At 35.2% G+C, this 72,089-nt stretch overlaps 3 protein-coding genes and 1 long non-coding RNA gene across 4 annotated transcripts; 1 reads left to right on the top strand and 3 right to left on the bottom strand.

The window, feature by feature from the left end:
• The first annotated feature begins 3,464 nt into the window (after positions 1-3,464).
• On the top strand, positions 3,465-3,980 carry LOC110866559. Its single transcript, XM_022115702.1, has one exon. It carries the CDS (start codon positions 3,465-3,467, stop codon positions 3,978-3,980), a length of 516 nt encoding a protein of 171 aa, XP_021971394.1.
• Positions 3,981-35,017: 31,037 nt separating this feature from the next.
• Positions 35,018-36,963, bottom strand: LOC110866242. The gene is made up of 4 exons (XR_002551259.2): positions 36,592-36,963; positions 36,237-36,324; positions 35,627-35,700; positions 35,018-35,517 (listed from the first exon to the last, which is right to left on the bottom strand). It is a non-coding gene; the product is annotated as an uncharacterized LOC110866242 (long non-coding RNA).
• A 13,651-nt stretch (positions 36,964-50,614) lies between these two features.
• Positions 50,615-55,961, bottom strand: LOC110867895 (repressor of RNA polymerase III transcription MAF1 homolog). The gene is made up of 11 exons (XM_022116951.2): positions 55,885-55,961; positions 54,288-54,394; positions 54,111-54,181; positions 53,976-54,025; positions 53,553-53,626; positions 53,405-53,467; positions 51,947-52,034; positions 51,737-51,799; positions 51,580-51,659; positions 51,424-51,495; positions 50,615-51,051 (listed from the first exon to the last, which is right to left on the bottom strand). Exons 2-11 carry the CDS (start codon positions 54,317-54,319, stop codon positions 50,970-50,972), a joined length of 675 nt encoding a protein of 224 aa, XP_021972643.1. The 5' UTR covers positions 54,320-54,394; positions 55,885-55,961; the 3' UTR covers positions 50,615-50,969.
• Positions 55,962-61,151: 5,190 nt separating this feature from the next.
• LOC110867894 (berberine bridge enzyme-like 21) lies at positions 61,152-63,843 on the bottom strand. The gene is made up of 2 exons (XM_022116950.2): positions 61,991-63,843; positions 61,152-61,634 (listed from the first exon to the last, which is right to left on the bottom strand). The coding sequence occupies exons 1-2, from the start codon at positions 63,588-63,590 to the stop codon at positions 61,543-61,545; spliced, it is 1,692 nt and encodes a 563-aa protein (XP_021972642.1). The 5' UTR covers positions 63,591-63,843; the 3' UTR covers positions 61,152-61,542.
• Positions 63,844-72,089: the final 8,246 nt, after the last annotated feature.

Here is a 72,089-nt window from a genome sequence, read left to right as displayed (position 1 = left end):
AGCTTTTTCAAAATATGCCAAAATCCAACATCACATAAAGAGTATTATAAAAATTGTAAATGGGTTTCTGACGTACGTCTTTGAATTGCGATGTTCCATGTCTCACTTTTAATTTATTATTTTTCTTGCGAATATCTTGTATTTGAGAATGGGTGAATGGCAAAAGACGACAAATTTGCAATATCAATTTTAGGAGGGTAGAACTTACCTCATTGATCTGGTAAAGGGTTTAAAAAAAAATCACCTTTATCTGCATATTTGAAATTTTAAGAGGGCCGTAAGAATATTGACGTGGAGAAAACGAGATGTGATTTTTGTTGGTCCCACGGATGGCGCCAATGAAGAAGCATAAACCTGAGCGGGTCAGAACTTCTACGGTGATGGATACGAATATGGCCACACCTCGTCTTCTTCACTTCATCCTAGACCTGTAAACGAGAGCGGGTCAGAACTTCTACGGTGATGGATACGAATATGGCCACACCTCGTCTTCTTCACTTCATCCTAGACCTGTAAACGATAAGAGAGAAACGTGGGCAATTGTAGAGACGGCCGGTAGAGGAAGAATCCCCTATTTCCAGCTACAAAAGTGTTGCCCTATATCTCATGCCCTAATAAGGAGGTGGAGACCTTCTTATATAGGAGATATGAGAAAACCCTAACCTCAATGGGCCAGGCCCAGTTAGGGGTTGTCTCTACGAGCCCACAACCTAGTGTAGTATAAACTACAATGCGCTGGGCTTCGCGGGTTAGTACATAATAATAATATATAATTAATATAAAAGTGATAAATAGCAGAGAAGTCCGACCGTTCGGGTCGGGTCAAGTACCATACCTCGTCAATTACGTACACCAAGAAAAGTAGTCACCAGATATATTTTTTTATTAAATTCATTTAACCTGTGTAATAAACTTGGTCTTTTAAAGATATAACATTTTTATTTTTTACCATACAAAATTACATTTATGCAACTCGTGTAATACACGAGGTTTTTAAAAATATAACTTTTTTATTATGTATAATATAAAATTAGATTTATAAAATTACATGTGCTCAACCCGTATAACACATGAGATTCTTAAAAATGTAACTTTTTTTATTTAATATATAAAATTAAATTTACTCAACCCGTACAAAAAAGGGGGTTTTCTAAAAATACAACATTTTTTTATTTAATATATAAAATTACATTTATTCAACCCATATAATAAACGGGATTTTTTAATTATATATTGTTTTATTATTTGATAAATAAAATTATATTTATTCAACTCGCATAATAAACAAGATTTTTAAAGATATATATATTTTTATATTATTTGTTATATAAAAATACATTTATTCAACCCGTGTAATACACGAGGTTCTAACCTAGTAATATCATAAATGAGATGAAGATTAAAGTAAATAATAATTATCCATAAGAAATTAAACTAAAAAATATTTAGTATGAGGATTATCTATAATTAATTAGAAAAGATTAAACTAAAATAATACTTATCTATAAAATATGGCATAATATACAAAATGGTTTCTTATATAGTATAGATATAGATGTGTTTAGATAGCCAAACTAAAAGATTATAGTTTATTTAATTGGGTTATTTTCTGAAAAAAGGTTCTTGGGTTTTAATATGTTATATGTTACTGGATTTGAACATTATAGAGGTTTGTTTTGAATTATATAATTAAACTTTATAGATATTTATTTTAAATTATTTCATATATAGTTTATTTTTTTTTTAAAATGGGTCCGCACTGGCCCGTAATTGACCCTGCTAAAAACATTTCACTGTTGAATTAAATACGAAAACTGCCAAGACACATTTTGTTGGATTAGAAAATTTTGATATTATGAGCAATTTTTATCCTTTTGTTTGATTCCTTGTTATTAGGATTAAATCATTTTCATAGTTTGTTAGCGTACGCAACATACATTGATAGCTTTTTATTATAAAAAACTTCTATGTATGTTAAAAAACCTATACTTATTGATAAAGCCAAAAAAAATAGAAACACAAGTTTACATTAATTTAGAACATAATTATACCAAATATAACTTAAGAGCACACGGTGTGGTAAGCGTGGACACGGCGTGTATGCCTCCATCATGCCGGCACACCCCCCGTGCTGTGGCGTGGTGATGGGGACGACGAGAGTCTCACGGTGTGGATGGCTTGGGTTAGGCGACATGACGGCTTCTCTGTGGTCCTTGAAAGTAGCCGTTGAACAATATGTTTTATAAAAAAAAAATATACTTAAAATTTAACATATATATTAAACCATTTAACCATAATTTTCCAAAAACAAACACCATATCCAATCTATTTCTCTCTACTCACGTATTTTTTCACTCCCAATTTTAATATTCTCTAAAGAAATGAAAGACTCGAGTTCATCATCGTCATCCTCTTCGCTTGAAAAACTTCTTTTATTCTCATTATCGGATGATGAGGGACCGGAGATAATAATTTCAGCGGTTCAGAAAGTGGTTCAAACTATATTTGAAGACGAAGGGTCCTCGTCACAACCCAAAAGAAGAAAATATATAATTACTGTACATAACTTATTTATGTAATGTTTTTCTTTATTAATGTTATTTCTCTATTTAATATTAATATTTTTTTAATTTAATATACTTGTTTTATTTTTTAAATATAATTTAAATAAAAAAGTGTATGCCACGTGTCCCTTCACGCCACCCATCCACGACCCATCCCACCCTGCGCTTTTTGGACTTTGAAAAAGAAATTTGATAGCGCTGATGTGACTGCCATATGTCGCATCATGCCTCTCCCACACCGTGTAGTCTAAAAGTAAATCAATCATCAATATATCCATATGCCGACTAAAATAAATCTTATAAAAACTGTCCATAAAATCAAATCCTATATCCAATTTAAACATTTCATCTCTATAAACATGTATACACTAACTCTCATAAATTCGATAAAACCTCGTCCGTAAAACCAAATCCAACAACCAATTTAAACATTTCGTCTCTATAAACATGCATACATTTAGTGTCATAAATTCTATATAAAAAACCTCCGATAACCAATTTAAACATTTCGTCTCTATAAATATCCATACGCTGACTGACATAGATTTTATAAAACCGATGTTTAAAACCAAATCCGATAACCAATTTAAGCATTCGGTCTCCATCAACTTCCATATGTCAACCATTATAAATCTTATAATAACCGTTTGTAAAACCAAACCGATAACCAGTTTAAACATTCGGTCTCCGTAAACTTCTATACATCAATCATCATAAAATCTTATAAAACTGTCCGTAAAACCAAACCAATAACCAAAGACTAACACCCGTGACAAGTCAAGTAACATAACAAACTCCTCGCTCCTTCCTTTCACGCGCATTCATTTATTTTCTTATAAATTCACAATCCTTCCTTTCACACCCCCTAACAAACTCTCTCTCTCTCTCTAGAATAACCAAATGGGAAACTACATTTCATCTTGCAGCAGTTTCAATCTCAGCTTCATTTCTTCACCCAAAATAAAAACCACCAAAGCCGCTAGAGTAATCTTCCCCACAGGAGAAATCCGACAATTCCAAGACTCCATCAAAGCGGCCGAGATCATGCTCGAATGCCCAAATTATTTTCTAGTGAACTCGCAATCATTGAACATTAACAGGAGGTTCTCTCCTTTATCTGCCGATCAAGATCTTCAATCCGGAAACGTCTACATCATGTTTCCGATAAGACGAGTGAATTCGATGGTTACACCGGGTGATATGGCGGTTTTTTGGTTGTCTGCTAATAGTGCACCGAAACGGATATCCGGGAAGATATCGCCTGAGTTGGCATTGGGTGGCGATGCGGCGGAGACGGTCAGGAGTGAGGTGAGGTTGGTGGTCGATGTGCCGGAGTTTGGTCACCGGATAATGGTTTCCCGGTCGAAGAAACCGGTTTTAGATACCATTACGGAGGAGCCGGTTCGGTCTAAGTAGTTTGTTATGTTATATTTTGGTTTCAAAGGGTAGAATAGTAAATTTGTGGATATATCATATATGGATGATATGTGGAATTCTTTGTTTGAATTTTGAATTCTATTTTCAGATAGTGGATTTTTAATGTTGTCACAGTATTTTTCACATTTTTTTTAATATTCAACAAAGCCCGGTCATTCAGTACAGTTACAGATAAAAAGTCATTCACGCCCGTAATTGCAGATGACATTGATAACTCGGTCTATTATCAATTTTAGAGGAAATCTATTGTTCGAAAGCCTATTGTAATAAAACCAATGACTTGAGCAAATCGAAAGTCCATTGTAATAAAACCAATGACTTGCGTATGATGTTTTGTTACGAGCAAATATATATATTAATAGATATAGGTAGTAAATTATAAAAATTGAGATGATATAAAGATTTTAATATCCTAACTTTTCAAAACAAAGATTTTAATGTGAATGCTAAAAAGGATCCTAACTTTTCAAAACGTGTTACCATGATTATAATAGCGACTTACATTACACTATCATACCATATATTATATTAAGGGACACATTAAAAACAATGTTATCTGTTATTCATACTTTTTTTTCTTTCACATCATAAACAAAAGTTCCATAACAAAATTATATGGTAAACAAATTATGTTCAACCATTACATATTAGTGATAAACAAAATATAATACCAAGGGTTTGACCTAAAAATTGTCAAAACCGGACAATGAATACCCCTACATGTAGGGGCCATCGTTGGATTTTTTGGTGTTTCTGTAAAGACTGATAATCTATTAATTCATATTGAAGAACTATATGGCTCATGACATAGATAGACAACATCAATCCTATGAATAAGCTGAGAACTAGAAGACGTACTAGACAATATACAACCGTACTAGACAATATACAACCGTACTATACAATATATCATGAGATAATAGATAAATTAATAAAAAACGAGTATGAACAAACATTGTTTAATTTATGTTTGTTAAGTTTTGTCAATTACGTTAAAATTTATCTCAACTAGAACTATCAATTCAAAACAGTTATAAAACAAAATAACGTTTGAAAACATATCTTTTTATTTTATTTAACGACATAATTCGATTTATATAAAGTAAATTTTCCTATCCGAGAAGTTCCCGGGTTATAACCTAGTTAGTGATAAACAAAGTATAATACTATATATTTAAGCATTACATCTTCGCTTCGTCATCCTCAAATTTTCCACCTGAATTCCATAACTCCACATTGTAGATACTCTTAAATAGGGCCGTAACAGAAGTTACACTTCTATATAAATTGAACCGAACCTTTTGTTTTCTTCTTGAAAATTGTATGAAATTATAAATAATTTTTTTGAACTATAGGTGACTTATATAGAAGTTGACCTTTTATATAACATGCATATAGATATAAATCTTTAAAACATTGATTTGTTTTATCGTATAAAGTATCTTCTTGTTTAAAAATGTAATATCCAAATAATAAGTTAGTTAAAGTACAACTTCATTATGAAACCACCTTTTTGTTAAAGAGAAAAATGATGTTTGCTGTTCCATTATCCATGATGGATCAAAAGGCATGACGTTGGACCACAACGTTGTTTTCATAGACAAAACATGTTAATTGCATAGTTAGACTAATAATAATTACAATAAATTAATACTTTTATAATATTGTCCGTCCTTAAGTTATGCGTTTTTTCAGTTAGGCTAAAAGCATCTTTAATTTATGCCTCTTCTTGTACATGTGTTCATCAAGTTGAGATTTCGCTTCTCATTTTATTTTATTTTATTTGTGTTTTATATGCATTTAAGACAGATGCCGTATAATATACTTATTTTGGTCAAAAATCTAATTAAGGATAATGTAACTAAATCTCAAATGTGAGTTAGAGTGCTTAGGTAATTTATGATGATAGAAATGAATATAAGGCTGTAAATGCAATCGAACGCATAGATTTATACAAGGAAAAGCCCTTGATCATTAGTAGATCGCCGACACAACAACCTCGGGTAGTGAAAACTATCACTACCAACTATATTGGACAATGAAAAGTGATTACAACTTCGGATATTGATCAAGTGTGTTACAACTGATTGCTAAGAGTGTTTTTTGAGCATCTGGTTTGTAATGTGTGTATGCGAAAATGTGAATATGTCCTATAACACTTGATCAACCCTTTTTGAATAACAACAACAACTAAGTCTGAAAATCTTGCATGACCACGTTCACTCCCCATGACCGTTGTGGAATAAGCACGTGCAGCTCCATAACGAATTAATTCCGAGATTCCAGCTTAGACTTAGTCCACTTCGTTGATATCTTGCACATGAACATAAGAAAATATCGAGAACAATTATTAGAAACTTATAAGTAATGCAGGGCCGTTCTAACGTTTTTGGAGGCCCTAAGCGAACTACAAAGGAATCTCGGAATTAATTCGTTATGCAGGGCCGTAAAGGAATTGAGATTGAGATTTGAGACATTGAATAACCATAGCGATGATTTTTCCTAATCTTGGCCCTAATTTCGCGCAATCCGCAATCAGTTTCACCTGGTTACTCAAAAAACGCTGCAAGTAACGAGGGTTGATGTGTTGTGTGCGTGGACAATGCAGACTCCTAGTGTAAATTCTAAATCTTGGGCCTAGAAACGTTGTTTAAATGGCAAAAAAAACAAGTCTAATATATGAAAGGAAATAAAATTGGACGCCCTTATTTTTTGGTGGTCCTAGGCCTTAGCCTAGGTTGATAAGCCTTATGGATTGGCCCTGAAGTAATGCTAAGGATCCTTGATCCTCTGAGTCTCTGCACTACCCGCTAAGAATAAATGATCCAGGCAACACCTCAAAATATTAGATCCATTATAACTAAAATCTAGCCTCTTAACAATACTGTATACTAGAATATAGTACTATATATGCTTTAATAAAACTAAAGCGTGGCTTCCAAAAACTTGTCCAATAGAAGTTACAGCCAGTTGCTAGCCAAAACTGGTTATAAAATGAAATTACAAAAAATGGTCTCCTTTAGGCCGGAGGGTGTGGGGCCGTCACCTCCGCCAGATCATCATGAATGGCGCCTAAGGGCGCCACCACCCCATACCACCGAAATCAAGAGGAGGCGTCATAGGTGGTTTCGCCAACATAGTAACGGAGACAAGTGGGCTTTATTGAGGAAGGATTGGTTAGGGGGGGGGGGGGGGGCGCTATAGCATGAAGGGGCTTTATCCCACACCCTTCAAGTTAAGGGGAGAGGCCTTAAAGCCCCTGTGTGACGTGGCGTTGTTAAAGCCTCCCCCACACCCTCCAGCCTTACTCTTCATTTACTTTGTTTTTTAATATGTACTGTATATAATTAAAGGTTAGAGTAACTAGTATAATATTTAGTAGTAAGTTATCAAGTCAAGTTCAAGCAATATTTATGATCTCAATTCTCAAGTGTATGCCAGCATGTATATTAGAAGAAACAGAATAAAACACTTTAAATGGGTTACGATGTATTCTATGTATTTATGCTACAATTGGTTCTTTTTTTTTCTAACAGAAGAAGAAACAGAATAAAACACTTTAAATGGGTTACAATGTATTCTATGTATTTATGCCACAATTGGTTCTTTTTTTTCTATTTCTGTTAGAAGTGTCTTGTTAGGTCGAACCAGGCTAGAGAACAAATATGGGTTACAATGTATTCTAACTGTTTATATTATTTTCAGTTGGGTACCCATTACCCAAGGCCTCTTTGGTTATAAACGAGTTTTTTTAGTTGAATGAAAAAAATATGTTTTTTAATCGTTAAGTCAAACACCATTTAAACCTAGATCTTTATGGGATTGAACTCTTACCGCTTAAAAAAAAAGGACACATTTTCCAACATCTTGCTGTTATTAAGTTAAAATCCTTTTGGCTGTTACGATTTTCTCTGTTTTTTGTTTTTGGAACCGACAAAGACAAAATATCATGGCCTTTTTATTTGATTAACAGGAACTTCTTAGATGTAATCATGGAGCATGCGGGTTTTGGGAGAACTTAGGGGTTGTTTGGCAACTTCTGAATGGTTAAGTGCTGAACCAGTAAGAGGTCTGAACCATTAAGTGCTGAACTAGGAATATGTCTGAACCATTAAGAGTAAGTATAATGTTTAACCGTTAAGAGACAAATATCTAACCAATTCAGATTAGAGGTCTTAACCATTAAGACTCTGTATAATGCTTAACCATTCAGTGGTAAATGTCTGAACCATTCAGACATCTGCTCGCGAAACGAACAGTCTGAATCATTAAGTACTAAACCAGTAAGAACTCCATTAAGAGGTAAACAAACAACCAACCTCTTAGAGACCATTGTTCTATTTAAAATTACATTTTGTAGCTTCATAAAGGTTTAAATTAAGTAAAGGCACTATTGATGTTTGTTTATTAAGGGATCACACAAACGTGGATACGGTATGAGTGAACAAAACCTTTTGGTACCGAGAATTTATCCCACGTGACAAGTTGGTATAGAGTTAGAAACCATTCTTTGTGTAGTGGTATAGAATAGTTTCGGGAAGGGGGTGTTGAAATCACCGAAATCCCGATTTTAACCCATTATTCACATCCGAATTGCCTCATGTCACTCAAGCGCATTATTGCAACTTAGGGGATTCAGTCTGTTTGGTATGTGTGATGGAATGGATAGGGGAATGGAATGAACGAGGTAATGGAATCGACAACCGAATGAAATGAATCATTCCATTCAATTGTGATGTTTGGTTACTTATATGTGAATAACATGAATCATTACTTTGTACAATTTGATAAGCAAAAAAACGAAGTAACGAAACACAATTGTATTAAAAACGATAAAAAATATAATTGCCTCAATAATAATAATAATAATAATAATAATAATAATAATAATAATAATAATAATAATAATAATAACAATAATAAAATATTAATGTTAAAAAAATTAATAATAAAATTTCGGTATATATTAATATTAGCAGTGGCGGAGCTTGACCAAAAGCTTCGAGGGGGCGTAAATGACGAGACCCAAATTTTTTTTCCTATCGTTATGTTTCGGGTCGGGTCGGCTATCGATTCGGGCCAGGTCAAATAATAATAGTTCTAAATAAAACTAAAAAAAAATCATTTATTCAAAGGACCCGTCCTTACACATAAAAACTTGTGACTAAGTATATTGTGTGGTGGGTAATCTAGGGTTAAACAAATAAGAGCTAAAATATATTTACAAAACTACCCATATACAAAGTGGTAACAAACTTTACTTTAATTAAATTGTATAAATATTTAGGATATACAAAGTGGTAAAAAACTTTACTTTAATTTATATATTTTATAAATATTTAGGAAAAATAATTGGGGGAGGCGATCCTATATAATTTTTAAAATTTCCGGACGAAAAATCGAAAAATGTACACTTCTAACTGAAATATTGGGATGGGCGGATGCACCCCCGGGTAACAACTAACCTTCGCCTCTGAATATTAGTATTAGTATTAATATTAATATCAATAATATAAATATATTTACAACAACAACAACAACAACAACAACAACAACAATAATAATAATTCTTACTATTACTTGAAGGAATGAAAAAAAACTTCTTATTATCAAGTAATGGAAATTGTTATATTTGTAAAGAGTTACATTCTTTTAGAATGTTTCATCCCATTACTTCATAATAACCAAATATATTTTTCTTTTCATTCCATCAAAATGATTCATTTCATTTCACCTTCTCTGTTTCTTCGTATCACACCTCCCTTATATGATTCAACCAATTGTACGATGATCAGTTGTTGTTAAACAATAATAACTCACATTTTTCAAGTGTTGCATTGCATTAATAGTGTGGGCCTGTGAGAAACTGTGTGACAACAAGCCCATGATCTTAGTGGACCAAATGAGTGAAGCTGGCTAAATGATGGGTCCGGTCTAATTGCTTCCGTATCAATCTGGGCCCATGCATCTACGTATGGTCTATAAATAATCAAAAGTACAATGTTTATTCTTGTAATTTTGTCGGTCTCGATGATTTTTTCCGTTTTAAAACATAAACATCGTTCAAACTTCAAACAATTTTTTTTAACTGTGTTTAATTCTAAACTAGTAATTATATCCGTCGTGCGCTGCAGTGATGGTGATGTCGAAACGTACGGTAACCTGAATTTTTACCTTCGAATGAAAACTTATTATATTTAATCAAACTCGTTTCCGAACAAAATTTACGTCAAAATGTTAACCAACTGAAAACGTATGTAAAAATGTAGACCAACTGAAAACGTAGTATTACATTTGACCCGACTTTTTTTTTTTTTTTAAAAAAAGGTCGAAACTCGAAACCATAGTTATCAAAGGTGTTAAGCGCACTTAAGGCGCATAAGCCTCGCCTCGGACCTAGGCGTAAGGCGCAAAAAAGCGAGGGTCCAAGAAAAAACGCACATAAATGAAAAAAATATATTATGTATTAAAAAATAATAAATATATCTTGTAGGCATATAAAATTAATATTACTCTCTAAATATATCTAAAGAACTACTAAATTAGATATTAGAATCATCTATAACTAGTTTCAAAAACAAATTAAAAAATTAATAATCTTTGTAAAAGAAATTCTAACATATATAGTTGAGTACTTGCTATTATAATTTTAAAATTTTAAAATATGTTGAAGTAAAAATAATCTTTGCAAAAGAAATTCTAACATACTTGCTATAATAATTTTAAAATATTTCGAAGAAAAATGTATTTGTTTATAACTTTAAAGAAAAATGAATACTTTGTAAAAGAAATTCTAATATACATAGTTGAGTACTTACTATAATAATTTTAAAATATTTTGAAGAAAAACGAATTTGTTTATAACTTTTAAGAAAAATGAACTTGTTTATAACTTTTAAGAAAAATGAATACTTTGTAAAAGAAATTGTAACATACATAGTTGAGTACTTACTATAATAATTTTATGCATAGTCAGACTCTTTTCTGCAAAATAGTGTCTAACTTTTCTATGCAAAACACTGTTAAGATAACTTTTAAGCCATGCAAAACACTGTTAAGATAACTTTTAAACCAAACGTATGCTCGTCTCTTCAATAATCTCTTTTCTGCGCGTCATGTTATCTTTCATCATCTTCTCCTCTTCAAATTTCTGCTCTCCTATGATTCATTCATTAACCTGCAGAAGTTCGCGAGAACTGTGCAGAAATTTGGCATGAAAAGTCACCGGAAAGTCGTTTTGTCCAGAAACTTACTGGAAGAGCGCCTTTGAGAGCACAAGGTGGTATGGTTGCGCCTCGCCTGAAAATTGCGCTTAGGCCCACCAGGCGAGCGTTTTTGATAACTATGGTCGCTACGTAAACCAACTTAAACTTGTACCAACACGTAAGAAAATAGTTCTTGTTAAGGACCAACTAAAAATGTACAAAAAGTAAGCATGAAGAATGTTACATTGAACCCGACTCGTTTCCAATAACAATTACGTCGAAACGTAAGTCAACTTAAATTTATATGGACACGTACATAAAAATAATCATATAAGAAAATATTATTTTTTTTAGGTTAAAGAATGAAAGTACGATGCATGAACTTGAGGCTTTAGAAACTTAAGGAAGTGACATTTTATAAAATTTTAGAAACTTGAGAGGCGTAAGTGGCACTACTGGAAGTTGAGGGGCCAAAGTCGGTGGAATAGTATTTCTAATATGTCATAAAAAAATTGATTATTGTTATCAATAATGTTGTAAATGTAATCAAGTGCCATATTGTGTTCTCCTTCGATTTATATTTATTTTATTAGTTACTAAATAGCGTGCGCATGCGCGCGCGCTCTCTCTCTCTCTATATATATATAGGGTTGAATTCATTTCAGAACTCTAAATAATTACAGAACTTCTAATAAACAATCATTTTATACATAAGTTGTTGTATTTAGGATCTTTTTATCATCTATTATATGTATTTCTTTGATTACATACATGTTAAAAGTAGTTTACATATGTTTAATTGCCAAAATTATATATATGTGTCATAACTAATTACATATATGTAAAAGAAACTAGTTTACATATGTATAACTATAAAATTACATATAAAAAAATGATAAAATTACTCTTAACATGTATGTAATCGTAAAAATACACATAATAAATGATAAAATTATCCTAAACATAAAAATATATAAATAAAAAGATTGTTTATTAGGAGTTCTGCGAGTTCTGTAAATATTTATGGTTCTGAAATGATCCTGGCCTATATATATATATATATATATATATATATATATATAGGAGAAGGATCCGTTAGAAACCACCCTTTATTGCGAGAACCACGAGAACTAATGTGAACGCAATCAAAAAATACCTAAAAAATCTAAAAAACACCCAAAAAAAAGTTTTTTTACTATTTTTTTTGGAAAAATCGTTATATTTCGTCGATAATAAAAAATGTTCAAAAAAATCGAGTAACAGTTATCCATGCACATGTGCATTTGTATCGTTTCTTTGACAAATTCTGTAATTCAGTACAAATATTAGTCAATTGCACTTTCATTTACACTACCATTCATAATACACTACTTTTTACATCAAAGATAGTGTAGAGACTTGTTGTACCGAATCAGTTTTGAATGTCTCTGTAGTGATGATAGTGGCCGTGTATGTTGGTGAACGAACCAACAAATTTAAAAATTGTTATTTAATAACAGGAGCTTTAGGAAAACTTGTATGCCATCACAACAATCTAGCATGAGATCATGTTCAATATTTTCAGCTATTTTTCATTCATCTTCTTTGTTATATTTGTAGAAGGTTATGTATATTCTTATCCCTACTTTTTTTATTTAAATATGATGATAAAAAAGGACAACGAATGAGTAGATGAGCATGAGTACACTACAAGAATGGGGATCAATGGAACTAAATCAAAGATAGTGTAGAGACTTGTTGTATCGAAGCAGTTTTGAATGTCTCTGTAGTGATGACAGTGGCCGTGTATGTTGGTAAACGGACTAAGAGATATGAGTCAATTCATTAAGTACGCATAATTCAGCGATGGCACGGCTTGGTCACCGGCTCAATTATCAATGACGGTGGCAACTAGGTTTCCCGATGCCAGTAAACTCATGGTGAAATGAAAAAATAACATAGCGAGCGATTAGTGAATTTATCATTTGCATTTGGTGATTTGAATGACTTAATCAAATATGATTATACATTTAATGATGACAAATAATATAACAATTATTATATGTATGTTTCTAAAGTTAGTTCATGATATAAGTAATGAAACAATTTAATATGGTATCAGTTATATTTTACGAAAGTGAAATGATTTGACGGCAAATTTCATGGAAGAAAAAGAAGAAGAAGAAGACAAATGCTGTTTTAGTTCCCCCCCCCCCCCCCCATAGCATTTGTCATGTAAACATTTAATCCTTCTACTTTGTTTTTAATTCAAGATATACATGTGGTAGTGTGGTTTATAAATCAAATAAATAATTTATTATTCTCATTAGGTTAATCCCAACATAATTAATAACTCAACTTTATTCATTTCAATCCTACTTCATTAGATAGTAAGTGAAATAAATTAATAACCCAAATATGAAATTACATTCTTGCTCATCCAATATACATTATACAATAGTATAGATATAGATATAGATTGATGTACATTGAGAGAAAAGGGGTTTAGATCAAACACAAATCAAATTAATGTGCTAAACGTGAGAAAAAGGGAAATTCACGTAACGACTTAAATAATTAGTCTTCCGATTTTGTTTTTCTTTATTGATTGAAAGCTCACGGCCTCCCTATTCCTAATTTAGGTTCTCATTTTGGTCGAAAACCTCATTATCAGGTTGCATAATTCTTAGGGTTTTTGAGAAATGATTTTAGTAGTTTTTTCGTGCGCATCAATGGGTGAAGAGAGAAACACAAATTTGCAAGATATGTTACTACTAGAGAAACACAGATTTGAGAAACACATATTCAAGAAAGACAGGTTAAGCTTCAATTTTTTTTTTTAATTTGCAAGCCATAGAGTAACAAATTAATGAGTAGCATATTTGTTGTTTATTAATGGTTTGCATATTTGTTGTTTTATTTTCAAGTGTGTTTTTTTTCATTAATCAAAACTTTGATTCTTTAAGGATTCTACAAGAAGCTAGAACTCAGCGTGATTTTGAAGGAGACGATTAGACAAAGAAGAAGAAGATAAGATAATTACTCTACATATAATACTCTAGAGTAAAACTATCATAACTACGCTACATATATTAGTAGCGTACTTATATAACTACTCTAGAGTTATTATGCTTACCTTTACCATTATACTTCTCACCTTTAACATGATAAGCTCATTTGTATAATAATCCATACCTATATGTGTGTGGGTGGGTGTCATGTTGTTTGTTGAAAGGGATATATGAAACGTGTTACCATTCTCTTTATTAATTATTACATATTTGCTAGATATTGTTATCAAGTTGCTTGTAATTCTTTTTTTATTGTTAAGTAACAATACTTATACTATTTATGTATCTATTTTTAAAAACTTGTAACCATAAATTAAATCTTTAAATGTACCAACTGTTGCACTATTTTTTCAGATAATGACGACGATTGTGGCAAAGGATCTACGTACGTTATAACATCAAAGTAACTAATGGTGTTAATCGTCGCAAACAATAAGTCTCGATGTGGACCATAAGACTATGTGAAGTGGGTGTTATCCCACTAACACATCACCGCATAAGAGCGCTACATACCATTCATTATGTGGGCACAAAACAGGGGCACTATTAAAGGGGCGCCCCTAGTAACGAGCGAGAGAGAAAGAGAAAAGGGGCGCCCCCAGTAACGAGAGAGAGAGAGAGAGAGAGAGAGAGAGAGAGAGAGAGAGAGTAAAACTTTTATATTTAGCCAATCACATATTAACGCATCAACAATCTTTATATAACTTTTTTAGTTAAACAACTACACATTTTTTTTTTGAGTTTAGTTAGTTAAAGGCTCACTGCCTATGTGATTCATTCACCAACGAAACCACTATGCATAGTCTGACTCCAACACGTAACAGTGTGTAAGGTGATGTGGTAGTGGGGTAATGCCCATTACACATAAACTAAATTCTAAATTTTTATCAACCACTTACTTTGAATTTGAAGCTAAAATATTAAAGATACCTCACATGATTCACACAAGTACGTAGAATAACTTATCAAACCTGTTCATGAGAAATTGATACGTCGATTAAGCCTCTATAATATTGAATTTGCAAGTGATAATTGATAATCTTATAGTGATGCATATATAATATTGAATTTGCAAGTGATAATTGATAATTCTTATAGTGATGCATATATTCTCACTTGGTGTTATGCATGGTTTAAGAGGTGAAAGATCTTTGTTGCTTAATAGGAATGTAAGTCTTGAAAAACTCTCAATATGAACTTAAATTTGAATCATTGTCGGCATTATCGATGTTTATGTATAAGGTTTAAGAAGAAACGATTTGTTGGTGTTTCTTTTCCACCTCCTGTTTACACACATAATTTGTTTAATAAAATCTTAAGTGAAACTCAAACTAACTTTGGTTTTGAAAATTAACCAGGCTGCAATTGTGAGCTATGTTAGAGTTCTTCCTATTGTAAGTGAATGTTATTTGGTTATTTAAACATATTAAAATATACAATTACGTCATGTTTGTGAATTTGTTTTATAATTTGTTAATCACTTAACTGGAAAAACCTGAGGCAAACATGTTAATTAGTGGTACTATCATGTTGTTGCTAGCTTCCACATCAAGTATACTAATTGTAATCCTGTCTATGTCTTTTTCTCTATCGAATTCACAAACACACATACAACCCACACATAAATCGTATACATGAATGCATAAACATATAAACTACACAAATTCAGTATACATGAATGCATAAGCACATTTAATTTTTAGTAGTTATAGAACTACTATTTACATTGCAACCAAATTTTAGTTGAATGATATCTGATATTGTTACAGGAGATCTTGAAACACCTTAACAACATAGTGAAGTTGTAAGGACTGCCTGGTCGATTTTTAGTTTTCATTCTTGATTTAGTTAATTCAGAATGCATTGCATTTTTTGTGTATGAGAACTTTTGTTAATAAAAGCAACAATTTTAATAACTAAGATGTGTTTATTCATGTCTATCAATGTTTATGTGAGTTCACGATCCTTTCACAACTACGTACACAAATGAACAAGAAGAGAAACGAAAAATATCAAAAGCGAACCAAAGAGAAAGACAAGGCCAAATGAACGACCGACTAAGCTAACAACCTCCATGGTTTCCATCGTAATGGCTGCATAACCGTTCATGTCTCGTGCGTAGTAGTCAGTAGCGTTTAACGAGTTATATTTCCACCCACTATTGTTTGTTTGCTTGTGTGTTGTATTTTTCAATTTCTCAGAGTTCATCACCTGTTCCATTCTTGCTCTTAACACACCAAGGTTTGCATCAACCATGTTGTATGAATTTCCTATAGCCAAAAACATATCCATTTCAAATAAGATCTTGTGTGTTTATATAGAAGGGGAGGTTAAATTTATAAGACAAATTAATGTGAGAACATGGAGAACAAGATAAGTAATTCATTTTTTAAATTTAAAAAATATTTATAATACAAAAAGTGTTGCAATGCAATGTTTATTCATATATGTTGAAATTATTAAAAAAGATTATGTTTATTTATATAACCTACACACGTACAAGTTCTGTGTATATATATTACGTACACATAACCTACACATGGTGTAGGCAAAAGGTTCAACATTAAAAACCATAAAAACAAATTAATCTAATAAGTATTTATGTATATGATACTCATGTACGTATATAAAAAAGTAAAAGTTTTATAAATATATGAAACACATGTACGTATATAAAAAAATAAAACTTATATATATATATATAGGGTAAGGATAGTGTAAAAAGGGCCTAAAGTGTGAGAAGTGTAAGAAGTGTATTATAACACTATATATAATACTATATAACACTATACAAACACCGTATAACAATATGTAACACCATATAATACCATATAACACTATGTAACACTATATATCATTATATAACAAATATAACACTATAGGTTGTCTGATAGCATGTCTATGATAGATGTATAGTGTTATATTTGTTATATGATGATATATAGTGTAACATAGTGTTATATGGTATTATATGTTGTTACATATTGTTATACGGTGTTTATATGGTGTTATATAATATTATATATAGTGTTATAATACACTTCTTACACTTCTTACACTTTGAGCACTTTTTACAGGATCCTCTACCTATATATATATATATGAACTATTAGTTAAATATTCAACGATTTAGGTTTCTTCTCTTCCTTCTAACACCAAAACCCTATTTTGCAATGAACCTCCTATAAATGTGCACCCAAGATCCAAAGCGTAGATAATGCATCATCATGCCATAATACGGGATATAATTTATGTTTGGTAGCACATTCTAAACCCCTTACCAATATGAGTTAAACTGTAGTTTTCTTCTAGAATGACTTGAAGCCTATGAGAAATTTTGTTCTCGCAAAGGGGTATTCAGAAAATTAACACTACATGGCCATGATGTTGGTGTTGAAGATTTTACCAAATTATAAATGAGTTGTAGACACCAACCTCGTTCTAGAAGTCTCCAAACATAAATGAGCCAGTAGAATTGTAGAAACTTTTTTATTTCAATATTTCAATAAGCTTTTTTTATTCTAGAGTATTAATTTGAACAAAAATACGTAGTTCCAAGTGTTTTCTTGATTTTCCAAGGAACTGCTACTCCAAAAATCTCAGAAAAACACCCAACAATTATAAGTCTTTCTTTCATGTTTCATGCACTACTAATGGACCAACATGGAGTGATAAGAGTGGGAAAGACCCACTAGGGATTTTGGCACCAACACACCCAGTAAGAGGTTAAAATGTCATACATACTAAAGTACCCATATACACATCCATTTGTATATATATTTTGTAAATAAACTCTAGAATATTTATTTGTATGATGTATTATGTTAATAAATATAAAATATATAACAAAAATAAATAATGCAAATGCACAAAATTACCAAATTAATCAGCAGGGCCAAATGTTGATCGTGGATGTCGACAATGAACACTAAAAACCCGGATCTTGTCAAAATGTAGTAATTTGGGGGGTTGAATATGTTTAGAACATTTTTAACATATATGAGTGATGTAAACCTAAACTTTTCCTTAATTTTTAGTGGTTTAATCATTAAGCTTTCTTAAGCTGATTCAAGCACATAAAAAAACTAATCATACTCCACGATTCTAACATTTATTAATAATTAAAAAATAATATATAAAACCCATGAAAACAAAAAATTTAAGACCAAACCTTCAACACGTTAAAAGTTAAATGGTTTTATCGTTATTAACTATCATGTTTTATTTCTAGTTACCTTCTTAATTAAGATCGTTTTATTTGGTAGATATTAAAAAAAAATTTGTAGATATTTTTTTCTTACGTAAAATAACAAAAAACTTAGAAAAGACAACACAAGAGCTAAATGCGTAGATAATTAATTTGCTTGCACTACTATATAGTTTTTTTGAAACGAAAAAAAAAAAAACTATATAGTTAAACCCAAGATCTAAAACTATATGCTGTGTATTATCGACGATTTCTACATAAGGCGGTAAGATGATATCTTGAACAGTTACATATCCAGGGACCCTGACACAAATAGACGCCTCACAAGTTCCATAATCCATAGAAATTACTTCTCAATACGATTTCTTTCAAATTCATTAAAATTTCATGTACTGATTCTTGAATACCCATTATGGTAGCATATTCGTGTGAGATTTTCTCGGATTTTGCGCGTGTGATACATGTTCCTTCGATTTCTCCAAGCAAAGCTCTTCGCATGGCAATGCCTATTGTGTCTGCTTGACCTTTCATAAGCGGACCCAAGATCTAAATGCTTAGATAGTTAATTTGCTTACACTACTATATAAAACTCGCATATTATGAAAAACTAATTATATATAAACACACTCAAATAACTAACACATAGGACCCTAATAAGTAAAGCAAATCGCTAAAAACTTGATGGAAACACAATTAGGGTTTCAAATCTCTTTATTATAAAGAATAATCATAAGAAAATTTATTAGATGATAGAAAATTTCAAAAAAGTCACTTTTAGACAAGGTTTTTTTAAAAATTTTTATTCTTTTTATATGCAACTAATCTTTGTGAAAATTTAAAAATATAATATATGTTGGAAATTTGATGAAAATAACATTTTTCATGTGGGGGATTGTTGGAAAAATAGGTGAAAATAGCATTTTTCACAAATATAGGAAAATGATTTTTTCCTATTTTGGACTAGAAATAAATATAATAAAATGAGCGGGTTTTATATATTTATTTGTGGGTTCGTGTTCTATGTTGGAAGAGCTTCGCAACGAACTAAACAACGTCCAAAACGGAGCTAAGATAAATGAGATATCGGTTTTGGTGTTTGAAACTTTGAATGTTGAAACAAAAGGGAAAGTGGCATCTTGTCCCACATAGGAGGAGACATGAAACTTAAATGTGTATTTAAGAGGGAACTCTCCATCCTTATTGTTTCATGGAAGCACACACTAAGTGTCCTCGCGAAGGGTGCGGAGCACCCTAACTTGCACTCGCACACGCGCGCGCGCGTGGCGTGGGCGATGAGGCGCAATGTGGCGCTTTGATGGCGCACTTTGCACTTCGCTTGAGAGCCGCCTTTGTATTTTTGACCACGTGCGCGTGGTGGATCACAGGGGCTGCAAGGACCAAGTGGTTGGATTGGCATGCGCGCGAGTACGTGTGGCATGAAGGCGCGCGGATGCGCATGGTGCATGGGGCCTGATGTGTCGTGCGCGGCGCACCTGAGTGAGCCAATACGGCGTGACTGTGTGGCGTGCCCGTATAGGCTCACAGGTGATGTGGCACACGCGCGCATGGACCTGAGTCAGTGTGGCGCATGCGCGCATGGCAGTGAGCCAAAAGGACGCGGCGCGCATGAGCGTGCAGACTTGCGCGCGCAAGGACGCACGCGCACCAGTGTGTCTTGCGCGCGCGCGCGCAGAAGCTTCCAGCATTGAATGACAGTACAGTTACAGTTCGGCATTGAAACTGACGAGTCAAACGGTTATAACTGTGAATTAAATGACGTATTAAATTGCATTGAAGACGTTTAATGCAATTTAAACCTCTCCTTTAATTCTTTTGACTGTTTCGATTTAGAGGCTGTATAAATACAGCCTCATTGTCACTGCAGAGAACACCAGCAACACAACAACAAATACTTCTTTCTCTCTACAACTTTCTGATCTTTCTCTTGCAGTTTCAAGGTAACCTTCGGGTTGTAGGTAAATTCCGGCAGTACGCTGCTTCGGCTGTTGTACCCTGGGAAACAAAACGAGTACTCCTGGGAGACTCGGAATTTATTTTAAGGGAAGCGTGTTGAACACGTGCCTCAGTCATCGGATTTTCTGCTTCTACTCCATTTCTAGTATTTTTTAGTTTAGTTGTAATTGTGATTTTATTTGCAGCTTTCTTTGTATTGTAATCAGTAATAAAAATTTGTTTATTTTATTTTAATTTACGCGAACGGTTCCTACAATATATACACCACGTATGAACTATATATGCATACCTTTTGTAGCTGGTCAATTTGTTTTTTTTTTATATATTTATAACTAGGTTAGAACCCCGTGTATTACACGGGTTGAATAAATGTAATTTTATATATTAAATAATAAAAAGTTATATCTTTATGAACCCCGTATATTGTACGGGTTAAATAAATGTAATTTTATATATCAAATAATAAAAAATAGTTATATCTTTAAAAACCATGTGTATTACACAGGTTAAATAAATGTAATTTTGTATACTAAATACTAAAAACGTCGTATCTTTAAAAAACATGTGTATAATCGGGTTGAATAAATCTACCAAATAATAAAAATATTACATCCTTTAAAACCTCGTATGTTACACATGTTGAATAGATTTAAAAAAGAGTTATATCTTTAAAACCATGTGTATTACACATATTAAATAAATGTAAATTTGTATATTAAATACTAAAAACGTCGTATCTTCAAAAAAACCGTTTATAGTCGTGTTGAAAAATCTACCAAATAATAAAAAAATTGTACCCTTAAAAACCCCGTGTATTACACGTGTTGAATAAATATAATTTTACATAGCAAATGATAAAAAGTTATATCTTTAAAAACTTCGTGTATTACACGTGTTATATAAACGTAACTTTGTATAGTAAATAATAAAAAAGTTATATTTTTAAAAACCTCGCGTTTTACACGAGTTGAATAAATATAAATTTGTATGCCAATTAATAAAAAAAAATTATATTTTTAATAAATTAGGATAACATATAATATTAATTTATTATTTATATATTTAATATAAGATAAGTAGGAAAGAGAGGTATTTATTTTAAAAATATATTAAATTAACAATTTAGATTTGAGGATAATATTTTATTAAAGTATGATAAGATTTAATATTAATTTATCATTTATTTATTTAATTTAATTAATATAAGATAAGTATAGATTTGAGGATATCTCCTATTAATGACACGTGTCCAAAACCTAGTTTCTTTTATTATAGTATATAGATATAGATACTAACCCTATAATGAAAATTAAAAAAATGATTGGTTCGTTGACAGTCGTTTCTCCGATTTTCAAGTTATAATTTGGTGGTTTTCTTAGGCTATACGGTGTGGTCATGACTCTCATGACCACTATGACCCTCCACATAGGCGTCATGTCATCCATCTTTAATCCACCATTCAAAACCACTATCCTAAGGATGTGGTGATGACCCAAACCACTATCCCCTTTATTTTTTTAATTTATTTTTGTCTTACATATTAATCACATAAAAAAACTATTGCTTTTTTTTAACGGCAAATTTGAATTGCTGACGGACCATTGGTGCCACCAACAGAACCACCTGATCATATTCATCTCCATTAGGCAATACAGCTCATACACCAATTCAGGAGAATACCCAATAAATATGGGAAAAACCACTTGTGGGAATCGAACCCAGGACCTAATGGTCCCTAAACCTTTTTCTTAACGGCAAATTGGATTACTGACGGATCATTGGAGTATCATCGTGCCACCAACGGAACCACCTGATCATATCCATCTCCATTAGGCATAATGCCTATACACCAATTCAGGAGAAAACGCAATAAATATGGAAAAAAAAACCCTTGTAGGAATCGAAGCAAGGACCTAATGATCCAAAGGCTTATCTCACCCCAAAGATGTCACTAGCCTATAAAGCCATCCCATCCTAAAATACCCCTAAGCTATAATAACATGGCGAAAAAAAAAACCCTACTACTTTCTGGTAAGTAATCTTGTTTAACACCTAAAGTTTCCTAGGTAAATTAATGAATGACAAATTCCAAGCTGGTCAAAACAAGATGGTTTCAAGCCGAATACAATACTTTACACAACAAATTGAGAAACTACAAGTTCTTTACATGCATATGTGAAGCATATCAATCACCGACACTAACAAAAACAAGATTAGGGTTTTGGATATCAAAACTAGAAATCTGAACACATAACTCTTTAATTTCCAGAACTATTTAAGTAAATTTAGTTGGTGTACCTTCATCTCTATAGCTTTGGGATCGTACTTGGAGAAACCTTTGTGTTTTTGACTTCGAAAGAGAGTAACAAATGAATGAGAGTGGTGCAAGAGAGGTAAGTGAGACTAGACCTTTCATGATAGCTTATGATGTTTATGTTTACCAAATCAGTGAGTTTATTTATAGAGGCAGCAATTCCTATTATTAATGAGTAGTTATCAAAATTCTGTTGATCTTATTCCACAATTATAGCTCCCCACCTATTTAATATTGACATAATATAGTATAATGCCACCTGGCTTTAATTTATTTATATTTTTAGTTAAATGTGATGTGTCACATACTTTCTACTTGTGCCAATGAGATTTGAACATTTTGCTGCCCTTCTACTTTTCTTGATCACGTTTGTTCTCTTTTTATCCATGTCTTTTTGGGATGAAACTTTGTTTGTGTGATGTGTAACCCTAGCTATGGAGGAAAAGGAGATCTTTAACGAGGTATTGATGCTCAATTGTATACCCATTGGCAAAGTAAACATAACAGTATGATTAACAAATATAAAATTTCATGCACACACATCAATATGAAATAATTATGAGTTACAGTTATAAATTTCATGCAAAGTTTTAAGCACAACCTAAACACGACTCATTTTCTAAACCAGATAGTCATTTATATCTCGTACACATACAACCTATATGTATTAATCACATTAGTCTAAGTAACATAAAATCTAAAACTTTTCTTTTATGTCATGTTATGGGTCGTGACCCATATCACATGCTATAACAATAATGCTCCCTCTGGCCAATGTCTCTCTCCTAGATAATTGTCACTAATACGAATTTTAGTTAGTACATTGATTAATTAATTCGTTTAAGACAGAATTTAGTTGAAGAAGGAAAAAAAAAACAGAAAACTTGTATTAGACGTGTAATATGAAAAAAAAAAAAATAGTAAATAAATATTTTTATCATCAATGTTTAAAAATGGATATTTTCTTAACACGTATTTAAATTATAACATCGAAAATAATTTTAACTAGAGTAAGGCAATCAGTTAATATTAAGGTAGAAGTAAAGGTTCATTGATTATGATGTATGTATTATTCTCATAGGTTGCTACACTATAATATACTCTTGGTATTGCCATATCATGTATCACTACAATTTAATAGTGTTGTAATGGTTAAGTTGATTAGGTAGAAAGCAAAGGGACAAATTATACAACCCGTTTTCTATGAGTTACTAGGTGATGAAACAAATGCAAATTAAATTGTTTCAAAGTATTAATACAAGTTATAAATTAGAATATTTACATGACATGGCTATACTTGAGAAAATCTTCCAAGTGTAGTAAATTAAATAGACTATTTAATTGATATATATGACGAATGAGTTTGTGCATGTATATGTATGTATAAAAGTATATTTTGATTAAAGATGTGTAAAGAGAAATAAGTTTGTTCTTGCATCAGCGTCAGCTAAAACTATAGTCTTGCATTGACGGTTCCCCACGACGTCTAAGCCTTATCAAGTATAGGATACATGGAGTCGCAAACTACCAAAGTATTAGGTGTGTAATTAAATCATTATAACGACAACAATTAGATCCACTTATAGGTGAATAATTAAAGTTAAACAATACTTTTGTTAAATGGCTTAAACATGTAAATTAATTAAGAGAATCAACAAAAATGATCAAACAGATATATCACATGTATTAAGATTATAAATCAGTTTGTTTGATAGAATAATGCTACGTGTTAATATATAGCTTCTAAAACCATAGTTAAAATATGTGTTTCTTTGCATTATATTAAAAATAGAAACTACATATGAATCAAGTATCAAAACCCTATCCGTGTGGGTTTCTAATTCTATAAAACTGTTAGCCATCCAAGTTCCAACATGTCCATGTTAATGAACAAAAGATGACAAACCAATGATTGATTTTAGTTGATGATGAGAGGGAAGATTCTGCATGGGGTTATACGTGGGCAATAACTAATAAAGTTGAGATACCCTTAATTATATGTTTTTGTTTAAGGTGTCTTTAAATGACTTTCTTATAAATAAGTGGAGTTTATAAAGCATGGCTTTAACTATTTTAACTAAGTTGAGTTTGCTTCGATAGTTTAATGGTCTTTATCATTAGTCTCAAGCTTGAATTGAAAATTATTCGCACAGATTTAGCTTGAGTTCAGCTCAAAAGCTTAGATATTTATATAAAAGTTGCTTTTAATAACCAAGTGTATTTTAAATGTTTTAAGTATATCTCATCAAAGGTCAAATGTTTTTAGAATAGTCTATCAATTATAAGAATCATTAACAAATTTGTAAATTCTAGTGTGTTTAAATATATAAAACTCATTTTTTATACTCGATATCGAGCTCACACTTGATAAAAGCTCAACTAGAAACGAACTAGATAAAAATTCAGATGCGATTATTGTTAGGTCCCTATATTTCCACTAAAACCATTTGAGTATGTGGAAATATAGAATGTTGATGGTTTGATTTGAGGGGATGAAAAATGTCACTCCCTTCTCATAAGTGAATAGAAGTATAGATTTAGAGTGTGTGTTGGTGTCGGTTAAAAGAACTTAAGAAACTTGATTGATAAGTTATATAACTTGATAAAAATTGATTATGATGGGGTCCATAAAAGATTATTTGATCAACACAAGTAATTTTAGTCGAGACTTTATATTAAAAAGAAAATATATTTTAAAAAGTTACAGATTTTTAAAACATGTTGTCCATAAAACATGTTAAAAGTTACAGATTTTTAAAACATGTTGTCCATAAAACATGTTAAAAGTTACAGATTGTTAAATATGTTGTCCATAAAACATGTTAGCAACAATATTCATGACTATAATTTCACGAAATGGCGTTGGGGTCGATTTGTTATTTAATTAGCTTACTTGTACTCAAATGGTTTATCATATTAATATATAAAAGTTAAGTTGTCACATCAATAACTTGGAATAATGTGATAGGTTAATCTGCTAATTGGCACACTCAACTAAGACAATTGTCATGAGGCACCTCCAAGTGTATCAATCTAAAAAGGCTGGATAAGATTTTATTCCTTCTTTATTACTTGTAATTGTTTCCAATGGAAAATATATAATTTTGAAAAAAAAGGTTGATACGATTTTATTCCATCTTTATTTTGAATATATAATTGTTTCCAATAGAAAAATATATAATTTTGAATAATAAATGAATACAAAATCTGTAAACATATGAGAGACAAATATCATTTATTGAAGTTTTCTCGAATTTCATTTTCCCGCAAAAATCTTTTTGGTTTCATAGTTAATCCTGTAATCAACCTTTAAATTAGGAACGTGATTTGTTATTGTTTATCTCACTTATATTTAATTAGTGGGTTTCACCCGCGCTTCGCAGCGGGGACAAACCAATATTTTAATAAGTTTTGAAATTAAAATGTAGACGGAATAGTTAAAATAACGTTAATGGTTAGAATCCGGTCAATATTGATTTAGTTTATTAACTTGGCATAGTAATTTTAACTTGGTTTCATTCAAATCCTAACAATTTTAACCATTTCAGCACATGCAAACACTCTATAGCGTTTTACACTGCCACCAACCCCACCCTATGGAACATAATATATCTTCATTTACCAACAATAGGAATGGCAATTTTGTAATTTAACTGATGCATCATAACTTGAAAATTGAAAAGGAAAAGATAAAAAGAAAAAGTGTCCATGGCTACGCAGTGGATGTTAGAAATAGAATGCCAATAGTGACACTATTCCTAAGCAATACTCTAAATGTTATATAGAACTAGAGAGAAGGCTCGCGCTTTGTGACAGGACAAACTGTAATCTTCAAAAACCCCATACCATCCACGTTTATATCATCCGGATACTCACTTTCATCATCAACTCCTTGACATACAGCCCCACCTCCCTTCAGCCCCACACTCAACACCACCAACCACAACACCACCTGAATTCTACACGACATAATCTCATTCAGGTCACACTTGGGCAAAATGGTTATTCTTTTGTGGTTCACGAATATTTATTTTTGAATATTATACTATACATGACTTTATAAAAAGTCATAGTTTGGGGTAAATATATTATTTTCTTATAATAAACAACTAAAAATTCATTTGAAAGTTATGTGTTCACTCAACTCAAATGCATACAGATTCAGCTTCATACCAAAATGATACATATAAAATTACAAACACATACCATCCCACTTCATTCAGACCTCTAGGCCCCAAGGGGGCACTGTTGGCATAAAGATTTGATAACAATCTGCATCAAAAGATTGGGCAAGGCACTACATATGAACATAAGAAAAAAAAAACTATTATAAAAAAATTGGGAAAATATGTTTTTAATAGTGAAAAATTGAATAATAAACCTGAGGAGACATGGTGGTTTGAAAACTTTGAACGTATTCTGCAGCTCTTGAAGAATGATCTTTATCAACACCATTTATATCATGCATGCTACATTGTAACATGGGTTCACTTCTCTAAAACCAACAAAACTAGTTTAATACCCGTCCAGACGGTGGACGGGTTACGTTGAACAACGTAACAAACAAAGCTAATCTATATTAAGTGTATACAAATTTAAACATTACAAATAAAAGCACCACTCTTTAATTTATTAAAGCAAAACAAATGTCAACAGTTTATACAACCACAAAATGATAGAAAATAAAGCTGATAGAATACTAAAACATGAAATGGTGTCATTTAAATGCAAAAGTAAACGTTATGCAAATTTAACATATATGAATCTAGAATGATTATGTTGCTGGCATAGTCACACCGTGGGACCCACGACCCACTCAAAGAACACAATACAGATCTCCAACATATTCTTCCTCCTACAAAGAACCTACGTGACAAAAGATGTAAATCTGCAAACCATCGAGACTAAGTTAATACGAGTAGTTAAACATCAAGATTAGTTATAGGAGTTCCAAAAATATATTATATTCAATACATAAAGTTAGGGGTGTTTATCAAGTATTTTTAATCGGTGTTTCGGGTTAGTCAGGTTTTGGTGGCTCGACACTTCAACCGAGTACCAACTCCAATAAGTTCGGTTATTCAATATTCAGGTTATGAAAGGGGTTGCTAAAGAAATTATGGCTGCTAAAACTAATACTAGTTATTGTGCTGCTAAATTACATGGATTCAAATTTGTATATATAAATGCATCATATTATATCTACTCTTTGACACATTCTATATGCATATAATTAGTACAATTATCAACCTTACTAAAAAAAGGATATATAGATCTCCATTTCAGGTTTCATCAAAACTGTAAGGTATTATGAGATAACTCAATATAGCATACGCTACTAACCTTTTCGTTTCAAGCAAAATGCATGTTTTTCTTTGGATGAACAACCTATTGCCTTTATGTATTTCGTCCATATATAAGGCTTTTATGGGACCAACAATCATCTCGCCTACAAACAACTATTCAAGTTAAATTATAGAGTAAACTTCCGTTTTGCTCCCTGTGGTTTGGTCAATTTAATGGTTTTGCTCCAAACCTTTAAAAATAGCCATTTTACTCCCTGATGTTTCGGTTTTTTTGCCAGTTTTCTCCCCGCCTCTAACTCCATTCAAATTGTTTGTTTTTCCATTTTGCTCCCCGCAGGGAGCAAATTGGCAACAAAACCAAAAAATCAGGGAGTAAAATGGCTATTTTTAAAGGTTTGGGGCAAAACCGTTAAAGTGACCAAACCACATGGAACAAAACGGAAGTTTACTCTAAATTATATATGCATGAAGATAGCACTTTCAATTGCACTAAGGGATGAGCATTTGGTACCGGTACCCACTTTTTGACATTTTCGGTACCGATACCGTATTGAACATTTTTGGTACAGGTACCCGGTTTTGACTAATTTCGGTACTGGTATTTTCGGTATCGGTACCGGTTCGGTATGGTACCAGTTAGGGGTGAGCAAAAGGAAAAACCCGACCATTACCCGACCCGACCCGACCCGAGAACCGATCAAACATAAAATAAAGAACGGATTCACTACCCTAAATATAGGGTCGGTTCTGGTCCATAGGTCCAAGTCGGGTTTCACCATGAAAAGAACCGAGAACCAAACTGACCCGACCCGATGATGGAGGTTGTGAAATCCGAGTGTTAATGTAAGTATTTTGTGTGATTTATTGCCGTTTATGTGATTATACATTTGGAATATGTTAACTACGTGTGTTTGTAATTTCACAGGTAAACCACGTAATATGGTGAAGTTAGAGTGGTTAGAGATGAAACGAGGAAGATAATCAAGATATTTTTATACTATTCGGGAGTTGGTTCGGGCCAAGATATATCTTGAAAATGCGAAAAGCAGAAGAGATTGAAGTCCAGGGGTTATTGGGTAATTAATTGAAACTTGAGATGAAGTTTTGGATTGAAGAGGAAGTAATTTATGGCTGAATCATGTTTAGATCAAAAATGAACAGAAGCTACAAAGTGTAGCTTATGCTTCGTAACCGTAGATTACGGTTGGAGTTATATGGCACCGCATAAGTGTGTATGAAGGAATCAAGAAGAAGAAAAATAATAAAAACTAATCTACACGCACAGGTGGGCCGGTTGGGCTGAGACATTGGGCAGCCTTATATCATGTGGATATTGAAAAGAATTATCATCAATATTTTGGGCAGCAAGATTGGACATCAACCACTTTTTCTTGGGCCATCTATTCACGTTAATATGGAGGAGAGGACAAAAGTCAAAGAGGACAACATCATCAGGATCACATGGACTAGGAATATTATAATCAGGCCAACAACATCAGTGACGGCAGACGGCAGTTAAAAGGGTTTTTCAACCCGGTATCAAGGAGTGAAGATCAATCAACCGAGATGAGCGGCTAAATCTCTCGTGGACACTTCGGGTGAATGATTATGTAAGACACTATTGATTTGGTTTATTGTTTTGTGTATTGAGTTCGGATTGTAACCGTGTGACAGACGGTCTTTACTTGCGTTTTTATAATTCGTTTGACAAACAAATCCTGTGTTAGACAGAGACATAAATACGTTTAAATCAGATTATACTTTGTTGGTTGAATAATTATTCATTGCATGAATAGTTGATAATTATATCGTTTAACCAATAGTATCCAATATGACAATCAGCTAGGTTATTAGTTAATCACACAATCTGAATCTCGGAGTGATCACCTTTTCTCATCATTGTTTATTACACTCAATCTTTTTCTTAATTTTTATTCGTTACTTTAGATAATTCTTATAATCAATCACATCGATTTTCCAATTCAGTAGTAATTAATTAATACTTTTCATTCGACACTTTCCACAATCCTCCTCTGGTTCGATATCCGACTTACTCTAGCAACCTAGTTTATTTCGGTTTTTGCATGTCATTAACGACAGACATCAAAATGGCGCCGTTGTCGGGGAGGCGTGCGCAAAGTGTTTAGTGTTAAGTTTTCGTAAAAAAAATAATAAAAAAAATTAAAAATTAAAAAAAATTAAATTTAAAAATCCCAAAAAGATTTTTTTTGATGTTCGTGATTTACACTTGGTAGTTGAGTTGTGTTGTGCAAGATGACAGAGCATTACACAGATTTCAGCTTTTCCACGTGTATATTGTGCGGGGGTCCACGTCATCCGTGTATCGGTTGCCACGAGGCCCACTACAGGAGGGCACATGGAAAACCGTTGTCTTATGTTTCACAGCTTCCACCTCCATCATACGCTGATGATTATGACCTAGAGATGGAGGATGATTATTACTCGGATGGATATGATCGGGACGAGGATGCTTATTATGAACCAAGGACGGATGGTCGATGTTGCTGTTGTTGTCGTTATCATACTTCTTATTATGATGATGTGTGCACAGTGTATTTGGAAAATCCAAAGTATTGGAATAAAAAAATGATGGATGCGTACATCTCAACACCGTATCAGGGATACCGACAGTATCATCCCAAGGAATATCCTGAGCCCGAGGGTGTCTATACTTATCAGACCGAGGAGGAGATAAAGCTTGCTACGTTGGAAGTGACTTTGTCCAAACTCGAGCAGTATTTATCAGCACCCAACCTTTCCGATGAAGATCGAATCAGCTGTTTAGTTTCTAAGTGTCAGAATTTAAAAATGAAGATAGAAATAGAACAACGTCTCTCACCATTACCTGTTGATATTAGAGATTATTCTCACGTGGAGGACGAGGTTGTGGAGGATAATACCACACCAATGAATCCTTTATCTGATGAAGAGTCACTGGTGGATCAGATGGTGTGTGAGGATGAGGAGGCAGAGCAGTCTGATGAGATGAATGTGTGTATTGAACCTCTCCCCATACCAGTCATTCAAATTAATAAGTGTGGGGAAGAGGGTTCGAGGAAGAAGATGAGAAGGGTGAAACAACAAGACATCAGGGCATATTGCATGAAGTGGATTAGCGAAACCCGCATGTGCAGTCTGAAAATGCCAATTATACTGACAAACCTATGGAGATGGCATGTAAATTTCCGGGCATTCGTTGGAAATGTTTTGGGTAAGTGTGCATTGAGACCACCTTAACGCATAGCAGGTACGGTCTGGCTGAAGACCTTTAAACTTAGCGCTCTCGGGAGGCAGCCCGAGGATGTAGAGTTTGTACTTTGTTTTGGTTTCGTTTGGTGTGTTGTGTTTTGACAGGTTTATACAATTCTATCTTCACGGATGCAATGATTCAAGTGTGGGGATGTTTTGCAACATCCCCAGTGAGATATCAGAGAATCCCTGGATGTGTATTCTCCAGTTTTGAGCGCAGCAGTTACACCACCACAGACACTCACTTGTTTTCTGATCAGGTGCATGTGTTTATCTATCTAGTGTTTTATTTGTTTTTTGTGTACTTAGTGGTGTGAAATTCTGTGTTGGGAGTGGTTTTATGTGTCGAGTCGTCTAGTTATTAGCCGTTCATGGGTTGTTAGGTGGTATCTCTCGGGTTATGACTATAAATTGCACCATACATTGGGGACAATGTATCCCAAGTGTGGGGATGCGGTAACTCGGGAGAGGGTTGGTATGATTGTTGATCTTAAATGCTTGAAGGATTGAATTTGGTAAAAATTGAAAAATTTTGAAAAATTTTTGTCTCAAGTATGCTTGAAATTCATGAAAACCAACATTTTCAATCGCTAAAGGGTTCCTACTGATATTAAACTAACTTAGATCCCTAGTCATGACTGTCCCTTTAAGTTTCATGAGAGTATTTCTGACAAGTTTTAGAAAATAGTTGAGAAGAGATGCCTAACTAGGGGTAACATGCTTTAGGAATTACACATGCTACGTGTCAGCAACCCATATTCCCTTTGTTCGGTGAGATATTTGAGCCTACTTATTGTTAGTTGAATTTACAATAAATGTTCAATTGTTGAGTGTAGGCCATATGTTGCTTTGTGTTAGAACTTGTGTAGCTTGATACGTGCCGAGACTGTGGTTTAGCGTATGCACATAAATGATAAAGGCATTAGGATCCCTTCATTGTGTTATTTGTTGATTGTTATTCACCTCACCTTAGTTACCCATGTTGAGCCTTTTACCCTTCATTTGCTACACCTTGTTTGACCTGTTTGATTACCAACTATGAATGACAAGTATGTTTAGAAGTATGTTATGAAAAAAAATGAAAAGAGAAAAAAAAGAAGAAAAAAGAAAAGCAAAAAAAAAAAATTGTTATGTTCGTGTTGAATAAGTGGGTCGAAAATAACCCAAGTGTTAGTATTATTGTGAATAAGTTGCCATGGTTTGGTATTCTTTTGTGTTCGCCATAAAAAAAAAAGACCAAAAATATTACCTCACCTTTAACCTTAACCCAAAACCCAAAAGTCCTTTTGATATGTGTTATGTTACTTGATTCAGTGGAGGTATGATTGCCATACAAGCTTATGACTGCAAAGTAGCACATTTGGTTTTGAGTGAAATATACTAGCACATTACACGCTAGTCTTGATTAAACCGAGAGGAGTGATCATTGTGAGGGGCGTGTGGCATGTGTGTAGTAATATAAGTATGTTAGTTTTAGTTAGGCAAGTCTTAAATTGTTTTAAACGCGTATCATTTGTTTGTCAGATTGTCAATCTCGATTGTGTCAGTCTATGGGACGGGTATGACTTGGGACCTTAAATTGTTAATTCGGTAAGGGATTTAATGGTGATTTGTTAATAAGGTAAGTAATGTTTGTAATGGTTGCTTGAGGACAATCAATGTTAAGTGTGGGGATGTGATGGAGGTTGTGAAATCCGAGTGTTAACGTAAGTATTTTGTGTGATTTATTGCCGTTTATGTGATTATACATTTGGAATATGTTAACTACGTGTGTTTGTAATTTCACAGGTAAACCACGTAATATGGTGAAGTTAGAGTGGTTAGAGATGAAACGAGGAAGATAATCAAGATATTTTTATACTATTCGGGAGTTGGTTCGGGCCAAGATATATCTTGAAAATGCAAAAAGCAGAAGAGATTGAAGTCCAGGGGTTATTGGGTAATTAATTGAAAGTTGAGATGAAGTTTTGGATTGAAGAGGAAGTAATTTATGGCTGAATCATGTTTAGATCAAAAAAGAACAGAAGCTACAAAGCGTAGCTTATGCTTCGTAACCGTAGATTACGGTTGGAGTTATATGGCACCGCATAAGTGTGTATGAAGGAATCAAGAAGAAAAAAAATAATAAAACCTAATCTACACGCACAGGTGGGCCGGTTGGGCTGAGACATTGGGCAGCCTTATGTCACGTGGATATTGAAAAGAATTATCATCAATATTTTGGGCAGCAAGATTGGACATCAACCACTTTTTCTTGGGCCATCTATTCACGTTAATATGGAGGAGAGGACAAAAGTCAAAGAGGACAACATCATCAGGATCACATGGACTAGGAATATTATAATCAGGCCAACAACATCAGTGACGGCAGACGGCAGTTAAAGGGGTTTTTCAACCCGGTATCAAGGAGTGAAGATCAATTAACCGAGATGAGCGGCTAAATCTCTCGTGGACACTTCGGGTGAATGATTATGTAAGACACTATTGATTTGGTTTATTGTTTTGTGTATTGAGTTCGGATTGTAACCGTGTGACAGACGGTCTTTACTTGCGTTTTTATAATTCGTTTGACAAACGAATCCTGTGTTAGACAGAGACATAAATACGTTTAAATCCGATTATACTTTGTTGGTTGAATAATTATTCATTGCATGAATAGTTGATAATTATATCGTTTAACCAATAGTATCCAATATGACAATCAGCTAGGTTATTAGTTAATCACACAATCTGAATCCAGGAGTGATCACCTTTTCTCATCATTGTTTATTACACTCAATCTTTTTCTTAATTTTTATTCGTTACTTTAGATAATTCTTATAATCAATCATATCGATTTTCCAATTCAGTAGTAATTAATTAATACTTTTCATTCGACACTTTCCACAATCCTCCTCTGGTTCGATATCCGACTTACTCTAGCTACCTAGTTTATTTCGGTTTTTGCATGTCATTAACGACAGACATCACCCGACCCTATTTTATATGAAAAATTGGAACCGATCTAAATACCTAGGTACTTGGGTTCGGGTCGGGTTGGGTATATTTTCGGTTCGGTTCTCGGTTATTTTCGGTCCAGACCTAAACTTGCTCACCCCTATTACCAGTACCACACTCATCTCTAATTGCACTCATTGACATTGTATGCTAAATTTAGGCAATGAAGGTCACTAAATAGGGCTTATGTATTGTCGTTTCTAACACTTAAGAAAATGCAAAAGTCAATTTTTTCTTTTAACAACCAGAGCCTCTGCTTATTTCACCTAGGGATAAATCCATAATTTTGCATTTACGAAAAATAAGCAGTTAGAAATCAGCAAATCTGAATTGCTAACTAAAAACAACTTATTAACTTATTCATATAAATAAAAGAGAATGTGTTCGTATTTGAACCATACCAGGACTAAAATTGTTTTTGACCCGTTATCCAACTTGTATCCAAACTAAAACGATAATGTAATGTTTTAATACCCATCAATATTCATGATTCAAATTATAAAGGGACTAAAACAGAGAATCTAGAAGTAAAAGATTGACCTTGAAAGTTAAAAGGCTCATTATCAGTTCAAAATTATATTGAAAATTTGTAAAGTCTATCAAAATATCGACATAAAATTATTAACCTTGTAAAATCTACCAACATTCAGTAATATAAACCAACATAAAACTGATAAAAATCATGCCAAATGATTAAATAAAAAAAATAATATAGCTAGAGAGAATGATAAACATGTGTGTGTCTCCCTCTCTATACAAACAAAATGTTGATATCACCGTTTTTACAAACTGATTAATTTTTTTTATCAATATTAAAAAGTTCAATTTAGAACTCCATCGGTGGCTCAAAATCATTTTTAGCATGTTAAATAGTTAAAGAGCCTAATATAATGTGATAAAATATAATGATAATTTAACCTCAAAGAGTTCGAAAGCTTTCGTATCCACCCTAGTTTCACCCTAAAATAGGAAGCAAAAGCAGCCTCTAGACCCTCTTTAACCACTATAAAATTCTTGATTTGATTTAAGCAGTAAATTACGCGTATCCGTACCGAAATACCACGTCCGGATCTGACTCACCACATGCCAAGCCATGGAGCACGGTGAGACAGCGGTTACTCTTCATGTTTTATGGTTATTCCTCAGATCTAAGAGTCGTGTTATGCCTCGGATAGCAGTATACATATCTGACGCTGAAGAGGAAAAAGTTAGAACGTCCATTATGTTTTTACCTGTGCACTATTACTCTTAAATAAATAGCAGACGAGCAACATAATAGATATAAAAATCTTACTGTGCTACCTCATCAATCCTTTAGATTAACTTCCACACATCCTTTCAGTAGAAACTCGGCAACACCACACAACCCTTGCACACTAGGTATATGTAAAAACAGATCATTAGGTGCACATACATATGGTGTTTACTATTGTTGCACCAATGCTTCCGTTATATTTCAATTTCATCTTTTTATATATAACAAACAAAAGGAATTTTTTGCATTTCTTAGTACAAGGAGAGTATAAGGCTAACAAAATGCAAAATTCATTGATATCATCTTATTTGTAGAACATATTTATAAAACCTCAAATAACCTGGAACTTAGTTCATTAAACTTCTGAGTGCCTAAATTGAACAAAGGATGCCTATTATATACTATCAATTTGCAACAACTTGTTGCAATAGTTGTTGTACTTTGTGTAAAGTTATTTGTACAAAGCTTTCCACATATTTCTTCTATAAAATATTGCTTTATGAAGTTGGACTTCATGCATTAGGAGTTTTTTTTAAAAAAAATAATAATTTTTCTTTTGTAATCCAACTAGTTGTATACAAATTAACAAATTGCTAAGGTAAACACTAATATAATTAAGAGAATCCCAACTGCATAAATTTGAGGAATTTTGCTTACCCATTTAGACAAATTATGAAGTTCAGCAGCCCGGTTGAGCTTGTAGCATTTTGAGAAGCACCTGTTCATGCAGTGCCCACTTATTCTTCTTCATCATCAGAACCAAAAAATTAATTATAGTTAGTGGATTGAACAATTAAATAACACCAAAATATATAAAATTCAAAATAAGAGTATAAATTTACACTTTCAACATACTTGATTTTGGCACAAAAGACAACTATGGAAATCTAAACATCCATTAATGTGTGTTAAGTAAATTAATAGAAAATATTAAGCAGATTAATAGAAAAGATTGGGCAGAATTAGGGCAAATTTGATTTAGCGCTGGAACGATTAGAACATAAAAAATTACCTTCAACACTTTCTTCAAGTGATTAAGAGGAGAGGGATTCAGAAAAGAGGGAAAGGGAGATGAAGACTAAGAGACCATCATCTATTTTTTAAATCACAGTCTTGAACTTTTAAAACGTCATTGATTGTACTGACGGGTGAGGAGGTGCATATGGCGTCTGAGGGGGAAGAGGACCTCTGATCTCTCCACTTTTGCGTTTTGATTTGGGGATGTACGTTGTGGGTTGGGGTGACAGCTTTATGGATGAGGAGGAGACCTAAGACAACCGACGGCAAATTGAAATTGTGAGCACTACGAAGGAGGTTGAGTTGTTGTGGAGATAATGGGCAGGAAAACATGGAGGTGACCACCAGGTGAGGGAAACAGTAAGAAACTGCCCTGAACTGTCATGATAGCAGTTATTTTTGTGAGTTTAAGTGGCTGAGATTTAATCTCAGCCAAATCCAATGGTCAAGGTTGATTTGAAAGTTGGTTAGACTTAATGGGAACCATATATATATATATAATTTTTTATGGATTAGCCATCTATCAATTTTGACCAATTTACTTGCTTAATACAAAGGGCAAAGTCGGGTAAGATATGATTTCTCCCTAACGGGTCAAGTAGATCACTTATAGTGGATTAGAAGTTGTTTATCCTGACCTAACCAAATTAGAAAGGGCGGTTGGGTTGGGTTATTTTATTTATTTCAAAGTTGATTGGGTTGAGTTTGGGTTTGAGTTAATTACACTGGATTCTTTATTGGGTCAAATTGTTAAGTGAAAGTGATTGTGTTAAATTGTTAGGTGAAAGTGGTCAAAGAATAATTATATAAATTAGGTTATATTTTAATATAAATCAGTGTTTGCAATTATTTTTTATATATTCATAAGATTTTTTTTCTAAGGGGGCGGTTGAAATTTTCCAAGGGGTACGGTCGGGGTTTTCACCGGAATTTAACACAAATTTTTTTTCCAAGGAAGGTGCCCCGCCCACCCACGCCGGAGGGTGGGTCCAGTGTAATTTTCTATAACTATATGGAAGTAATGCAAAAAAAAAAAAAAAAAAAAAAAACCATGAAAAAATCACGTTAAATGGGTCATATCACTTTCAAACCCACAAATCGTGCTCAGGTTCGTATTTATGATTTTTTGGTTCATGCTGTATTAAGTATTAACCAATCAAAAATATTGTTGTGACTATGGAATGGAATTTTGAGTTAACTAACATTCGATAAAGAGGTAATGCTACTAATCTCGAGGGTACTAATACCGTTAAGAAACTAGTAATTTATTGGGAACTGCATGAAGTATTTGAGATATGAGAAAGAAGTACCCCTCGAGTAATATTTCCAAAAGAGGGACAAACAAATCTGCTCATTCATCGGTCATTGTGGTTCTAGAGCTCGTAAGCCCACGTTACATGCAATGGTATGTGAAGAAGTCGTTCTTGGAGGAGAAGGATTTGTCTGTGACCAGGGTGGTGGTGCTCGCTGGTGAGGCGTATAGGGTTAGGGAGATGATCAAAGTTGTTTGGAAGGATAGATCTTTCAGGGTCTGGGTTGAGGAAGAAGCTGAAGACTGGATTCCCGACTGTTTACGTTTTGGCGAGATGAATGTGGATGGAAGCTCATCTCCATATTCGGATGAGCCTGTTGCGAATACGGCGGGGTCTTCCCCATTGGCCTCGTCTCCGGTGGTGGAGTGCTCGGAGATGGGCAGTCAGGGAGTTGGGGAGGGGGGTATCGAAGGGACAAAATCGGAAGGAGAGCAGGAGGTGGTTCAAAAGGCGGCGGGCGCGAGCCCCAATGGCGTGGGTGATGTGGGGAATGTTTTTAATTATGACTCCTTCTTGGGTAATGCGAGCGGGTCCCCATCTGCATCTTTAAAAAATAAAAAAGGCTTGTTTGTCTTTAATGCGCGTAAGAAGTCTAAGAGACAAAGGAAAGGGGTTGTGTTTAATAAGGGGAGCCCACTGGGCCAGTTGGACTCTAGTGAAAAATCCAGGCCTTCTAAGAGAAATAGATCAGACCTCGAAGAGAATAGTGACCCGTTTTCTCTTGACAAATTTCTTGGCCCAACTTATCTCAACAGTAAATCAGGGGGTGAGGATAAGGTCTCGAGGGTCGGTGGGGAAGATTTATCTCCTGATGCGGTCGGTGGCGTGCCTTTCGATCTAAACCACAGGGCCGATGCGGACCAGGCTTCTTCGTCAAATAGGCAGGGAGAAGGGATGGAGGGTAACTCTGGTGGTGGGAGCGGTGATGTGGATCAGGAGGTCAGGGATACTGTTGGTTTAGGGGTCCGAATTGGAATGGAGCTGAACGGGAAAGAGGATCTCATCAAGAGAGTTGTTCAAGGATCAGGTATTAATGTGGTCCAATCATGAATTTTTTATCTTTAAATGTTAGAGGGATGGGTGGAGGGGAGAAGGAGAATTGGATAAAGAAGATTATTGTTAAGTCGGGTATTTCGTTTGCTGCCTTTCAAGAGTCGAAATGTGGGGTGGTTAGCAATCAGGGAATTGCCAAGTTCTGGGGTGGTAGGGAGTTTGATTTTGAATGGGTTGAACCTACTGGTCTTTCAGGGGGTCTTATTAGTGTGTGGGACAAGAGCCGGTTCCAAATGGTCGAATCAGTGAAAAACAGAAACTTTCTGATTATTAAAGGTACGGTTAAGGGGGGGGGTCAGTTGTTGAATATTGTGAATGTTTATGCCCCGCATGACCTGCAGTTGAAGAAAGCTGTATGGCAGAAGTTACAGGCTGAAATGATAGGGCAGCAAGGTAGTTGGATTTTTCTTGGGGATTTTAACGCAGTTCGGGTTCCGGAGGAGAGGCTCAATTCCCAGATTAATTCGTCGTGTGCTAGGGAGTTTAATGATTTTATTTTCAACGCTGGCCTTATTGAGTACGAGATGAAAGGTAGAAAGTTTACTTGGTGCGCAAGCAGCGGGAGAAAGTTCAGTAAAATTGATAGGGTTCTTGTTTGTGGCGAGTTTTTTGGGTTGTGGCCTGAGGCTTGCCTTAGAGCTTTACCAAAGGGGTTGTCTGATCACTGTCCGCTTGTTCTTATCACGAAGGATGTTGATTTTGGTCCTAAACCTTTTAGGGTTTTTAATTCGTGGCTGGGTAAACCCGGTTATGAGGCCGTGGTTAGAGAGGCGGCTTCCAAGTTCGAGTGGGCTGGACCGGCGGACCTCAGGTTATTGAAGAAATTTGAGTTCATCAGGTGCCAAGTAAAAGTTTGGAGGGATGAGATGATTAAAAAGGAACGGGAGGTGGAAGCCAGAGCGAGACTAGAAATTGAAGAGTTGGAGGTCTTGAGAGAAGTGAGAGAGCTTGAGGAGGAAGAAGAGTGGGTTCTGTCGGAAAACGATAAGTTGATTAAGGAGTTGGAAGAAAATAAAACGAAGGATCTTAAACAGCGTTCGCGTGTGAGATGGGCCAAAGATGGTGACGAGAATTCCAGGTTTTTTCACTCTTTTATTAACTCAAGGCGAGCGTCTAATAGGATTCATGGGCTTAATGTGAATGGGTCTTGGAGTTCTAAGCCGAAGATTATAAAGAAGACGGTGTTCCAGTTTTTTCGGGAGAAGTTAAAAGAGGATCTGATTTCTCGACCCAGGTGGTTTGTGATAATATAAAGAAAATTAGTCAGCAGGAAGCGGAGGGGTTGGTGGCTAATTTTAGTTTAGAGGAGTTAAAGGAGGCTGTGGCGGATTGTGGGGGGGATAGGGCTCCTGGGCCGGACGGGCTTAATTTCCGATTTATTAAGCACTTCTGGGATATCTTTGAGTCTGACTTCGTGGATGTCTTGAACGAGTTCCATTCCAGGCGGGAGGTGAGCAGAGGATGTGCGTCTTCCTTCATTACGCTCATCCCGAAGGTTAAAGATGCGACATGTCTTAATGAGTATCGGCCGATTAGTTTGGTGGGAGCCATTAATAAAGTTATATCCAAGGTGTTGGCTATTCGTCTTAAGAAGGTCCTTCCGTCGGTTATTTCCGATAATCAGTCCGCTTTTCTAAAAGGTAAGTTTATCCTCGATGGCCCGCTTTTAATAAATGAAGTGGTTAACTGGCTCAGGAAAGGAAAAAAGAAGGCTTTTTTGTTAAAGTTGGATTTCGAAAAAGCATACGACAACGTTAATTGGGTTTCATCAGGGAAGTTTTAACTCAAATGGGTTTTCCTAAGGTTTGGTGTGATTGGATTCACGGGATTCTTTCCTCAGCTAGGTCTGCTGTTTTAGTCAATGGGTCCCCGACTTTTGATTTCCAGTGCGAAAAAGGTATGCGGCAGGGGGATCCGTTGTCTCCGTTTCTTTTTCTTGTTGTGATGGAGGCTCTGTCTTGCTGTTTCGAGAAAGCGAAGACTGTTGGGGCGGTTCCGGGTGTTAGGCTTCCGAATAACGGACCGGAGTTATCTCATCTTTTATACGCGGATGATGCGTTAATTATCGGGGAGTGGGGGGAAGCGGCCATTATGAATGTTGTGAGGATTCTGAGAGGATTTCATGTTTGCTCGGGGCTCAAAATTAATCTTTCGAAGTCTAATATTTTCGGGATCGGCATCCCAGAGTCTGATTTAGATCGGATGGCTTCGAGGATTGGGTGCAAAAAGGATCATTTGCCGTTCAAGTACCTCGGGATTAGTGTCGGATCTAATATGAATAGAATTGTGAATTGGAGGCCGGTTATAGAGATTTTCGAGTCGAGGCTCTCTCTTTGGAAGGCTTCGGTTTTGTCTATCGGAGGTAGAATTACGCTTATTAAGTCGGTCTTGGAGAGTCTTCCAAGCTACTTTTTTTCGCTATACAAGGCTCCGATGGGGGTGGTTAATCAACCGGAGTCAATTATGAGAAGATTTCTTTGGGGCGGCTCCTCATTGGATAAGAAATTGCATTGGGTGTCATGGGATAGAGTGGCGTCTCCGGTGGATAAAGGAGGCCTCGGGATTCGTAAGCTTAGTCAGATTAATTTCGCTCTGATCCTGAAGTGGACGTGGAGGTTTTTGAATGAAAAAGATAGTCTGTGGGTTAAATCCGTTGCGGCTATTCACAGTAACTGCAGGGGCTGGGGTTCGTTACCGTTGAAAGCGTCTCTTGGAGGTGTTTGGGGAAGAATTGTGAAGACGGTCAGTGCTCCTCTTCTTAATCAGGATAGTTTTTGGCACTTCGTGGAAGGGAAGGTTGGTAACGGGGAGGAGTTTGCGTTTTGGATCGACCCGTGGTGGTCGGAGGTTCCGTTTATGAGCCAATTCCCGAATTTGTTCCTTCTGGAGATCGATAAAAGGTGTAAGGTTCGGGATCGCCTGGTCCGTCCGATTTCTAACCCGGGTGCGGCTTGGAATTGGAAGTCGCCCCCTGCCAGTAATGTTGAGATGGCCGAGTGGTCGGCTCTGTGTAACATTCTTAGGGATATTGGGCTGTCGGGAGCTCCGGACAGGTGGCGGTGGCTAGCCGATGATTCAGGTGACTTCAGCGTTCGATCGGTTAAAAGGTTGTTGGATTCTAATTCCTCTACAGATTGGGGTTTTTCTTGGGAATGGTGTAGATGGGTTCCTTTAAAATGTAACGTATTCGCGTGGAGGGCGGAGATGGAACGGCTTCCGACTCGCTTTGAGTTGGTCAAGAGAAACATTCCGGTTGCCGATTCTTGTTGTCCGATGTGTTTTGGTGGCGTCGAAACGGCTGCTCATTTGTTCACGGGATGTAGTTTCGCGGCTGAAGTTTGGTCTAAGTTCAGCAAATGGAGTAGGACACCTTATTTGGTTGCTTTCTCTTTCAGAGATATTATGGAAGCCCATATCCATTGTGGTTTGAAAGGCAAGAAGCAGCTCATGTATCAAGGTATGGTGGTGATCTCGTGTTGGTTTATATGGAAAGCGAGGAATGACCGAGTCTTCAGTGGCAAGGTTATTAAGGTGGAAGAGGTTTTTAGATCGATTTTGTCGACTGGTTTTCTTTGGTATAGAAATAGAACAGGATGTATAGAAATTTCTTGGGACAATTGGTGTAAATTTTTGTAAGGTTTTGTTGTTGGTTGGGTCGCCCGTCTTTTTTTCCGGGCTGGCCTTGGTTTGAATGAAGTTTTCGGTTTCAAAAAAAGAATTACTACTTGACAAACATATAAAAGACATTGGACCATCCATTATCCATACCTTAATACAGTCATTTGGGTCAGATTTGTTGTTATTGGGATAGATGATAATTTCTCATCAACCAGCTCAAGCAGAATGAAATTATCTAACTAAATCTATATATTTATGTACGTGGAATAAAAATTTTACTACATTCTTTTTTCTATCGTTGAAAGTATACACCATGAATTGAAAATAAAAAAATTAGTTGTTACAAATAAATACTCAATACCAAATAGGCTTATCAAATAGAACGTGATATCATCAATTGCTTATTGTGCTATAAACGATAGCAGTTACAGTCACTCAATGTATATGCTCGCCTTTGGAATGAAGATGGATGAACACGCATAACTTATTTCAGATCTTAGAGCATCTCCAATGAGATGAGGTGGAGTAGTCCGAAACTAAATACCAGTCTCACAACCCCATTGAGAGGGGGGGGGGTTGCGGGTTGATTGAGACCGTATCCAAGGACCTCAACAGACTGTGCCACACACAAAAACCATTGTTTTTAATGTCGATCCTTTTCAAAGTGCACTTAATTCAATTAAGGAGGCTGCAGGTGCACATTGATCTATTGAAGAAACCAAATTCTTATATGTTATAAAATGATCAATAGAGGCCAAATTCTTACAAGTTGGGATCGTTGGATGAAATTTTTAAAGTTGAGATTATTATTGGCCAACAGGTGAAACTTAAGATTATTAGAATCCAATAACCCTAATATAAATAAGTGAACTAGGTTTGAGAGCATTGTTATGTATTGGATTTTGGGTCAACCATATCAATTTTCAAACCGGTTTAGGTTTTATCAATGGAAGTTAAAACCAGATTAGGACCATGCTGGGAATTCCTAGTCTAATCCGTGGCTTACATGCGTGAAGGATGGCTAGGAGGATTGTTTGGAGTGCAAGACAAGCAATAAACAATATACTAATTTTTTTTTTTTTTGAAAGGTGTGAATTATTCGCGAATGTTGGGAGGTCTAGCATACGTTGTCTTAACCGGGTCCGCGCTAGAGAGCCCCCTCGCACAATAGATCCCCAATTTAAACCCCTCAATGAGAAACCCCTATCACCAAAACTCGAACTTGAGACCTTGAGGGGAAAACTCACCCGGGCCCACCATAAGTGGAACTTAAATACCCGTGGCCACCCCTAGAGCACTAGTGATGGTTAAACAATATATTAATTAATTAGTGGATTGTTATCTAAGTATCCTATACATGTTGGGTTAGGATGTGTATTAGATAAATATCATGTAATTAATTAATAGGAGTCCTAGTTATAGTCTAACGCGTTTAGGTTAGCTATATATACCAATCTAATTGGTAGGGATTGTAATTTTTCAAGGTTTTGAGTTAAGTTTCCTTGATAATAAACATTGGGTGTTAGCCAATTACTGTTCATAACTTCAGATTATTAACTAATCTGGTACCAATTCTCTTTAATTGGTATCAGAGCGGATTAAATCAACCGTTCAAGGGACCTGCGAAGATCAACAAACCTGCGAAATAAGGGGTTCTTGTTGATTGATACCTGCAACTCGGAGCTGCAACAGTGACGACAGAACCTGTGTAATAGACTGACCTACGAACAAGGGGCTGTCGATTGAGGGGTTTTGTTTGAAGTCTGCGATTGGAAGCTTGCTCGCCGGAATCGATATACGTCACTGGAGTTGCAACAAGAACAACAGCAAACAGAGAGAGAAGATTTGGAGCGTGTGCGTTTGGGGAAAATCGATTGCTTTTGCGTTTATTGAAAAAAGCAATTAATTTTGTTTTCTTTCTTTTACTCGTACGTACAGTACCAATTTACTTCCACTAATTGATTTTTCATTAATTTAATTGGTATATCATATCAATTTTTTTTAATTGATAAATCAACAGTACTCGTTGTAAGTCATATTGAACATTGGTGTCTTTCAAACGTGGTACAAGTTTTTCGATTCAGATTTGACCAAGTTGGAAATAGTTTTTGTAACTGTTAATTGTCTTGGTTAATCGTCGATTATAGTAGGTTGGAAACGGGAAACCGTTGATTGTCCTACGACGCTATCGACACGAATCGAAAAACAAACCGATTACAACCGCGTTAAAAGGGTTGTATTAGTAAAATTGATTCACCAGGGACTACTAAAACCTATAGCCGACGAAAGAAACGAACGATGGTTGGGGGTGAAGGTTCGAATGCTTCGGTAAAGGAAACGAATCCTGGTTCGTTTCAGTGTCTGATGTTAACTGTAGGAAATAGGTTCACCTTTTGTAAAATATAATTACAAAATATATCATAACGAGACTCTCGTTATTCGTAGGAAATATCATTGTACAATACCGGTTGCAATAACTAAATAAAAGAATATAAATATAATTCTATATACCAATCTTGATTCAAGCCGCATCTCTGGTAGGTCCTTCACGCGCACTTGATAGCATCCTAGACTCGAGTATTCATCATCTTGAGTCTTGAAAAATACTCCTTGACTGCAACAAAGAGCATACTAAAACGTTGACGATTTTGGTTGAGGCACGTGTTCAACACGCTTCCCTTAAAACAGATTTCGCGCCTCTATTAAAGATGACGCGTCTGTCTCCCAGGGTACAACAGCCGAAGCAGTCTGTACTGCCGGAGATGGCTCACCGGCCCAAGGTTACATCCGGTAATTGTAGTGTTTGAACTCATGTGGTGGAAACAAGTAGAGAGTACTCATCTCTCTAGTTGATGTTCAAGTGTTCATACTACTTCTAGTATTCTTCATGTATCAAGCAATACCCTATTCTTGTTGTAACAAAAAGAAAGGCACATAGCCTACTATTTGAACAAGACTAGTGAAAGGATTCACTTAATTATTCACTTAATTAGTCACTTAATTAGAGACTTAAAACTCTAATAAAACTAATTAAATACTCAAGAGTTACTCTTTTATTTACCACATGAATATTCTAATTAATATTTATAATTTCATTAAATTATAAATATATTTAATATCCATTCACCAAATTTCCAACATTAACTTCAACAAATACACGATCTGGAGCATACGTATGGAAGTTATTTTTGGGATTCATGGAGTTTGGGATGAGATTGATCCGGGTTCCGATGATGCAAAGAAAAATAACGTGGCGAAAGCTCTTTTGTTTCAATCGATACCGGAGGAACAAATTTTACAGATCGGGAATTTGAAGTCAGCAAAGGATATGTGGGAAGCAATTCAGTCAAGAAATCTCTATGCGGAACGTGTGAAAGAAGCAAGACTTCAAACCTTAATAACTGAATTTGATGGTTTGAAGATGAGGGATACCGGAACGATTGATGAGTATGCCTCAAAGTTGTCGTCTATTGCTTCTAAGGCGGCCACACTAGGAGAAAAGATTGAAGAACGAAAAATGGTCAAGAAATTATTCACTAGTTTGCCAAGGCGGTTTATACATATTGTGGCCTCTCTTGAACAAGTTTTAGACTTGAAGACAGTCGGGTATGAAGATGTGGTTGGTAGACTAAAAGCTTATGAAGAGAGGATCAAAGAAGAAGATAACGCACACGACAATTCGGGTAAGTTAATGTTTTCTAAATCTGAATCTTCTTCTAGCCGTGGACGTGATTCTAGTAGGGGTCGAGGTCGAGGATCTCACTCATCGCGAGGGCGTGGCCGTGGTCGGGATAACACCCAAAACCGCGGTCAAAAAGAAGAATATAAGACCCGAGACAACGGAAAGCAAAAAGATAAAAAGTGTGATTTATTGGAAATAAAGTGTTACCGGTGTGACAAATATGGACACTTTGTTTCAAGATGTCCAGATCGATTCAAAAATAATGAGGCGAACATGGCACAAGCTGAGGAACGAAATAATGAGGTTGATGGAACATTTTTTATGATGAAGACCGATCAAGAAACTATTTTTTTAAACGAAGAAAAGGTTTGCCAAAGAAATTTGAAGCCGATTCTAGCGAAAAAGATGTTTGGTACCTTGATAACGGAGCCAGCAACCACATGACGGGTAACCGGAGTTATTTTGCAGAGCTAAACGAGCGAATAACTTGAAGCGTGAAGTTTGGTGACGGTTCGCGTGTGACGATTAAAGGAAAAGGGTCGATTTTATTTGAAGGTAAAACCGGTGAACAAAAGCTTTTAACCGACATTTATTATATCCCAGATTTGCAAAGTAACGTGATGAGTTTGGGTCAAGCAACCGAATTTGGATGTGAAATTCGAATGAAAGATAATTTTCTAACGATGTTTGATAGTGGTGGAAAATTATTGATGCGAGTGGCTCGTTCGAAAAATCGTTTGTACAAGGTGAAATTGAAAGTGGGCAGTCCCATTTGTCTTATGGCGAAAATCAGTGAAGATTCGTGGTTATGGCATGCGAGACTCGGGCATGCTAGTTTCAAGACCTTGGAGCAAATCAACGGGATAGTTTTAGGAGTTCCAAAGATTCGTCATGAGAATAAGGTGTGCGAAGCATGTATGGTTGGAAAACAAACGCGAAAACCGTTCCCAAAGAAGGCGACTTTTCGAGCATCACGAACACTTGAATTAGCCCATGGTGATTTATGTGGACCAATTTCCCCATCGACCATGAATGGTAATCGCTATATTTTAGTTTTGATTGATGATTTCTCACGATATATGTGGTCGTACTTGTTGAAGGAGAAAAGTGGAGCGTTCGAAACAATAAAATATTTTAAGGTGATGGCAGAAAAAAAGACGGGTAATTTGCTCAAAACCTTACGGACCGATAGAGGTGGAGAGTTCACTTCCCGGGCGTTTAATCGTTTTTGTGATGAAGAGGGCGTTACGAGACACTTGACAACCCCTTATACACCACAACAAAACGGCGTGGTCGAGCGTCGAAACCGTACACTTATGGAGATGGTTCGAAGTATTATGAAAGCAATGAAGGTTCCGAACTATTTATGGGGTGAAGCGGTCAGACATGTGACTTATTTAATTAACCGGTCTCCTACGCGTGCATTGGTGGGAACTACTCCGTATGAAAAATACAAAGGTAAACAACCTAATTTAGAACATGTTAAAATTTTTGGTTGTATTGTTTTTGCAAAAGTCGAAACAGATATTCAAAAGCTCGATGATCGGTCCGATATTTTGGTGCATCTTAGAAGCGAACCCGGGTCCAAAGGGTACCGTTTACATGATCCGAGAACTCGGAAAATTGTGGTAAATAGAGACGTGGAATTTGACGAAACAAGGGGGTGGAAGTGGAATAAAAGTGCTGAAAATCATACCGGAAGTGAAACCGAACCGGGTTAATTTACCGTTTACTGGGGTAGTGTGATTGATACTGGGTTTTGGTCAATAAATTCAAGCCCAATGATGTCAGAATCAGCTCAGAGCAGCCCAGAATCAGCTCAGAACAGCCCAGAATCAGCTCAGATCAGCCCAGAATCAGCTCAAAACAGCACAGAATCAGCTCAGAGCTGCCCGGAATCTACCAGAACAGCCCAGAAACTAACCAGAGCAGCTCAGAAACTACCCAGAGTAGCCAAGAAGATGAATTTCAGGTCAGGCGTTCCACTCGTCAATCTACTTTACCTATAAAATATAGTGACTACGAATTAAATACGTGCGAATTGCTTTTAATTGATGACGAACTGGGTAATTTTGGCAAAGCAAAATTAAAGGGGGAATGGGTTAAAGCAATGTGAGAAGAAATTAATTCGATTGAACGAAACCGTACATGGAAACTTGTGGATTTACCAAAAGGCGTTAAACCAATCGGTTTAAAGTGGGTTTTCAAAATAAAAAAGAATGCGGATGGAACAATTAATAAATACAATTAATAAATACAAAGCGAGACTTGTAGCAAAAGGGTACGTGCAGAGACAGGGTATTGATTTTGATGAAGTTTTTGCACCGGTTGCACGAATCGAGACGATCCGGTTTCTTATTTCTCTTGCAGCCGTGGAGGGTTGGGAAATACACCATTTAGATGTGAAAACGGCGTTTTTAAATGGTGATTTGGAGGAAGATGTTTATGTACTTCAACCGGAAGGACTCGTTAAACCGAAAGAAAGTCACAAAGTTTACAAGCTTTTCAAGGCGTTGTACGGGTTAAGACAAGCACCTCGGGCTTGGAATATTAAGCTAGATTCAATGTTGAAGGCATTAAAATTCCATCGGTGTACTAAAGAACCAGCCGTGTATCGAAAGATTGTGGGTAATTCTTTATTAATCTTAGCCATCTATGTTGATGACCTATTCGTTACAGGTTCAAGTTTATCTATTATTAATGAGTTCAAGAAAGAAATGGCGAAACGCTTCGATATGTCTGATCTTGGAAAATTAACTTATTATTTGGGTATCGAAGTTTCACAAGGCGCGAATGGAATTAAAATCAAACAGGAAGCATATGCCTGGAAGATTTTAAAGGAAGCGAGGATGCATGAGTGTAATTCGGCTCTTGTTCCAATGGGCCCGAATTTAAAGTTATCAAAAGCCGAAGACGAAGCTGAAGTTGAAGCAACCAATTATCGAAAAATAGTTGGGTGTTTGCGTTATTTACTCCAGACACGTCCGGATCTCGCTTATTCAGTTGGCATGGTTAGTCGGTACATGCAAACTCCAAGACAGAGTCATGTGATAGCTATTAAACAAATACTCCGATATTTGAAGGGAACCGCGAGCTACGGGATTACTTATCCGAGAAAAGCTGAAGGTGTGTTATGCGGCTATAGTGATAGCAGTCACAACATTGATGATGATGATGGTCGGAGTACAATGGGACACGTGTTTTATTATGGTTCTGCACCAATTACTTGGTGTTCGCAGAAACAGAGTACAGTGGCATTATCATCATGTGAAGCTGAATACATGGCAGCTAGTTCAGCAGCTTGTCAGGCTATTTGGTTACGAGAATTGATAAGTGAAGTTACTGGAAGACAACCGCAAAAAGTGATGTTAAAAGTGGATAATACTTCAGCGATTGCCTTAGTAACAAATCCGGTGTTCCATAATCGAAGCAAGCCTATAAAATCCCGATTTCACTTTATTCGGGAGTGTGTTGAAAACAACGAAGTGGTCGTTGAGCATGTATCTGGCAGCGAGCAAAGAGCGGATATACTGACGAAGGTATTGGCGAAAATCAAGTTCAAGGAGATGCGGGATCTACTTGGCGTTGGAAATTCAGGGGGTGAATGTTGGGAATTCCTAGTCTAATCTGTGGCTTACATGCGTGAAGGATGGCTAGGAGGATTGCTTGGAGTGCAAGACAAGCAATAAACCATATATTAATTAATTAGTGGATTGTTATCTAAGTATCCTATACATGTTGGGTTAGGATGTGTATTAGATAAATATCATGTAATTAATTAATAGGAGTCCTAGTTATAGTCTAACGCGTTTAGGTTAGCTATATATACCAATCTAATTGGTAGGGATTGTAATTTTTCAAAGGTTTTGAGTTAAGTTTCCTTGATAATAAACATTGGGTGTTAGCCAATTACTGTTCATAACTTCAGATTATTAACTAATCTGGTACCAATTCTCTTTAATTGGTATCAGAGCGGATTAAATCAACCGTTCAAGGGACCTGCGAAGATCAACAAACCTGCGAAACAAGGGGTTCTTGTTGATTGATACCTGCAACTCGGAGCTGCAACAGTGACGACAGAACCTGTGTAATAGACTGACCTACGAACAAGGGGCTGTCGATTGAGGGGTTTTGTTTGAAGTCTGCGATTGGAAGCTTGCTCGCCGGAATCGATATACGTCACTGGAGTTGCAACAAGAACAACAGCAAACAGAGAGAAGATTTGGAGCGTGTGCGTTTGGGGAAAATCGATTGCTTTTGCGTTTATTGAAAAAAGCAATTAATTTTGTTTTCTTTCTTTTACTCGTACGTACAGTACCAATTTACTTCCACCAATTTTTTTAGAAAGAGCATTAACATAATCATGGGCATTAACATAACAAAGACAATAGAAGCAGTCAAGCAGCGATACAAACATGTGTGATTGTGTGAACCCAACCCACAACCACGACACATTTAACACTCTCACCCAAGTGATCTTACAAGTAGGTTAAACAACCGTTTAATAAACGGTAGAATCACCAAACAAAAGAGTCAAAATAAAATGTACGAAACAGCTGTTAACCAACATAGACAAATGTGAAGCAGCAAAAAGACGATGCATCCCTTCACAATCTAAGGCATCTATTATCTAGTTGATTTATTAGCGACGCCTGCCAATTTGTACACTACCAACACTTGGATCCTATTAACATGGTATGTACAACATCACATGTCCATCTCATCGAATATTTCACCATCTTCTTCGTAGTAAAATCCATCCGTAGGAAAACCGTCGCTCACCAAATTGCTGCAACAGAAATAAACCTATGTAATAATCCTCAACTATATAACCCAATGTCCTAATCACGACCCGTTTAGTATCTCAATTAGGTCAAATAATACATTTTAACTCGATATTAGATTATCATTGTAACAATAATGCTGTCTAATTAGTATTAAAGCATTACCTTTTTAGAAAATATATACAAAAAGGACAGCAAGGGTTCATGTTTCAACTCAAGCTGGTCCTTTTCAACCCGTAATGGAGAATAGACCGTTCCAAACAGACCCGTTTGACCCGTTACCCAACCCGGCCATCAAGCCACTTCTTTAACATACTAGCACCAAGAGTTATTTACAACATTTCAATAAATGATAAAAAATGTGTTTTCTGAATTACCTTAAACAGCTGAAACGGAAGCTCACAACACGCTTGAGCTTTCTATTGTAAAAGAAGAAGTTGTATGACCATCTGCAAGAATATAGAAATCAGATATCGACGACAGGACGTGACAAAATATACACATTGGTAAAAAAAACATAAATATTCTCTTACAAAGCTCCTTTTTCTATGAAAGGGTCAGCATCAGAGTTCGGGTCATAGCTATAGACTTCACAGTCTGCTAGATTGATAACCTGAAATTTCATAATCAGGATCGATATCAACCAACACGCACCTGAGGATACTAGATGGTTTTAAACTATTATATTACCTCGTCTAAAGTTTTGTATAAGGTTTCCAGTAAGGTACCGTCTTCATCTGTCTCGTTCCATACCTGAATTGCGTAAAAGCAAAGAACTCAATAGATATATTAACATGTATGCATAAGTCAAAACTTTATAACACTCCTTCGATTGCGGAGCTTCTAGAAGGTCTGATTCTTTATGCATAGATGATAATATATTTTAGTATATGGCAATACCTTGGATGCATCAGACATGTAGCTTTGAAACAGTTGCTTAAAACCTTCCCAGGTTCCTTCTGTGAAAAACTGGTGAGCTTTCACTGCACTGATATACAACATGTTGACAATATAATGGATTACCAAACAACACATATTATACACCTAAAAAGTATCCCAGAGGCTCCACACTCACTATTCATTACAAAGTAACAAACATAACAAGTCAAAATAAAAAATAAAAAAAAAAAAAATGTTGCCAAGTAGAACGGAAAAATGGGCAGGTTTGAGTAGCGGGTGGGTCGAAACGGTTTCTGGTGAAATGGGTAAATTTGGTATTAAAAACTTTCCGTTTTAAATTCTTTTTTTCGTACGTCAAATATGGTTACAAGATTTATATTGTTCCAATGATTTAAACGTTTTAGAAGGTATTATGCATTAAAAAATACAGATTGAGCGACTTTTGACCTGTTTCCTCTTGAGCTTTTTTTTATAATTCTACCTGTTCTGATTATAATAAAAATAACCCAAATCAACCCATTCAAGAGAAATGTGTTGAAACTTCTATCTCTATTCAAAATCTGACAATCTGTTTCCACTATGTTCAATAAAAATCGAAGCATCAGTATGACAATTAGGCCTGTAAATGAACCGAACAAACACGAACAGAGGCATGTTCGAGTTCGTTCATTAACGTTAACTGAACACGCACACGAACATATAATCGAACACATTTTTTGTTCATGTTCATTTATTAAGAAAAAATGGGCATGTTCGTGTTCATTTATGTTCGTACGTTTAAGACCTAAACGAACAATTCACGAACATAAATGAACATTATTTAACAAACAATAAACAACACAAATGAACATAATTGAAGAAACGTAAATGAAGACAACTAAACATAAAAAAACATAAAGTATTTTTTTTAATATAAATTAGTGATTAATTACGATAAATCCCATTGGAAAACCTAGTTATTAATAACTAGTTAGAAAGTTCCTTTTCCGTTTAAAATTTATATAAATATAACTACTTATGTATTTAAAAAACAAACATAAATGAACGGACATAAACAAACGTAAATAAACGAACATAAAAGAACTTCCCGCCGAACAATTTCACGAATAGTTCATGAATGTTCGGTTCGGTTACAAGCCTAATGACAGTATATCATACTTTCAAACACAAGTTACACGAGGCAGCCACCATGTCACTCATAGACATAATATGTAAGAGTTCTATAACATATTAACATGTTGTATTAATATGCTTTGGGAAATGGAGAGAATTGAACTCTCAGCTCCACACAGAGCAACAGTTCAAAACTGTCTGTCGAACCATCTGACAACACTCCCAACGCCATTAAAGAAGGATTATGTAGTGGGTTGCCATGTCGCCAATGAAGCTGACAGTGTCATTACCCATAACCCTCTTTCGATGAACGCCATGAAATATCAAACGTTAAACTAAAGTTACCTGAAATCGTAGTCTGGGTACATCTGCGATAACGTGAGAATAAGATAGATCAACGTCTTTCGGCTGGAATAAATATGAAAAAAAAAACTAAATCAGACTCAATGTTGCTACACCTAAGTTTATCCAAGTATCAATGTAGCATAATCACCTGGATCTACTAGAAAGATATTCAACCGGTGAGGAGGATCCAACATCAGGAGAGTTCCCAATATAATCAAGCATCTAACTTGAACGGAATTCCGACAATTTTGCAACAGAAATCAGATCATAGACTCACGGAAAGATATACAAAAAAATATCATTATCAACAGTGGCGAAGCTTGACCCGAATGACGGGGGGGGGGGGGGGGGGGGGGGGTCGAAATGTGTATACCCAAAAATTTCTATAGAATCGGGGGGCCAAAAACATATATACCCAAAAAATTCTATACAAAAACTACATATATAACACTACTAAGCGAAGCCCCCCCCCCCCCCCCCCGGGGGGGCCCCTTCTATACTTTGCCCCTGATTATCAATGATTATTATTTTACTAGAACAAAGTGTGATAGCAAAAATTCAGATATGATACCTCATTTTCCAAGCTGAGAGATAGCCTTTTATCTGTTCCAGTATGCTTACCTAATGAAGTACAATAGGAATATTAAAAATTTTAAGTTCTTACATAAGAAACTGATAATTACTACATAACACAGGTTCTACTCACATGAGTAAGCTTCAATGCATCCCTTAATGGTATGCTCTCCGAGATTTAGGTGATCTAGAAAAGCATTTATTCTGTGGAAGAAGAAGCAAAATACTATTTTTGTTTCAATGCCATCTTTCAATGGAATTTGGAAGAAAAAAAGTCGATTATTTGATGAGAACTTTTAGGACAAATTACCGGTCGAAGGGGGTGTATTCCAAGTACTTCATGATGGCTAAAGATGTTTATACAACGAACTTCAATATGCATATGGTACGAAAAGCGCAACCTTAGAATTCCTTGCACTGCAAGAGTAAAATTAGAAGACATTCAGAATCAAGTAACTTGAGATCTCCGGAAGCTAACATACATAACCATAGTTTCCTACACGAGATGGAAATTGGAACTCTACACTATTTAAATGATTTGTAATGTAGGTTACAGTCAGTTACATGCTCAATGATATTGTAGCACACATAAAACCTGTAATGCACAATTAGAAGATATGCTAAAACAAGTAAATAGACAATTTATTCAGCTGGTCAACACTCTTCACTCTTAGATACATGACTTAAATTCTCAGTGAAGGCCACAATAAGTTTATAAGATTAGATGATGGAGACAACAGACACCTACATCATCTAATAGTTCTTCGAAGAAAGTTACCTTTTTTTATTTGAACGGCAAACTAACCTACTTCTAAATACTCTTACTTCTAAATACTCCTATATCTGCGCCTCGCAGGATTTGAACTCCTTCAGGTTTATATCCACTTGCACGAATCGTCCTTAAACAACGAAATTACATAGATCTTCCTTTAATGCCAAGGTTTAAAAGAACGGAAACGAATTTCGAGGCGTTTTCCCTTCGCCTCACGAGGCGTAAGCCTCGAGGCGAAACGAGGCGTAAGGCCGAGGCGGTATTAATAAATAAATATAAAAATTATATATATTATAAAAATAATAATAATACTAACTAATTTCATCATCAGATTTATCAAAATCATCAAAAACACACTTAAAAAATACATGAAATGCTTGAAATTGACACAAAAAGTCAAAAACATCAAAAACAACTATCAAAATCCCCTGAGGCGCAACTTTCTTAGCGCCTCAGCCCCTCTGAGGTGCATATACATTAAAAACACCACGAGGCGCGCCTCAGACTCGTTTTTTGGCCGTTTCGCCTGGAGGCGCATGCCTCAAAAGTTTTTTAAAACCATGTTTAATGCTAATATATGTTGTCACACTATCCGTCCTTTCCACTAACTGAAAATAAAAAGTTAAGCTAACTATTTAAAATAATCGAATAGTACATCCAAAAAGTTACAAACATCCTATATCTATATACTAGATATCCACTAGCTGAAATTGAAAATTCTGTCAACTTTCTAAAAATAATCATATACTACTTTCAAAAACTAACAAACATCCTACATGTACACACTAAATGTATCCATTATAAACATTTTAATGCTTATCTTCTAACATATAAATACAACACTTTATCCAGTGACCTTACAATCAAAATTCATCAAATACATTCCTAATAGTTTCTGTATCTAAAATCATATGATCAAACACACAGAATAGTCTAGATCTGATAAAATTAAAGGCCAGAATACCTAAACCTTAAACTTATTCTAGATTATGCAACCAGAACTAATAGATCTACGTAAAATTAAAACAATTCGGATCAAAATTACTGAATCTCTCGAAATACGCATGTAATTACACAAATTATAGTAAGTAAAATCATGTAAAAGGAATTTAATTCATAATAATTTTTCACGTACCAGCAACAATTGCGAAGAGAGAGATAGAGAGAGAAAGAAATTGGTGTGGAAGAAAATATTTGAATATGATCTGTGGATAAGAACAAAGTTAAATAAATGCGGTCTTCATCTAACGGTGGATTGGGTAGGACACGTGGCAAGCCGTCCACGATGGTGGATGTATCCGACGATAGAGGATTATTATGAGATGTGTTGGGATATTCTTTTGAAATCCGTTGGCTAAGGTCATCCGTAGTCATAAAGCCCCTTGTGGGGCGTTATGCGACACGTGTCGTGCCACGTCACACGGGGGCTTTATGGGGCGTTATATCACTAGAGCCCGTAGTCATAAAGCCCCTACCCATCATTACCTAAATATTAATTTTCAATTTTATTAATTAATTATAAAAACCTTAACTGAATTTGATTGATCCATTTTTGAAAAGAAGCATCCATAGCGGCGCCATATCCATAGCGCTGCATCCTTTTTTTTTTGTTCATAGCGCCGGTGGGGGCGGTGTGGGCGGCGCCATAGCGGCGCTATGGCCCTTGGCCGCGCCCCACTACGCAAGACCTAATGTAATGTAGGTCGTTTTTCTAGAGAAATTTCAGGATATGTTTGTAATTTGCGCTTGATAATGGTAATTTGATGAGATTTAGTTAGTATCGATCTGGAAAAGGTCGTAGGCATTTTTGGAGATTTTAATTGTGTAATCAAAATCATAAAAAAATACAGAACGTTTTGGTTGTTTTTGGATTTCAGTATGCTTTTAGAACATGTGTAAGGGTGGAGGAAAATAATGCTTTTATCCTTGCGTTATGTGGTCGTTCATATGGGTGCATAATGTTAAAAGCTAGTTTTTCCCAAGCCCGCGTTGCGGAACAATAAGCCGAATATTTCTCTCTCATAACATGTATGTCTGTATAGAGGGCAAAATCGTAATTATATTTTGAACTAAAGGCGAAATCATAATTTTAAACTGAGAGCAAAATAATAATTTTGAACCGTGGGCAAAAACATAATTTTGAGCTGATGGCAGAATTGTGATTTTAAGGTAGAGGAAAAAACAACATTTTATTGTAAACTGGGGGCAAAGACGTAATTTTAAACGGAGGGCGAAACCGTAATTTAAACTGTGAACAAAATAAAAAAAAAAGAGTTTTTGACTCGAGGGCAAAAGCGTAATTTTGAGATAAGGGCAAAGTTTTAATTTTATTTTAAGCTGAGGGCAAAAACATGATTTTAAACGAATGATGAAAGCGTAATTTTAAACTGAGAATAAAATTAAATTAAAAATGGTATGGTCCAATAGGGAAGTGCCACACAGCTGTGTGGCACTATTCCCCTCAACTTGTTTTTGTATACGTACGGTAATGATAGTGTGCATTATGTTAAAAGTGAGTGTAGTGGGATTTGAAATTTTGTGAGGCATTATAGAATTAAATAAAAACCATAAAAAAATGTTATTGGCCAAAGATTGTGAAAGTGTGCGACATTGGCCAAAAAAATTGAAGGAAGGCGAGGAAAAAAGAACGTTCCAGACAAAACTTTTGTAAAAAACGCCTAGGGGCGGTCTAGGGGCGTGAGGGGGCTTTTTTGGGAAAAACGCCAAAAAACCCCACTACAGATGGTCTTAGATATTTTAAGATTTAGTTTATTTATTAAAGTGATGTTAAAGATAACTGCTAATTAAATGTGAAATGAATGTTTAGTATCCAAGTCAATCAATAAACACGATTGGGTCAATTGGTTGCAAATCAAAATCATTTTCTTTGTACGGATAGCAATGGCAAATAAATCTTTGACCGATTAATTACTCGTAAGAAGGGAAGTTGGCTTAACTCAATCGCATGCACACATTGTAAGATGATGCAAGAAACGACAAACTTGTTCACGGTTTGACCATTTGCAATGGAGAGTTGATGTAAATTAATTTGTGGTGCGAGCTTCATGTAGAGGCTTTCAAACTCGGTTCAAGAGGCGCTACAATTCCCATCAAACCAAGTAAAGAATCCAAATTTAAAAAAAAAAATAGTATAAGTAATTTTCCCAACTACATTTTGGTTCATCTAGTGAGCTCGAAACAAAAAGGCTCTTGACAAAAATGAGAGGAACATACGATTAAATCGATAAAACATCGGGCGAAATGTCATTGATTAGAATGGAAAATTTGATGTAATTTAAACTATATCTTACTATCAGTCTTAAATTTATAGCGGTTTTTTATATCTTTTTTAGCATCTTGTTTTTTATGAAACATTTCGCTGTTAAAAAATTGAGTCAATCAATAACACTTGAAGTGGTTATCAAAAACATAAGTTTGTGATATTCCTTCAAGATGCAAGATTGCATGTTAAGTTGTTGAATCATGTTAGTAGCTTAATGGTTGGGTGGTCTATGGTCCAATGCTTTTAAGGGGAGTTTGGATATCATACTAGTTGTTTCTTTTTGCATTTTATTGCACAAATAATTAGTTTTGAGAATGTTTGGAATTGTTATCTATAAGAAGTTAATCTTAAATTAAGAACATAAATATCTAAGATAAGTTATAGATAATTATGGTGAATTACTTATTGTGTATTTAAATTAGTGGTTTTATTAGATAGGTTTAACTAGTTGGTTAGTTTATTTAGTTAAACAGAGTTTGAGTCGAGTTAGTACTAGAATGAGTTTTAGTAAATAGAGGGTTAGAGTCATTGTAATTAGTGTGCTTTCATTAATAAAAGAGTTGAACAATTCATTCAATCTCGTGTTTTTTGTGTTTGATCAAGGGTCTGATTTCCAACACACCACTTAGGGTTCATATTTGGGTTGACTTTGTTGAAAATGATGTGAAGCCAACAATGGGTTAGATTTTTTTTAACAACCAAACGAGACATTTATTCCACCGAACAAGCCTCCCAAAAGCAAGGAGCTAAACAAAGGCTGGACACCCAACAGGACAAACAGTTACCCCCAGCAAAACATAGAAAAAAACAAACAGAAAAAGCAAAACATACCCACCCCATATGAAGCAACTACACCAGGCAAACTAACCAAAATCTAAATTTGAAAAAGAGGACCAGTTAACAATATCTACACCCCTGATCTTCGATCTCTTAAGCACCCACCATAAAGTGTTCTCCTTGATATCTTGGAACATTTTAGATTGGGATGTATTAGAGCCTTTAAACACCTTATCGTTTCTCCTTAGCCAAAGCCTCCATATCGTCATAAAAAAAACTGCTTGAATCACCTTTGTTTTTTTGCCTGACCCACCTTGGTTTAGCGAAAATTCTAAGACCTGCTGCAGGGATTCAAACCGAGCAGGAATTGAGACCTTAAGCCACATACAAATCTGCCACCACAAGGATCTCGCCACAGAACAAGAAGCGAAAAGATGGTCCACTGTTTCCAAACAAGTTCCGCAACCCACGCAACTACCATCCCCGAATACTATGCCTCTGTCTGCTAACGCCCCTGCTGTTGGGATCCTATTATTGACAGCCCTCCATACAAAGTAGTTTATTTTAGGAGTTGCAATATTGTTCCATCTAAAACCCCCTATAGGCTGAGCGACATTATTATACCTGAAGCATTCTTCGGTAAGGTTTAAGGAACAACATAAGAAGTTAAGACACGTAGGATCATAAAGTTTAAATTTTACAATCAAGTAATGTGTTACAGCCAAACTAAGATCAACTAGTTTAGATATAATTATCATAGTTCTCATAGTTTAATGGAGCTAAATGCATATACTCTAAGGTGAAGTTATTCTATAAAGGCTTCTAATTGTAAGAAGTGTAAGAAGTATTTATAGAGTGATAAATGTCCAATAACCTAAAATTAAACCCACTACATCACCACCCAAAACCTAAACACCCGCCCCCACCCCACCAACACCCAAAAACCTAAACCCCCCCCCCTCAAAAAAAAAAAAAAAAAAAAAAAAAAAACTATACCTCACCAAAAAAACCCCCAAAAAACCTAACTCCCCACCCCCACCCCAAAAACCTAAAAAAAACCCTACCCCCCCCCCCCCTCCCCCACCCCACCCCCCAAAAAACCTAAAAAAACCTAACCCCTCACCCCCCACCCCCAAAAAAACCTAAAAAACTCTAAAAAAAAAAAAAAACTAAACACCCACCCCTACCCCACCACCACCCAAAAACCTAAACCCCCACCCCCAACCCCTCGGCAAAAAATTTTTTTTTTTTTTTTTTTTGGTGGGTGGGGGTGAGGGTTTAGGTTTTTGGGTGGTGGTGGATGTTTAAGTTTTTTTTTTTTTTTTTTTTTTTTTTTTTGTAGTGGGTTTTTTAGGAGCCTTTGTACCCTTCTTACAATTAGAAGCCTTTGTATTTGATCCTAATCCTACTCTTATGATGTAATTCTATTACAAGTCTTGATCAGCAAGACCCTCAGCACGGACGCTGCCCCAAATCCCCACTATGTGGGCGCTGCTTTGAACCCACAGTTTTTTCCTAAAATTAGAATAGTCTTGAACAAGTGTTTACTTCAACCTACTTACTTGCATAAAAATATGTAGTAACTTCCCATTTGGTCTTTAAGTACATCCAGTTAATCAAAATAGTTTGATGACACTACAATCACCAACATACCCTTAGTAGTTAGTATAAAAGATTAAAAAAGAGATCTGAATGTAAATTCAGGGACTCTAGTAATAGTGTTATAGATATTTCGTTTAAGGTTCATTTCGGACGTTCTTGTACCTGTATGTGAAGTTCAATGATAAAATTGTTCCTTTGTTCTTGTGTTCTCATATTTTTGTGTTGATTAATTTCAATTTGATGATATATTCTAGCAAGGCTTTTTCTAGTATGCTCACCTTTAAGAGTTAGATATGTCCAGATGTCTATGTGAAATATGCCACTAGATGAGCTTTATCTTTCCTCTTTTCATCTTTAAATTCATAGTATTCTTTTCTATTTCTCAACTTAGGCTGACATGTGTAAAGTGTTTATAATTATGATCTTCTTTTGGATATATCTGATATCTTTTAGAACAAAGAAACACAAAGTACCTAATGTTACACCACCTAAATACTATCCCCATGTGATTGAAGGGAATTCACCAGTGTGATATATCACATATGGCTAAGTGCAGCAATTCAAGCAAGTGTAAACAACACCACCTACCGGCAGCTATTGCTGCAGTGGCGGAGCTATCCCAAAATTAAGGGGTTAGGTAATCTAATGACTAATCTAATGCATCAACACAATCTACAAATACAACCGTATAAGCATGAACTGCCAAGAGACCCAAAAAAGTCTCAGACATTAGACTGAACTAGAGGTGACTGGTCAAAGTCACAATCAAATAACTTTGCGCTGTAAATAAATCACTTATTACAATCAAATAAGTTGCAAATATCCAACGGGTGACTTAAATTCTTGTCGAACCAATCACAAGTCAAAACATCAACAAGAACAACAACCTTACCCACCCAGACGATAAAGAGGTTGCTGCTTCTAGGAAGACCCTCCTATAAAGAGGTTGCTCCTTCTAGGAAGACACCCCTATACGCCTATGCGAGAGGACGTGGTAAACCATACTTTTATCCGAGATGATGACAGAGACCAGCAAGGCCGAGACCCCAGCTTTAAAATCATATCTGGACAATCACGAAACAAAACAAAAGGACTTTTATGACGATGATCGCGGCCACACACTCAAAATCATCACAAGAAGATCTTGTACAAGTACAACCATGGCAACAACAGTTGAATGTTTGTTGTCTTTCTCGCATCCCCACCGTAACTACCTGAAGGGGCTGTACACAATCAAACCCAAAAAAGTCATATCATTGATTATTCAAAAGCATATTGTACCTACCATGTATATCTATTTATCAAATATATCATTAATTATAAAACACCAAAAATTCATTATAAAATCTATTAATATAAAGTACAAATAATCATGCGTGGCGTACACCCGCTTAAGCATTGGGTGCTTCGAACAAAGATTCCTTTTTATCACACAAACAAAGTAGAAAAGATTCGTTTTATAGTTTTACTTGTTCGGTGTGTCTAAACGTACACTCTATACCGAACATGTCCTCCCAAGTTTATGAGAGAAGGGGTACGTTTAACATCACCCTTTACTTCATCATCTTCCGAGACTTGCCTGAGGATTTTCCGGGAGATGTCGGGATACTCTGCTCGTTTCTGAAGAAGTTATCGGGATCAACCGCGGTCTTTATCTTCACCAATCTTTCGAAATTCCCCATGAAATACTTCTCCCCATAAACCTCACCTTCACTATAACTGTTCTTGCTCATCACGCCGATATCAAGATCCCGGTAATTCAAAAACGCGCCTCTCGGATTCTTCGACACAAACGGTGTCATAAACTCATACATCACCCGACTCTGATTCAAATAATTCGCTTCCAATACCGGATCCGCATCGTTCCAATTAACCGAATACTGAATCTTGAAAAGATTCCCAGCGCGGTGAGGGAACGGGGTTGCATCCGCCGCAATCTCATACATCCTTCCACCATAAAGATTAAACACGAACCCAATTTTACCCAATTCAACAAGCTTGTTGAAAATAGATGTCATCCCGGATGTTGAAATCGGTTTTTGAACATAATCCGACTTCCTTTTCCCGAAGTTAACTTTGTCCGAATGTCGATCCAACAGGATCTCCGGCTTAGTCGTGTTCACATCGAAGTTAGCCCAGTAGAGTACTGACTGAATCCAACTCACTTCAATACAATCTTCCCTTTTCAAACCCAATTCTGGAAAGTTTTTATCCATTAACTCCACCAATTTGTTCTTATCACCCAAATAATGAGCAATAAACGTAGCCCGACCCGTTTTTTTCTTGTTAACCGTAACCGGTTGCAACAAAATTCTTATAAACAAATCATCATCAATATTAGGCATAACCTCCTGCCATTTCGAAACAAGCGCAGCCGCGTTTTCCGCCTGCGTTTTCATTATCCGAAACACAGTGTTCACCACAGGCACAGGAACTAACGTAACCGTATACGACAATATAACGCCAAAACTACCACCGCCACCTCCGCGTATCGCCCAGTAAAGATCCTCCCCACCCGACTTCCTATCCAAAACCCGACCGTTACTATCCACAATCCGGAAATCAATCACGTGATCAACAGACAGTCCGTACTTACGGAGCATTGTACCGTACCCGCCCCCGCTTAAATGTCCGCCGACACCAACTGTCGGACAGACACCTGCGGGGAACCCGTGGACTTTACTTTTTTCGTAAATACGATAGTACAGTTCCCCCAGCTGTGCTCCAGCCCCAACTACAGCTGTCTCGTTTTCAATATTAACATCAATGTTTCTAAAGTTGAACATGTCAAGGATGATAAAGTTGGGTTCGGACGAGACGTACGAGATTCCCTCGTAGTCATGACCCCCGCTCCGAATCTTAATCTGGACCCCGATTTTCTTGGCGCAGATAACCGTGGCCTGGACTTGAGATTCGGTAGCGGGGGTTACAATAACCAACGGTTTAGGGGTTGAGGAACTGTTAAACCGTTGGTTTTTTATGTAGTCTTGGAGAAGGGTTGTATATGAGGTCGAGTTCACCGTCGAGCTGTATACGACTGCGGAGAGTTCGTCTACAGACTCGGGTGAGTTCAACGGGAGGCATTGGAGAAATGATTGGTAAATTGAATTGGGGGTTTGGGCTAAGGTTGAAAAGGGGGAGAGTAAAAGAGTTAGGAGTAAGGGAAGAATAGGATTCATTATTGGTGGATTAGGGTAAGATTGATGATGGAAATGGGAAAGATATTTATAGGGTAAGTGGGTGTTTGTGCGTTACAAGAGTCTTAAGACTTTTTTGTCGCAACCACATGGGGTGGGTTTAAAGGTTTTTGAGGTGGGTGGTGAAACGTGGAAGCTTCGTGATTGCAAACTAGAAAACGGTTGCCGGCAAGCAACACAGGGAAGACACTGTTTTGGAAAAAAATTCTATGGAAATCACGGATTGAGTGATTGACCGATTCAATGGAAGTCTATCTAGCATATCTTTTTATAATGTGTTTAGTATTTGTCGTATTATTACTACTTTGTTTATTTTAGTAAACCATTAATTTGTAAATAAATACTAGTGGAAATGGAAATGGAAAAAAATAATCCGTATAGCGGAAACATTAATATAATAAAAAATAAAAAGATTAATTTACATTAAACATTAGTTGAATTACACAAGTTAGATATTTAAAAGAATATCAACATGTTTTATACATTACTTAAAAACCATAAAAATGAATCTGATACCAATATCAAACTTATTTTGTCGGTATTTAGGCAATAGAATGTTGTTTATACGATTTCATCACTCGGTATATCGTTTTCAATAATATTTATATTATAATGTAAACGTAAATTGTATCAGTACTGTTACTAAAAATACTGAAACTGAAAATGAGCAAAAATGGAAACCTTATACTGTACTGTTTACAGTGGTACGTTACTGATGATGCAAAAATAATAAAAAAAAAATACCAAAACTAACTTGCACCATAATCAAAAACTGTAAAGATAAATAACGACTCCAGTGTTATTTGACCCGTATTAATTTAATTCAATACGGTAAGACTAACTTAAATGAAATTACTAGTTGTAATATTTAATAAGGGGCTGTTTGACAACTTCTGAATGATTAAGTGCTGAACCAGTAAGTAGTCTGGACTAGTAAGTGTTGAACCAGTACGAGCTCTGAACTAATAAAAGGCAGTATAATACTTAACCATTCAAAGACAAATGTTTGATCAATTAAGATTATAGGTCTTAACCATTCACACTTAATATAATACTAAACCATTTAGAGGCAAACGTCTGAACCATTCAGACATTTGCTCACGAAGCAAACAGTCTGAATCATTAAGTGCTGAAACAGTAAAAGGTCTGAACCATTAAAAGCCTCATTAAGAGACAAACAAACAACCCCTAAGGTTAACCCTACCTATTTGACTTAAAAGAAATTACTAGTTGTAATGTACATTAATAAGCTTGACCCTACTTATTTTGAAACTTACGGAACATTAATTTGAATTTTTGTAGTATACATAAATAAGGTTGACCCAACCAATTATGAAACGTAAAAAGGATCAACACAAGCGAAACGTGATTAAGTTAAATTTATTATTCTAACATCTCTTTTTGGTAATTATTCAATTAAGTTTTCATGGTCGATTTTTTTTTTTTTTTTTTTTTTTTTTTGCTTTATAGGGGTGTGAAAGGTTTTGATAATGCCCTTACAACATTTCTCATGGACATTATAGGGCATGAAGAGAGGGAGTGACATTTCTAGAATAATGCCCAATAAGAAGGAAAAACAAGAAAACTAATAAGTGAAAGGGCATTAAGAAGCTTTAACCATTAAATGAAGCATTATGACGATGATGTGACAAAAAATGCTTCTTAAGGAGCATTAACCATTACCCATGGTCTTACTATTCATAAGTTCTTTCTAAAAATATTAATTTAAAACTTTTCAAATTTCACCCCATTAAAATTCCAATCCTCACACTTTTTACACTAAGAATTCACAACCAACATTCTATATTTTTCTAAATTTAACACTAAGAATTCACAACCAAACATTCTCTATCAGTGGCGTACCCAGAAATTTTTTCATGGGGGTGCGGAACATTTTTAAATTTTTAGGCCCCAAGGTATATAAGTAAAAAATTTGGTTCGTATCGGGTCGGTTCGAGTCGGGTCGATTCATGTAAAACAAAAGACATCAAACTAAATTTACCTCGTTAAAACGGTTCCCAAATTCTTGATTTTGAAAATCCACATCAACGAATTCGGAAGATGTATCAACTTTCCTCTTGAGAAATCGCGCCATAACGTCCCTACTCATGGTTCCTATCGGCTATCACAAACAAATTGATCTATAAGTTCATGGCTCCATAACACACCACATAATGTATCAAGTATTCAAGCCCTAGAAATCATAATGTAAATCACACTAAAAATCATCTAAACATCATATACACCATTAAAAAAATAAAAATAAAAAACCCCAAACATCAGGTCTGATCGTATATAACCCACCACAAAAAAGACAAAATATCATCATCATCACTAACAAAATATAAATATATAACCCACCACAAAATCAAATATCATCACTAACAAAATATAAATATATAACCCACCACAAAATCAAATATCATCACTAACAACAACAAGAAGCACATGTTTCCTGCCATCGAAAAATCACTTCCGGTGGCTACCGGTTCCGTCCCACCCGACCAAAAATCAACCAAAAATCATCAAAAAATCAACCAAAAATCATCAAAAAATCAACCAAAAATCATCAAAAATAACAAAGAAACTTACCCATGTTCGATCGGCATTGATATGATGACTGATTACGGTGGTATGCGACTGCTGTTGTCGCTGATGTTCTGATCGCTGGCGTGCGTGCAGGGAGGATAGAGAGCGGGAGAGAATATGTAAGGGTTTTGGGCTTGTTTATTTTATTTTAGTTTGAAATATTGTTGATTTGTTGGGTTTGTTTATTGGGCTAAGACTTAGTAGTGAGCTAGTTAAAGGTATTGGGTATTTGGGTTTAGTTATTTAGGTATTAAAAGGTATATAATTTAGGTAGTATTTTTTTTTAAAATAAGAGTTTACAAAAAAAAAATTAAATATAAATTGATAACACTTTTTACCTAAGGGGTGCGGACGAAAAATTCCAAGGGGTGCGGACAGAAAATTCCATGGGGTGCGGACAAAAAATTTCAAGAGGTGCGGACGGGAATTTCGACAGAACTTAGCACTAAAATTTTTTTTCCCGAGGGTGCGCCCGCCCACCTTGGACCAAGCTTAAGTCTGCCCCTGTTCTCTATTCTTCTAAATTTACAACTAGATGACTATTGTTTGTATCATGAACCACCACTGAGATCTATAATGTCATTTAGATTTTCTAAGTTCGTCAACATTCAATCTTCAAAGTCAGATTCATAGTCGGTGTTTCATTAAACCGAATAAATCGGTAACATGTTAACATTCATTTTAGATATGGAACGCAATCTTCATGCTTATATTTGCTGCTTGCTGGATCCTACAATCAATTGAATTTAATTTAGAGTAGAAGTTGGTTACAAAGCCAATATTTCATACAAAGTGTAGGAAGCTATAGAAAAGTGATATGTGGCAATTAGGTTTATTAATAAAAAGAGCATTAAGGTAATTTAATAATTATTTTATTTATGGAATTTATTTTATTATTAACAACTCATGAAAATTTTAAGGAAACTTAATATCTTCTTGATTTTGTATTGGAGGTTATCAAAATTACTGGAGGTTATCATTTCATGTGATTTTCATATATTCTTCGTGTAAATCAATTGACTGATAAAAAATAATGGCTTCTTCAACAAGTTCTTGATGGTGTGTTTTACCAGTTAAAAAGGCTAATGTTAATGTGTTATAATTCCCTTGGTATTAAATGTTGTTTTAATTAATGAAACACAGTTCACTGAGAGATATTGGTATTATGTTTTAGCAGTTATCAATTAATAAACGTAGTTCACTGGGAGATATTGGTATTGTGTTTTAGCAGTTAACAGTTAATAAACGCAATTCACTGAGACATCTTGATGTGTTTTACCAGATAAAACACAATGTGGCGAACCAGATGAAATACACTGTCTTGACGCTGTGTTTTATCAGTTTCTAGTTTCTTCACATTGTATTTTATCATAGTGTTGTGTTTTATTACACTTGAAGTTGGATACTGGATACGTTTCATCTCAATGTGTATTCTAGAGATAAAACACAATGTGACGAACCAGATGAAATACGAATTGAACGTGCTTTAGAAGAAGATGATGAATTGCAAATGGAATGATAAACATGGTATCAATCGTGCTTATATTTCAATCCGAATTTGTTATCTTGATCCATGATTCTAACTGTTTTTTGTATGAAAGAAGGTTTTCTATAATTGATTTTAGAGATACAGGGGGGGGATCGCGATATTGTAGGAGGTGTGTTATTTATGACAGTTATATAATTAATTTAAAACACGTAAAATGACAAGACTACCCCTAACATATTATGACAATTAATTAATGACACACAAATATTACAAAAATGTCACTGACTTGATCTCAACCATTAAACACACCCACTGACTTGCACAGAAACCCTTCTCTTTAATTTAACAGAACAATATATGTATATCGATTTTGCCTAAAGCCTCTTGTCATCACATTAATGACAGAAACAATAACTCTACCACACGAAGTATGAGTTTCATATGTTGGGTATTTTATTCAATTCATATGTTGTGTATATGAACAAGATTCAAATTATGAGAAGGAGATACACCCCTAGAAAAATTTGTGACAACCCTCATCAAACCAGGTATCCGTACAAATTAATTAATATTTAATTAATGCTTAATAACTGTGCTTGCTTACAAATGTGGTTAAACTGCTTCTTGATTTTTGATACATACATATTCATGCATCATACTTTATTACTGTCACTCCATTTATTACACAAAACTATAGTGACAAGCTTGATGCACAAAAGCACAGTTACCACAGTGAGCGGATAACCCAGTAAACATGCTGGCATTGCCAGCACTAGACAGACATTGTCTCTGAGGCCAGTATGAGCCGGGAATAGATTACTACACTAGTGGGGAGTGCAGGGAGATGAGGATTATAAAACTGCGTCACTAGGTGATAGTTATAGTGACCGGATGTGCCTAAAACATGCTTTAATTACAAAATTCTGCACTTTGTGCAAAAATTCAGCATTTAACTTAACTAGTAAAGTGCAAAAACATGGAAAAATAATACTAGACACTTTCCAAAGTGTCGGGAATTTATTGTGTCACTAAAAACACTATAAAAGACACTTTAAATGCTTACTTGACACTTTAACGGATCAATATCCAACCGAACAACCGGACTTTACCCGGAACATAAAAATATTGCCAAAAACATTGTTTATACTTTTCTAAGCTAGTTAGGGTCCCCGAACACCCTAACACCCTTTGTATTACATAACACACATAATTACACTAACTAAATCCTTTGGATTTCAACTAACTAGGAAACATATCTTTACAAACCAACCCTTACCCCCCTCTCATCCGAACGCTCCCCCAAGGGTGGGGACACACCTTCATTTCTTTGATTATTATATTAACATTGTCTAGTATCTAATGGACATATTATATATTGGTTAAAGCACTAAATTTGGATTATAAATTTACATTAAAGACCATCACTTTCATTCACATAATCACACAAAAAACCAACTCCCTCTTCTCTCCCTTTGCTTGACTTCGGCCGAAACCATCAACCACCAACTCACCACCATTCAAGTCTTGTTCACCCATTTTACTTACATACAAGTGTGCAAGGTGACATACAAGGAGGCCCGGTGCTTTCGGAAACTCAAGAACCTCTCTATATTTCTTTTATCCACCTTGTTTACGCCTTGATTCTTCCCTAGCCTCGAGCTAGTAGTAAGTGCTTCTAAACAACCTCTTGATCTTGTTTAAAGTGGTTAATAAGTGATTTAACAGCTAAAACTCAAGAACACATAAGATCATAACTTAAAGTCTTGAAAGTAAGATGAATATGTTGGATAAAGAGTAACTAGTTGTGTAAATCATGTAAATCTTGGTTAGTTGTGATTATTTTATGTTGTTTGTTGCTAGTAGTGGGATGGATCATCATCTAACCACACTAGATCATGTTCAAGAACATGAACTAGTAGTATGTTAGTGTAAAAATTGTAAAAGATGATGAACTCTTCCACTCATGAAACATGAACTTGTGTAAATGTAATTTTTCTTGTAAAATAAGATTCTAAACTAGTAGATCTAAAGATCTACAAGTGGTTTTTTGGGAGAACCAAGTGAAAGATGCAAGTCTTGTTTAAAACCCGGATCTTACATAAACTAAAAACATTTTATTGAATAGGCAAGTGTGTAAACGTTTGTGTAAAAATGGAATTTCATACAGAAACATTTTGGGAAATTGGCCTGTAATAATCTCATCTAGACCTTATTGGCCATTAATAATCCCACCTCAGAATATTCCTCCCACCAGTCCCACCTTTCACCTATTTTTCCTACAATGGTCCCCCGTTAAAAAAACTTAACGGAGTTAAGCTTTTTTCCAAATTACAAACAAATTTTTTAGGGCTTTTGATTAGAACGACGATACGAGTCCATTGATGTAAAATTTGCCTCAAAACAGTGCTCCAAACGATGAAAGCGGCGCTTCAATTCGGGTGTTTAAATTTCCAATTAACCAAAATCAAGTCACTTGGAGCACCATTTCGAAGTAAATCTTACATCAATGGACTCGTATCATCGTTTTGATCAAAAGCCCTAAAAAATCTGTTTGTAATTTGGAAAAAAGCTTAACTCCGTTAAGTTTTTTTAACGGGGGACCATTGTAGGAAAAATAGGTGAAAGGTGGGACTGGTGGCGGGAATATTCTGAGGTGGGATTATCAATGGCCAATAAGGCATAGGTGGGATTATTACAGGCCAATTCCCCAAACATTTTTGAAAGTCTTGACAAGAAGTTGTTAAACTTCAAGTTCTTTAAAAACAAAGTTTTTAAGAAACTAAACATGTTTTTAAAGATAACGAAACCTACTAAATATGTTAGGAGGCTACTACATATTTTTACAAGACTTACAAGTTCATGAGTTTGCGATTTAGACTTATTTCGACAAGTTTAATGTTTAAATATTATATATTGATGATTGGTGAATTGTTTGATTGGATTTTGAAAAGAAAATGATACGCTAGTAAGCGTGGCCACCTCCAGTTACAGAGGAAACTCTGGCGAAATTTTTCTAGAAATATAACACGTAGAAATATTTTGTGACAAGTGTTTATAAATATATTTTTGACTTGTTTTTCCAAATAAACTTCGCCATGATTTTTATTACAAAATTTCCAAGTGTCGGAGGTGGAATTTTCGTAAATGAAGCTTGTTAAATATATATTTAGAATATATATTTTATAGTAAAACGCTTGTGTGATTATATGATTATTTTGTGAACTAGAATATATTATTTTTAGAGTAAAAATAATATAACTTGAATACACTGAGAAGTAACGACTCCAAAATAATACCAACACCCTCACAAATAAATTTTAAGTTACACCGGTATTATTATTACAACACGAACCTTAAAATGTAACTTATATATTTTCGGAAAATACTCTTAAATGTGTATTTTGATAAAGTATTATTTTGTAAATTGTACGGAATAAAATATAATATTTTTGGGAAAAATATATATATTTTGGGAATTGTATGAAGTAAAATATAATATTTTTGGGAAAAATATATATATTTTTGGTGCCAGAATATTTCAGACAAGTAAGTTAAAATATATTTTTCAAGTGAGACTTAAAAATATATTTTCGGAATTATAAAAACACATATGTATTAATACCCCCATCCTTGGGAAGGACTATATTTATTAAATAATTAAGAAGTGTAAATACGAAATAGTTGCCTAACTATTTCCCAAAAACATTAAACCTTAAGCCAAGGCACGACCGTCCGTCTAATAGAAGTTAGTACGTGTAGGTCGTCACGCAGCAGGTTATTTTGGGACGGACTATTTCGAGACGCACTTCTGTGAGTTCATGTCCCCCTTTTCTCCTAACTGTTTTTAGTTTTTATACTTCGGGGGTGAAATACATGTTACTATGATTACGGATACTTTTATACATGGTATGGTTAGCGGAAGGAGGGTTACTAATTAGATCATGTGAGTGGGTAGGCGGAAACTAGAGGCCATTAATCCTCATTGTAGGACCGAGGGTCATTAGCGGTAGATCTATCTGGGTGTAGCGAGCCCAACTCCAGGCCCAACTGTACGGACCTTGGGGTGACTTTGAGCCGACGCAAAAATCTGCTAGGTTTGAGTCTTCCTACAACACTTCACACATATCATTGGCCTTGCAAACCAATGGTGATCTCATTTTTCCTTATTTGCTACATACCAGGGATTTTCATACATACAAACATGTTACAAAGGTTTTTACATACTCACTTTCACATGAACTCGCTCAACTTTTGTTGATTTTTCAAATTACATGTATTTCAGGGAATTAGGGATCTGGCGAGGTATGCTCTGTCTTCATGCTGCGTAGGAGAAGTGATGTCATCCAATTTTAGGGGTTGTGACTTTTGCCTGGACGAGTCACAAGTCTTAAACTGTGTTTATT

The sequence above is a fragment of the Helianthus annuus genome, chromosome 12 (genome assembly GCF_002127325.2).
Source record: "Helianthus annuus cultivar XRQ/B chromosome 12, HanXRQr2.0-SUNRISE, whole genome shotgun sequence".
NCBI lineage: Eukaryota > Viridiplantae > Streptophyta > Magnoliopsida > Asterales > Asteraceae > Helianthus > Helianthus annuus.
Note: the sequence above shows the minus strand (reverse complement) of the source record. Positions and strands in the feature narration are given on the sequence as shown.

Bases quoted from the DNA above. Each gene is read 5' to 3' on its own strand.
- LOC110866559 (XM_022115702.1), top strand. From the start codon at position 3,465: ATGGGAAACTACATTTCATCTTGCAGCAGTTTCAATCTCAGCTTCATT.
- LOC110867895 (XM_022116951.2), bottom strand. From the start codon at position 54,319: ATGAAGTACTTGGAATACACCCCCTTCGACCG. The intron at 53,627-53,975 runs GTATCATATCTG...CGTTCAAGTTAG, and splicing joins CTCTCAGCTTGGAAAATGAG to ATGCTTGATTATATTGGGAA. The intron at 51,052-51,423 runs GTAATTCAGAAA...TTTCTGTTGCAG, and splicing joins TTCCGTTTCAGCTGTTTAAG to CAATTTGGTGAGCGACGGTT.
- LOC110867894 (XM_022116950.2), bottom strand. From the start codon at position 63,590: ATGAATCCTATTCTTCCCTTACTCCTAACTCTTTTACTCTCCCCCTTT. The intron at 61,635-61,990 runs GCAAGTCTCGGA...GATTGTGTACAG, and splicing joins ATCTCCCGGAAAATCCTCAG to CCCCTTCAGGTAGTTACGGT.